The following is a 62,464-nucleotide window of genomic DNA, read 5'->3' as shown; positions in this document are numbered from 1 at the left end:
GGCTTTTCCGTGTGTTGTATAGTCCCGGCGACCTGTTGCAGCCATTGTGTCCGTGTGGCCTAAGAAGCCAGTAACTGACCCAAACAGACTGAAATGTAACTCAAAGCTGCAAGCACTGCGCTGGGCAGAATCTAATCCACTACTAATCTACTAGTAAACTAAGCTAACCTAATCCTATGTCTTCAACACCTACATATATCCCAGTCACGTGCCAATCTGGTCCTCCCGGGGAATCTTTTCACCAACTCCCTCTGTCAACTGTCCACCCCCAACTGTCAGCTCCCGGCTCCCTCCTCTCCCAAAAGCCTCGCCTTCCACTTCCTGTCCTTCTGCCCAGCTGATTGCCCAAGCAGCGCTTTATTGACAACGGCTACGTCCACGCAAGGCATTCCTCCACACTACCAGTTCTGCTTACTTAGATTTTTATTTCTGTTTAATAAATTGTTTTTAGGCCGGGCGTGGTGGTGCACGCCTTTAATCCCAGCACTCGGGAGGCAGAGGCAGGCGGATCGCTGTGAGTTCGAGGCCAGCCTGGTCTACAAAGAGAGTTCCAAGAACAGGTTATACAGAGAGACCCTGTCTTGAAAAAGCAATAAACAAACAAACACATAAATAATAAAAAACAATGGTTTTAAATTTTGTTTTATTTTTGTGTGTGTGCACTATGGCGTTCGTTTGGAGGCCATGCTCATACCACAGACCTTGTAGTGGCCAAAGGATAACTTGAAGTCGGTTCTCTCCTTCTGTGTGGGTCAGGCTTGACAGCAGGCCTCTGCGCCATCTCAGCCGCCCCAGTGCTTTTCTTTCTGAAACGATTCTCCCTGTTTACCTGAGGTTGGCCTTGAATGGCCATCCTCCCAACTTGTCTCCCTCCTTCATACTAGACTTACAAGCCGGCATGTGTCGCCATCTTACTTAGATATTTCTACGAGTCTAACTGGAGACAGTGGATAGCTTTGAAAACATATTTATGCCTCATTTAGAAACAAAATTAAGTTCTGTTCCCGACCCGCGGGTTTAGTTATTCGTGGAGTGGCGAGGAGGGTCACGACCTGTGAATAAAGAATGGACGAGAACAGAGACATGGGCCCAGGAAAAACTTGCCGTTTATTGTAAGGGGGTATCCAAATTTATAATAAGCTTCTGAAAGGGCGGGGGTGAGAAGGAATGCAGTGGAAAGTTACAAAATCTTCTGGGCCAGGCCCAAGGACAGCAGGTGTGGAGTGGGGCGACTATACAGAAGTCTCGATACACCGAATGTTCTCTTTCTCAAGGTCAGGCTGGATCTTTGTGGTAGCCAGGCAGAATAATTATCTCAAGTATGCAGACAGCTGTGGCTTTCAGGCAGCAGGGCCTCTCAGCCACTGGGGCAGGTCAGGCAAGGTCCTATGGCTCCTGACAAAGTTCCATTTTTGGAGTGGTGACTTTCAGTACTGGCCTTCAAGTTTGTGGGTGGTAGCTGAGTCAAGATGTTGCCAAACTGCCAGTCCTTCAGCAGGCTGCCCAGGAGCCACCAGCACTACTTGACACAGGTGTTTTGAAAACATGGCTCCCAGGTTACGTAAACGGCTCAGCTGGTAAAGGCGTTCCTCGCCAAGCACGGCGAGGCTGACGAGAGAACCAGTTCGCAGATTGTTCTCTGCCTTCCACACGTGCATCCTAGCACACAAGCCCACACAGGCAAACAAGTAGATAAATGTTAAGAAAAAAAGTGCGATTCCAGAGGGAAGAAAGCTGCCCGAGGGCTAACGGAACCTGGGGGCTCCAGAGACCCCTCACAATTCAGTTAGACTAACAAAGCCGGTGGAAATCTTGCTCTAATGTTTTGCTGTGTATTTTTCTCACATTATAAATTCTCAAGAATTTTCAAACACACTGTCATAGCATTACGTTGCTTCTATAAAACCCTGAGAGAGAGCTGGGCGTGGTGGCACACGCCTTTAATCCCAGCACTCGGGAGGCAGAGGCAGGCGGATCGCTGTGAGTTCGAGGCCAGCCTGGTCTACAGAGTGAGTCCAGGATGGCCAAGGCTACACAGAGAAACCCTGCCTCGGAAAACCAAAAAAAAAAAACCTTGAGAGAGAGACAGAATTACCCTCCTGTACTCTCTCTACCCCTCCGCTCCCCACACTCACATTCCCTGCCTCTTTTTCTGGTATTAAGTATTGTTTTTGTTGTTGTTGTGGCTTGGTTTGGTTTGATTTTGGTTTTTAGGGGCTGGGTTTCTCCATGTAACAGCTCTGGCTGTCCTGGAACTCGCTCTGTAGACCAGGCTGGCCTGGAACCCATAGAGATCCTCCTGCCTCTGCACCCTGGCCCCCCCCCCCCCAGTGCTGGGATTACAGGCGGGGGTCACCAGTGCTTGTTCCTTTTTATAACAATGTTTTCTTCATCACAGTGGCTACAGCTCATGGTAAAGGTTACCTAAGGACAACTTGAAAAAAAATCATATGCGACAGTGATAGAGATTTGAAACGACAGATTTATTAATAATCAACTTGGGGCTATGATGTTACAGACGGTTACTGGGGCACATTAGACCGCAGGGTGTAAGATACGTGAAGAAAACCATGAGTGGCATGGGGACAGACTCTGCCAGACGAGTCCCGCCTACAGGGCATTCTTGTCCGTAGACTTCTCAGGGAGAGGGGAAGTTATAAAGTGAACAGCCGCTAATCTAGTTAGTACAGTAACTCCGCATTGGCCGTGACACAGTCTCCTCTGGATAGAGGAGGCAAAATTAAGAGTGTATTCCACCTTTGTGACTTGTCAGAAAAAGAAGAGAGTCTTCAGATTTCTGGGTAAGAGCAGTAGCTAGCAATCCCACAGTGGTTGTTATTATTTCTCGACATCCGAATGTACCCTTCCTCACCAAAGTGAAGGCCCCAGCTGTAAAAAGGGGAAGAACACACAATTACAAATACAGTACAGCTATATTATCAATATTTTTATACCTGTGCTTTCCTGTAAATCATTTATATATGTATATTTAATCAATCAACCAATTAACTAATTATATCTGCATTGGAGTTTTGCCTGCATGTAGTGTATGTCTTATGTGACGGTGCCAGATCCCCTGGAACTGCAGCTACAGACAGTTGTGAGCTGCCATGTGGGTGCTGGGAACTAAATTCAGGTCCCTTGGAGCAACAGCCAGTGTTCTTAAGCACTGAACCTTCTCTCCAGCCCTACATTTATACTTTTTTTGTTTTGTTTTGTTTGTTTTTTGAGACAGGGTCTCTCTGTGTAGCCCTGGCTGTCCTGGACTCACTTTGTAGACCAGGCTGGCCTCAATCTCACAGCGATCTACCTGCCTCTGCCTCCTGAGTGCTGGGATTAAAGGCGTGCGCCACCATGCCTGGATTTTAGTCTATATTTTATTTTATCAATGAGAGACATGAAAAGAGGTCACATGTAGCCCGGGCCTGGAACATGGTGTGTAGGTAGGGGTGACTTTGAACACCGGATCCTCCCGCCTCTACTTCTGAGAGCTGGAACTATAAGAATGTGCCACCAGACTTCTGAAAGATCGATAAACCAAACACAAGGAAAGGTAGCTAATCAGATACCACTGTGTGCACACAGTCTGTAACTGTATAATTGTGTTATAGTTTAACTCCAGCTAGGGGGAAAAGTGTAAACCAAACGCCAGGAGGCTGGCAAGGCTGACAGAGAAAAATAGACCACTTGGCGCCTTTCTTAGGAACCACACAGTGACTGATCCAAAGCCAAACAGCTAGAGGCCAAACTTGCTCTACTCAGTCGCAAGTTAGGCAGCATGAAAGATAGGTTCAAGAGAAAAAAGGATGGGGCTGGCAAGATGGGCCAGCTGGCGTGGTGGTTTGAAGGAGACATGTGTCCCCCCAATATTTGCTGGCATTTGAATATGTGGTCCCCAGTTGATGGGGCCTTGCTGGAGGAAGTGTGTCACTGAGGACAGGTTTTGAGAGGTGAAAGACGTGTGCCGTTTTGAGTGTGCACTCATTGCCGTCCCAGGTGTGAACTCTCAGCTTTGCCTGCAGCTGTGTCTGCAACTGTTCCTCCAGGTGTGCCTCCAGCTGTGCCTGCAGCTGTGCCTCCAGCTGTGCCTGATGCCCACTGCCACGCTTCCCTGTCCTGATGGTAATGGACTCTTGTCCCACAGGAACCATAAGCGCCAAATAAAACGTTTCTTCTATAACTTTCCTTGGTCATGGTGTTTCATCACAGCAACTGAGAAGGGACTGAGACAGTAGGTGAAAGCCATGAAGCCTGTGGCCTGGGCCCAAGCCCCAGAATCCAGATACATACTTACACCCACATACTATGCACTGGTGCATGCACAGTGATACAAATAAAAAACTAAATTAAAGAGTAAAGAGTATCCATTCTCAGGCAAGAGCAGTGGTCCACACAAGAGCTGGCAGAACTAGGAACAGAAGACTTAGAAAAAGCCAGGCTTGGTGGCTCATGCCTTTAATTCCAGCACTTGGGAGGCAGAGGCAGGCGGATCGCTGTGGGTTTGAGGCCAGCCTGGACTACAAAGTGAGTCCAGGACAGTCAAGACTACACAGAGAGACCCTGTCTCAAAAAGCCCCCCCCCCCAAAAAAAAAGACTTAGAAAAGAGGCAGGCTCCAGGAAAACTTGAGGCAAATTTTGCTCAATTGGCCCCGGAGAAGTCTAGGATGACTCCCCAGTATCTTTTGGGCAACAGTGTTATGTGATATGCTTTGCTGACATGGGAAGTTCTGGAGGGAGCAGTGTGGTGGAGAGAGAATGGAATTCTTTGGCCATACTGGGTTTGGAGAAAGTAAACTGCCAGAGTGACTGGGGCCAGGTGAGTGTGAAGTTCTGGGCCATCGCTCCAGGGAGTGGAAGAGATCAGAAAGCCTCCAGCTCACAGGCTGTGGTAAAATCCTGAGTGGAAGGACGTAGACCGAGGCAGAAGTAATGCTGTGGGTCCGCGGGGCAGCAGGGACCACCACATTCAGGGGTCAGGAGTTGGAACAGTGTTCCTAAGAGGCTCTGAAAGGATGCAGTTCAGAGGCGGAGCTTAGGGGCTCGCACGCGCGCACACAAGGGCCTGCGCGTAGGCCCACACTGCTGAAGGAAGCTGAGAGCAGTGGGTATTCTACAGAGCAGGGGCTGACAAGGAAGGGTGAGGAAAGCCAAGCTGAGAGTGGCAGTGTACGTCTGCGATTCCAGCCCTCGGGAACCAGAGAGAAAGGACGGCTGGACGCTCAAGGCCAGCCTGGACCGCGGAGGGAGCTCTGGGCCAGCCAGGAGTAAATAAGACCCCATCTCAAAACATCAGTGCTAGAGAAATAAGAAAATTATTATAGAAGACAAACCGTGAGAACAGAGATGGCTTAGTGTCTCAGCCACTGTCCCATTGCTGTGAAGGGACATCATAACCACAGCAACTCTTAGAAAAGACAGCTTTGGTCGAGGGCTGGCTTACAGTTTCGGAGGGCTGATCCTCCCAGAAGCAAGCGTGGGGCTGGAACAGCGGCTGAGAGCTCCATCTTGCTCCGCAGAGGGTTGGGGGAGGGAGGGGCGGGGCACGGACTGGGCCACACCTCCTAATCATCTTAGTCCTTCTCAAACGGTGCCACTCCCCGATGACTAAGCATTCAAATACGTGGGCCTAGGAGGGCCGGTCTCATTCAAACCACCTCAGTGGGGCGGGGAGTAATGTCCCACGGGGCCTCGTTTCCCGTGCTCACCCTTGTTGCTGTGGGGACCAGCATCCTGACAGCAAGAGCACATTTGCTGATGACGTGCCCTCCGGTCCCGACAGTGAAGCCGACGGCGATGTGGGTGTGCGGATGCGTGTATTACCTGTTTTTCACAAGCCAGTAGTCCTTCCCATCAAGGCTCCCGTAGCCGACCACCAGGACCCCGTGATTCACGACCTGAGTGCAGGCGGAGTCGTTGTAGACACCTGAGAATAAAACACAGCCGCTGGGAGAGAGCTGAGCGCTGCCGCGTAACAGAACACACTTGGATATTCGACCTACATTTCATTAGGGATCTTGGAGTTGTGTCAAGGTGATTTAGATAATTGTTTGACATCAATACTATCTGTCAGTTCCCCTGACAAGCTTGAGACTGACACACAGTTCCAGCAGAAAATGGCCATTCACCACATTTTTCTAACTCTCTTAATTTATGTACAATCAGTTGTGTTTCTTTGTGTAAGTTCATAAATTGTTTTGTCCACTTTGAGCCTTTTCTTTCTTTGTTTAATTTATTTATTCGTATTTTATGTACATTGATGTTTTGCCTACATGTATGAGGGTATCGGAACCCCCGGAACTTGACAGACAATTGTGAGCTGCCATGTGGTTGCTGGGAATTGAACCTGGATCCTCTGGAAAAGCAGTCGGTGCTCTTAACCGCTGAGCCATCTCTCCAGCCCAACTTGGAGCCTTTCCTAAATTAAGTGCTCCTCAGCGCATGTCATAGCTTTTCTACTGCACACAAGCCAGAGTTCTGCGTTTAGTGGGCACTCAGGGGCTGTGCTACGGAGCTTTGCTTGATGGCGTATAGAGTTCTGAGTGTCAACCTTTAAAGAAGTGTGAAGTGCCGTCCTTTAAGCCTTTGCGGGCCAGGGTCTCACACTGCCCACCTTCGGGTGCCTCAGACTTGATGCATAGTCAAAGATGAGCCTGCACTTCTGATCCTCCTGCCTCCACGCCCCACGAGTTGAGATGACAGGCTCCCACCACCATGCTCAACATGTGTGTGCTGGGGATTGAACCCAGGGCTTCAGGTATGCCGGGCAAGCATGCTACTACCTGAGCCACGTCCCCATGCCTGCATTTTAAAAAAAGATTTCTTTAGTATGTAAATAATATGTGTATGTGCCCCAGCAGGCCAGAAGAGGGCGCCAGATCGCATTACAGATGGCTGTGAGCCACCATATGGGTGCTGGGAATTGAACTCAGGACCTCTGGAAGAGCAGTCAGTGCTCTTAACCTCTGAGCCATCTCTCTAGCCCTCCTGCATTCTTTTTTTTTTTTTTTTTTTTTTTTAATAGCCAAAAAGTATTCCACATTGTATGTTTGCTGTCTTTTCTTTATCCACTCCTCAGCTGCAGGTCACTTAGGTTGTTGAAAATTGTACTGCTATGAGCTTGAGAAGTGGCTTTTCAGTATATTGATTTAATTTCTTTGGGATATATTTCTGGTGGTGGAATTGTTGGATCAAATGGTAGGGCTTTTTTTTTTTCCCTTGGCGGGGGATTTCTATACCATTTTCCTTAAACATTGTACTAATTGATGTCCTTACAATAGGTATGCAAAGGTCTCCATGTCACCAGCATTTGGTTATCTTTTATTTTTATGTTTGTTTGAGACATGGTCCTGTTATGCAGCCCTGGCTGGTCTGGAACTCACTCGCCATATAGTCAGCGTCCTGTAAGCATCTTTGTTGACTTGGCACCAGCTAGATTATATAGGAAAAGTAACCTCAATTGAGAAAGTGTCTCCATCAGATTGGCCTGTAAGCAGGTCTGTAAAAGCCACTTTCTGGGTAATGATTGATGTGGGAAGGCCCAGCCTACTGGGGTTGGTACCACCCCTGGGCAGGTGGAAAAGAAGGCAAACTGAGGGAGCCATGGGGAGGGAGCAAGCCACGGGGAGGGAGGAAGCCATGGAGAGGGAGGAAGCCATGGGGAGGGAGGGAGCCAGCCACAGTGAGGGAGGGAGGGAGCCAGGGGGAGGGAGGGAGCCAGGGAGAGGGAGGGAGCCACGGGGAGGGAGGGAGCCAGCCACAATGAGGGAGGGAGGGAGCTAGGGGGAGGGAGGGAGCCACGGGGAGGGAGGGAGCCATGGAGAGGGAGGAAGCCATGGGGAGGGAGGGATCCAGCCACAGTGAGGGAGGGAGGGAGCCATGGAGAGGGAGGAAGCCATGGGGAGGGAGGGAGCCAGCCACAGTGAGGGAGGGAGGGAGCCAGGGGGAGGGAGGGAGCCACGGGGAGGGAGGGAGGCAACCGGTAAGCGACATTCTCTCAGGTCTCAGCCTCAGTTCCTGCCTTGGCTGCCCTGAGTGATGGATTGTAAGCTGTAAACCAGACACACATTCCCTCTCAGATAATTTTTGGTTGGTGTTTTAACACAACAATAGACACCTAACAAGGACAGCCAAGAGGGCTTAAAACTTGAGGGCGTCCTCCTGCCTCTGCCTCCCAAGTGCTAGAATTACAAACATTTGCCAACAAGCCTGGCTGTGTTTTGAGACAGTCTTATCACTCTGTTTTGTTGGCCTGTGGTCTGTCTTTATGCTGACACCATGCTGTTTGGCTGCTGTGACTCAGGGATGTACTCTGAGGTTAGAAATTGTGACGAGGGCTCTCACTTTGTTCCTTTTGTTAAAATGGCTTTGGCTGTTGGGGGTTTCCATGCTTCCACACACGTTTTAGGATTATCCTGTCTAGTGTTGTGGACAATCAAATTGATATTTGACTCTTCACTCTTTAAATCGAGGATGGGGATAAGGCTGTCCACTCCGCGGGTTTCCCTTTGAGTCTCTACAGCGCTCTTCGGCTCTCTGGATACATTTATTTTTTTTTTTTAATTTTATTTATTTATTTATTTGTTTGTTTATTTATTTATTTATTTATTTATTATACAGCCCTCTGCCTGCATGTACTTCTGCAGGCCAGAAGAGGGCATCAGATCACATTATAGATGGTTGTGAGCCACTATGTGGTTGCTGGGAATTGAACTCAGGACCTCTGGAAGAGCAGTCAGTGCTTTTTAACCTCTGAGCCATCTCTCCAGCCCTCTGGATACATTTATTATTAGGCCCCCTACCCTAGTTATAAGTTGAATTATTTTCTTGGCTTTTGGTTTATATAACGCACTCTTGGTGGATTTTATTTTATTTTATTGGTTTGTGGAGACTGGGTTTCTCTATGTAGCCTTGGCTATCCTGGACTCACCTTGTAGACCAGACTGGCCTCGAACTCAGAGCGATCCACCTGCCTCCACCTCCCGAGTGCTAGGATTAAAGGCGTGCGCCACCACGCCCGGCCCTCTTGGTAGATTTTTTAAAATGATTTTTTTTCCTTTTATTTATTTTATTTTTGGCTTTTTGAGTCTAGTCTCATTGTATAGCCCCAGCTGGCGTCAACCTTCTCATCCCACTGCCTCCCGAATGCTAGGATCACACACACACCTACCACAACCAGCAGCAACTCCTGTTTCCTATATGGATTATGGAGCCTGGAACATGGTTTTCAGCCGCATAGGTTTTAATCCAAGCTCCTCCACTGTCAGCCTGAGAGACAGGCGGGTTTACCTTTTTTTCCCCCTTTAATTTTGGTTTTAGATTTATTTTTATTATTTTATGTGCATGGAAGTGCACCACCAGCCTGCCTGGTACTAGAGGAGGTGGTGAGCCTCTGTGTGGGAGCTGGGAATCGAACCTGGGTCCTCTGGAACAATAAGTGCTCTTAACCACTGAGCCAACTCTCCAGCTCCAAGGCCCTTTTAGCTTTGCCATGGGGGTATTCATAAGCAAGTTGGGGTTACTGTGTTGATGAAACTAGTGTAGTTAATGAGTCTTAACCAGTAGGATTCACCAGTTGGAGTGAGGTGCCGCATACTCAGCCTCCATCAAGGGCGGCAAATAAGGCTGGCACCTCCATTTTTTTTTTTTTACCACTTTTGTAGAGGAAGAAGGACGGATGGCTGGCATCGATGGCCACCGACACAGGTCCTTTCGTGGCCACGGCTTCTTTCAGGGCGTCCTCGCTGCCGGAGGGGAGCTCGATATACCTTGAACAGGTGGCAGCACGGTCTTTTGCGTCATAGTGACACTTCTCATCCTACAAAAAACAAGCATAAAGTCTACTTCAATTTCCTGGATTTCAAATATGACTCCCTTGCCTCAGTTCTGCCCCCCTTCACCCGCCTCCCACCCCAATCCTCTTTCCCTCTGCCCCCAATGTCATTCTTGTTTGTTTTGGGGCTTTCTGTTTGTTTGTTTGTTTGTTTAAACGCTGCCCCAAGCTGGGCGTGGTGGCACAGGTTTATAATCCAAGCCCTGGGCCAGCTGCAGCTGTGAGACAGCACTCAAAGCAAACAAAACCCAAGAGGCTGCACTCTGGGAGGCCCCTCTCAGAAAGCTCAAGGCCAGTCTGATCTACAGCCTGAGTTCCAGGCCAGCCAGAGTTATTCAGTGAGACTGCGTCTCAGAAGCAAAAAAATAAAACAAAGAGCCAAAAGGTTGCAGATGTTTGCTGAATAACTGTTTCTCCCTGGTGAAAGAAAAACACCAAAGCAATACAGCTAGCTTAAGGTAGGAAGCTTTGGAGTGATGGCTATTGAAAATGTGATTTTACTGCATTTATTCGTATGCGTGTGGAGGTCACAGGATGGCTTACAAGACCAGGCTCTCTCCCCGGGATCAGTGATCAAACTCACGTCATCAAGCTGGGCTACAAGTGCCTTTAACTAATGAGCCATCTTGCCAGCCCTTGAGTGATAATTTTATCTGCCCTCCTTCCCCCCCCTTACATTACTCAACAGAATTTGTAAAGAAACAAAACAAACAAACAAAACAAAACAAAAAAACCAACCTGTGGCAAAGAGGACACCATTACTGAGCCTTTTAGGAGAATGAGCTAGCTGATGACCTGAAAATATAATTGAGCACTGAGGGCTGCAGGACTAAAAAGCTAAATATCAGATCCACAAAAGGCTTCTTATGATGGTTCCTTTAGGCCGATATTTAAATATGGGTGCCACTTGCTCCTTTGAAAATATTTTCTTCCTAGGTTGTGGCAGCTAAGACTCTATAATCCAACGTTTTGGGAGGTAAGGCAGGAGGAACAGGTGGGAGTGGGGGAGTGGGAGTAGGGGGCTGGGGGTGGGAGTCGGGGTAGGGGGGGTGGGGTAGTGGGAATGGGGGGGTTGGCGTTGCCAGTGTGGCAGCGGAGGGACCGAAGTCCCAGCAGACAAGTGTGACGCACCACGGCTTTATAGGGATAGGCCGCCTCCGATGCGATACCGCCATTATCTATGATGTACTGGAAAGCCTCTGTCATGAAGCCGCCCTCGCAGCCTTTGTTCTGGTACTTTTCCTTGGTTGAGCAATCCACCAGGTTCTGAGCGCTAAGAGACACCAGCTTCCCCGTTTTCAGCTTCAGCTGCCCTTCCAGGGCCCCCACAGCGCTGAAAGCCCAGCAGGCACCGCAGGAACCCTGAAACAGAGAGCAGTCCTCAATGGACGTCCCCACTGATCCCAGCAGGCATTTTTCTCCTCCTTCTCCTCCTCCTCCTACTCCGCCTCCTCTTCTTCCTCCTCTATGTATACAGTGCTCTGCCTGCAAATACACCTGTATGCCAGAAGAAGGCATCAGATCACATTACAGATGGTGGTTGCTGGGAATTGAACTCAGGACCTTTGGGAGAGCAGGCGGCACTCTTAACCACTGAGCCACCTCTGCAGCCCCCCAGGCAGGCATTCCGAATAGGACACACTGAACGTGTGCAAAGCCCTAACCATCTTCCCACAGATGCCCGGCTATGGTCGGTGTTCTAAGGACGCATTAACTCTCTTGTGGTAGAAAGGTGCCTGCGCATACATGTTGTAAACAGTGCAAATGATTTGCAGTTCAGAGTCAACGCTTTAGCCCAGGCAGCTGACTGCCTAGAGTGTTCATCTGCTGCCTTCTCAGCTCGCCAACTCTCAGAATAAAATGCACCTTTAAGATTTAGTTCCTGGCCGGGTGGTGGTGGCGCACCCCTTTAATCCCAGCACTCGGGAGGCAGAGGCAGGTAGATCGCTGTGAGTTTGAGGCCAGCCTGGTCTACAAAAGCAAGTCCAGGATAGCCAAGGCTACACAGAGAAACCCTGTCTTGAAAAAAAAAAAGATTCAGTTCCTGGGGGCTGGCGAGATGGCTCAGAGGTTAAGAGCGCTGGCTGCTCTTCCAGAGGTCCTGAGTTCAGTTCTCGACAACCACATGGTGGCTCAGAGCCTATACTGGGATCGGATACCTCTTCTGGCCCGCAGTGCTACATGCAGATAGAGCATTTTATATACATTAAATACATACTTAAAAAAAAAGGCTGAGCATGCAAATCACATATTTGAGAAGAGGCTAAGACACAATGTATGGTGGGGACTTAGTTTGGCCATGTTGTGGTTTGAGGCCAGCCTGGGCTATGTATGGAGCCCAAAAGAAGACATAAGTAAAACTAAGCAAAAGGCACCACAGGCCATAGGGTTTAGCTGGGAATAACAAAACAGTGAGATTCACGCCAGAGCGTGCAGGAGACCGGAGTGAGAGCTGGGTCAGCGGTGACAGAGCCAGCCTGTGACGCTGGGCCGGTGACAGTGACTCCGAGCCAGTGACACTCACCTGGTACTTCACTTCGGTGACACAGCCCCTCTCTCGCCAGTCCAGGGAAGCGGGCAGTTTCTGCTTAGGGTTTGCCTTGAACGTGCTGTTTCTCTGCCACTGTCTGGGCAGCCGCAGGGAACACAGGACTTCTTCACTGGTCTGCAAAGCAAGGACATGTCACACTGCACTCAGAGCCTTCACCTGTTCCTCCCCTCCCAGCTTGCTTCCCTCCCTCTCCCCTCCCTCTCCCCTCCCTCCTTCCCTCCTTCTCTCCCTCTCCCCCCTCTCCCTTCCCTCCTTCCCTCCCTCCTTCCCTCCCTCTCTCCATCCTTTCCTTCACTCCATCTCCCCCTCCCTCCTTTCCTCCATCTCCCCCCTCTCCCTTCCCTTCTTCCCTCTCTCTCCCCCTCTCCCCTCCCTCCTCCCCTCCCTCCTTCTCTCCCTCTCCCCCTCCCTCTCCCCCCTCTCCCCTTCCTCCTTCCTTCCCTCTCCCCTCCCTCCTTCCCTCCCTCTCCCCCTCCCCTCCTTCCTTCCCTTCTTCCTTCCTTCCCTCCCTCCTTCCTTCCTTCCTTCCCTCCCTCCTTCCTTCCCTCCTTCCTTTCTTCCCTCCCTCCTTCCTTCCCTCCTTCCTTCCTTCCTTCCCTCCTTCCTTCCTTCCTTCCTTTCCTCCTTCCTTCCTTCCCTCCTTCCTTCCTTCCTTCCTTCCCTCCTTCCTTCCTACCTTCCCTCCTCTCTCTCCCTCCCTCCCTTGCTCTCTTTCTTTTCTTTCTTTCTCTAATCCTAAGAATTGTAAATGTGTGGCCCACATAGAAATTATTAGAAGCGGAAGAAATGGGATGGAGACTGGGGGTTATTGCAGGATGGCTTAGGAGGTAATATCTGCCTTGGGTAAAGCCTTGTTTTATTTAAATATAACAGATGTCTGTGTTTTCATTGATTGAGGGTTAGAGAATACTGCCGTAATAATAGTTAGCCTAATAATAAACATTTATTAGGCCATGCTTCTAAATTAACCACAACATATTGGTGCCCAACTAAATCCATGTATCCACACCCTTAAAACATTCATCCTTTCTCATAGTTTATCAGGGGGAATAGCTCCCAGAGCAGTAACCCAAGCTTAGAACCTCCTGCAGGCAGAAGGGGACATGGCTCTGACTGCCTCTAGCTGAACCCGCCACACCTGCCTGGGAAACACAAGCCATTTTCCAATTCTTAATTATAGGGAAGTCAGACAGGAAGAAGGGTTCCTTAGCAATAGTGGGTTTTTTTTCCCTCCCCAAACCTTGCACAGTTCACATGCACACTAGCCTAACACGCGTGCATCCATGGGCCAGATGCATTTCACAAGCGCTGTTCCTGGCTAGTGCCTCCAGGCTCAACTCTCACTGGGCAGTGACAGCTCGGGTGGGAGAGGTGGGCAGCCTTTTAGGTAGAGCTAAGCCTAAAACTGTGCTTCATATGAAAGAGGCCACAGCAGAGTGCGCTTGGATCTTTTCTGGCTTTGTTTTAGCTGTTGTTGTTATGAACCTGGTTACAATGTGTTTAATGGTGATCACAACTTTTCACACCTCATCCATGAAAGTTCATGGAGAAATTAGGTAGAAAGCCAAGAGATAGGAAGGGGGAAAGGAGCCGGGCCCTTCTCCATAGAGTTGGCAGTGGCTGGAGTTTAAAACTCTCCAACTGTGAGGTGTTTGTTATGTCTTTCTGGGAAGGGTCCACCAAATACATTTTAACAACAACTAAATTCCAAGTAGTAATAGACAGGACTCCACCACTGCAGCCTAAGATGGCGCAACTGGCCCAAAACTTAAAGTGTTTTTGCCTCTTTGCTTGAAAATTTTTTGTTTTTCTCTTATAGTGGAAATATTTTACTGCTTGACATAAAACAATGAAATCTTAAAAAAGATTTTGACTGGATTTGAAACAAAAAAAAAAAAAATTTAAACAGGGCGATTATTGCATATGCCTTTAATGCCAACACAAAGGAGTCGAGACAGGCCAACCTTGGAATTCCGGATCAGCCTGTTTACACCATGAAGTCCAGGCAGGAGGCCCTGACCACTCTTTAATTGTTAGTTGATCAACTCATGGTCATGTCAGATATTAGTTTAATTTATCACAGGAATATACATCCTAGGGTTATCAGATAGATAGGAGTCTGTAGATTATAAAAAATAAATGATAGATAAGGGTCTTCAAAAACCTCAGAGACCTACAGAATATGGCATTCAAAAATGTTTTTTATTATTATTTTAAAAATTAGCCAGGCATGGTGGCGCACGCCTTTAATCCCAGCACTCGGGAGGCAAAGGCAGGTGGATTCCTGTGACTTCGAGGCCCGCCTGGTCTACAAAGTGACCAGCCACGGCTACACAGAGAAACCCTGTCTCAAAAAACAAAACAAAACAAAACAAAAAAACCCAACCCAACCCAAAACAACAACAACAAAAACTTATTCCTGTTTGACCAACACCTGAGTAGGCAAATGCTTTAGGCGTGGCTGAGGTTTGGGGGCTTTGAAGACAGAGAGGATATTGGGGAAAAAAAGAAGACAGGACAGAGGAAGATGAGGAATTGCTGTGGGGTAAGAAAAGAGCCACGTGAGCCCAGAGGAAGAACTCTGTGTTCTCATTGGTTGATAGCGGGCTAGAAAACATCACCGTAATAACCATTAGTAATCAGCATTTACTAGCCCACACTCCTAAATTAACCACAACAGTCTCCTGCGGTTGTGTCGCTGCCATCCCATTCACCTTCAAACTGCCTCAGGAATTACACTTGCCCAGTCATGAAATAAGGATGTTTGTGGTTTACCTACCTTGTCTCCCAGATGGTTCATGGCCACTGTAAATGTATGCATCCCCAGAGAATATTCCAGATTGTGACGCTTCACAAACCTCAGATTTTTTTCCCAGATGAGACGTCTTGCTTGTTCTTCATTCTGAGACATAAGAAAATGAATGCAGGGGAGTTTATTTCATTAATTTTAATATTCTTTCCCTGTGTTCCCGCCCTCGTGTGTGTGAGTATGAGTGTGTGGGTGTGTGAGTGCGAGTGTGCGCATGTGTATTGTGCAAGTCTGCGTGTGTGTGAGTGTGCGTGTGTGCATGTGTGTGTGCGTGAGTGTGTGTGTCTGTGTGTGCATGTGTGTGTGCGTGTGCGAGTGTGTGTGCATGTGTGAGCGTGCGTGTGCGTGAGTGTGTGTTTGTGTGTGCATGTGTGTGCACGCGTGTGCGAGTGCGTGTGCATGTGTGAGTGTGCGCACGTGCATGTGTGTGTGAGTGTGTGCATGTGTGTGTGCATGTGCGCACACGTGCGTGCACGTGTGGATGCAGAGGCCAGAAGAGGGCCTGCTGTAGAGCTGGAGTTTCAAGTGGTTGTAAGCCACCCAAAGTGAGTGCTGGGAACTAAGCCCGAGTCCTCTGCATGTCCAAAAGCACATAAGCAAATAAGTCCAACACAACTGCTAAAATCATATTTTAATTTTAATTTAAATTTTTGCTCTTAATTTTTAGATACTTATTAATATATAACACACATAATTAATTTCCTCTCTTTTTCTTTTTTTCTATATTGGGAATTTGGAGTTGTAAGTCCAAACTTTGGAAGCTTGTTTGATGCATGTCTCTTTATAAGCAACAAGCTCTAATCTTTCTAGATTTTTTTTCTTTTGCTTTTCTTTCTTTGTTTGCTTCTTTCTTTCAAGACATAGTCTTGCTATGTGGCCATAGCTGCCCTAGTAACTCACACTGTAGCTCAGGCTGGCCTGAAACCCACAGCAATCCCCCTGCCTTCAGCTCTTGTGTGCCCCTCACACCTAACTTTGTAAATATTCATAAGATTCTTTCTCATTTCTGAAAATCAACTCAGCTGACTATTAATTTCTGTCTCTTGGGTATTTGAAGAGTTTTATTTTCATTTTCTTCTGGTACTCATTTGTCCTAGTCAGGAGAACTGTGTGGGAAAGCATGAAGGGTCCGGCCCAGGCTCCCCAAGGTCACAAACACCCTCTGGTGCTCACCTCTCCTCAGTGGTGGGAGCTGAATGGGCACAAGCAGGAGGATGTCTGAGAGGTCACAGCGAGTATTAGACCAGCTTAAGATACAGAGTGAGGGGCTGGAGAGATGGCTCAGTGGGTAAGAGCACTGGTTGCTCTTCCAGAGGACCCAGGTTCAATTCCCAGCACCCACACGGCGGCTCCCAACCGTCTGTAACTCCAGTTCTAGGGGATCTGATGCCCTCTGCTGACCTCCGTGGGCACCACATGCACACGGTGCAGAGCCATACATGCAGTCGAAGCGCCCATATGCTTAAAGTAAAAATAGAATAATCCACAAAAGATGCACAGTGGTACGCTGTCTCATAAAACCAACAAAAAGTGAAGTATTTTTATACAGTTTACCTCCCTACATGCATAAGTACACACGCAGTTCCATTCACCTTTGGATTGTTCAATCTGCTGCTATACTGTATTTGAAGGGGGTGTTGAGTCTATGGAGCTGGAGAGACAGCTCAGAGGTTAAGAGTTCAAGTGCTTGGCGCATGCTCTGTTCCAGCACAACGTGGGGGTGATGGGGCTCTACACACCTGCACCCCTAGTTCCAGAGGATTGGGTGCCCTCTCGTCACCTCCTCAGACACCTGCACTCACATACACCCACCCACAGACACACTCACAGATGTAATTTTTGACATCTACACGTGTTTAAGTTAGAAGTGTTTGTTTTGTTTAATCTTCGGCATTTAGTGGTGTGTGTGTGTGTGTGTGTGTGTGTGTGTGTGTGTGTGTGTACAAGTGTGTGTGCACACGTGCATGTGGGTGCATGTGCACACGCATGTGTATGTAGGTGTGTGCATGCATGTATATGTGTATATGTGTACATGTGCAGGTGTGTGTATGTATGTGTACACGTGTGTATGAGTGTGTGTGTGTTTGTGTATGTGTGTGTGTGTTTTCATAGCACAAGCTTAGGGGTCAGAGGACAATTCTATGCAGCTGTGTGCTAAAAACTATAACACTGTGGCAAAAGAAGCCTAGAGCGCTGCACTGCTTGTGTCCAGGCATCGGAGGATTAGATCACTGAAACAGCCAAACAGTTCAAACCAAATCGAGACACTGGACGTAATCCCGTCAAAGCTCCACCACGCCACCACGGAAAAAACAATCCCGAGAGTTACGTGGAACTTCCGACAAGCCTTGAGCAAAAGAAACGAAAGTGGAGGCATCACGGTGCCGCACCTCAAAAGGCCCCACAGCGACCGGTGCGCACACAGGCCGAGCCTGTGACATGATAAGAAACCCAGAAACAAACAGGCGTGTATGACAAAAATGCCAAAAACACAGAGAAAAAGGACAACCTCACTGCTCTACCAGTGTGGGCATCGTGAGCCACCTGTAGCAGCAGAAAACTGAGTCCTTACCTGGCACAAAAGAACTGCTCATAATTGACTACAGAATTAAAAACAGGGCTGGTGGGCTGGAGAGATGGCTCAGTGGTTAAGAGCACCGACTGCTCTTCCAGAGGTTCTGAGTTCAATTCCCAGCAACCACATGGTGGCTCACAGCCATCTATAATGTGATCTGATCATACTGTATACATAATAAATAAATCTTTAAAAAAAAAAAAAACAGGGCTGGTGAGATGACTCAGTGGGCAAAGGCACCTGCAGCCAAGCATGTGACCTGGACCCTACATGGTGGAAGGCAAGAACTCACCCAAGTTGTCTTCACAGAAATGGAAAATAAACCAACAAGACCGTAAATGTAAACCTGGTGTGGTGGCACACGCCTTTAATCCCAGCAGTTGGGAGGCAGGGGCAGACGGGTCTCTGTGAGTTCGAGGCCAGCCTGGTCTACACAGTGAGTTAGTTCTAGGACAGCCAGCTATATAGAGAGACTGTCTCAAAAACACCCCCCCCCCCAAAAAAACCCGAAACCAAAACAAACAAAAATAAATAAAACAACAATTTTTTTTCAAGACAGCGTTTCTCTGTATAGCCTTTGTTGTCCTGGACTCGATTTGTAGACCAGGTGGCCTGGAACTCACAGAGATCCACCTGCCTCCGTTTCCCTGAGTGCTGGGATCACAGGTGTGCGCTCTGCTTAAAACAAAATTTTTTTCTTTTTTCTTTTTCTTTTTCTTTTCTTTCTTTCTTTCTTTCTTTTTTTTTTTTTTTTTTTTTTTTTTGAGACAGAGTTTCTCTGTGTAACCTTGGCTGTCCTGGGCTCGCTTTGTAGACCAGGCTGGCCTCGAACTCACAGTGATCCACCAGCCTCTGCCTCCCAAGTGCTGGGATGAAAGGCGTGCGCCACCAGGCCCGGCCACATAATTTTTTTTTAATGTCTGTTTTTACTCTCCTCTCCCCCTCCCCCTCCCTCTCTCTGTGTTAGCGTGAGTGCTGGTATTAGCATGCCACAGTATTTGTGTGGAGGTCTCAGGTCTTCATCTTCCACATTGTGAACTGGGGTCCCTTGTTTGGCCCTGCATGCTCCAGGCTGGATGGCCCATACGCTATGTCTCTGGCACAAGTTAGGAGGCGTGCTACTGAGCTCTGTCTTACGTGGGCTCTAGAGGTCTGAACTCAGTTCCTCTTTACCCACTGAGCTGCCTCCACAGCCGAGATTTTCTTTCTGTTCCTCAAATGTGCCTAATGTGGTCTCCCGTCAGAGTCCTGTACTCAATCCCTGGCTCAGGACCGGCCCCCCCCCCCCCCCCCCGACTTCCACCCATTTTGTCTGTTGGCCTGCTTTTATCAGCCTGCTGTTCTAATGTCCCTCATTTGTTGGCCTTCCCTGCTCCCTCCTACCACATCCCCAAAGACGTGTCACCGCTGCCTTCCAGGCCCCTGTCATCCTTGCCTTGCTTTCCTGGTTTTCCTTGTCTGTCATTACCGACACAACTCGCAGCAGTGTCAGGCCAGAAATGAGTGCACAGAACTTCTAGAGAGCATTGCGTGTCCAAATCCCATTTGGGGGTGGAGGAAATCAGGGCACCGTGGAAAAGCACGCTGCTTGAGGGGTAGCCCCATCTACCTTGTCTTGGTATTGTTTGTCATGGGTTTTCTTCCAGACTTCCCACTGGTGGTCCAGGGTGTGGTCTCTCTGCAGTTGCTCCGTTGCCAGGGAGCACACCAGCGGCATCCAGAGCAGCCACCTCATTCTGCGAAAGGGAAAGGAACAGAGGAAGCGTAGCCATTAGCTGTGTGCACTTTGGCCATATAGCTCCCCTTTGTTTGCTTGTTTTTATTTATAAAGACAGGTCGCTCTGCAGCCCAGGCCATCCTGAAACTTACCTCACAGCCCAGGCTACCCTGCCTGACTCCAAATCCCAAGTGCTGCAATTCCAGGTTAGAATAATACAGGTATCTCCTGGCGTGTTCAGGACGAAGAAGGAATTATGTCCAAAATACTATTTATTAAAAAAAAAAAAATGGGGGCTGGAGAGATGGCTCAGAGGTTAAAAGCTCTTCCAGAGGTCCTGAGTTCAATTCCCAGCAACCACATGGTGGCTCACAACCATCTATAATGTGATCTGATGCCCTCTTCTGGCCTGCAAAGGTACAAGCAGGCAGAGCAATCAATGTATACATAATAAATAAATAAATAAATAAATAAATAAATAAATAAATAAATCTTTTTTTTAAAAAAAGGAACACTTTGCAAGTTTGCGTGTCATCCTTGCGCAGGGACCAACCATGCTAATCTTCTCTGTATTGTTCCAATTTTAGTATATGTGCTGTTGAGGCTGGTACCAAAAATACTATTTTAATACTTTCAGTACTTTGAGAAGGGGTCTTTGGCTTGGCAGTGGCATGTGCCTTTAATCCTAGAACTCAGGCGGCAGAGGCAGGGGGAGCTCTGAGAGTACACAGGCCAGCCTGGTCAACACAGTGAGTTCCAGGACAGCCAGGGACATGTAGGGAGACTCTGTCAAAATACATAAATTAATAATAAATAAAAAAGAAAATATTTTCAGAAATTTTCCAAACAGGGCTGAAGAAAAGGCTCGTTGCTTAAGAGGCTGCTCTGCCAGAGGACCTGAGTTTGAATCCCAGCACCCACAGCACAGCAGGAAACCTTCTGCAGCTCTAGTCCAGAGGGAGCTGTCCCGCTCTTCTGGTCTCCACGGGCACTGCATGCATTTGGTGCACATACATACATACATACATACATACTGGCAAAACATCCATAGACATAAAATAAAATACCCCAACAAACACACTTAGAGAGTTAAAATCAAAGACATTCCGGGATTTTGCAACAAATCTACTCAAGGAAAAAACCCCTTCCTCCTTTCTTATGGTAAGCCCTGTGAGGCAACGCCTCTGTCTTCGGTGGGCATTTAAATATTTAAATCAGTAAAGCATTGCAGCAGCACATAGTGCCTCCTTAATATATATGATTGCACTCATTTCTTATATCAGGTAAGACTTGATTTAAAAAAATAAGGCAGGCAGCCGGGCGTGGTGGCGCACGCCTTTAATCCCAGCACTCGGGAGGCAGAGGCAGGCGCATCGCTGTGAGTTCGAGACCAGCCTGGTCTACAAAGTGAGTCCAGGATGGCCAAGGCTACACAGAGAAACCCTGTCTCGAAAAAACCAGAAATAAATAAATAAATAAATAAATAAAAATAAAAAAATAAGGCAGGTACAGCAGGAAGTCCCTAAAGAAGCTGAGGCAAGGGAGCTGGAGAGACAGACAGCTCCTGAGTTCAGTTCCCAGCAACCACATGGTGGCTCACAACCTTCTATAATGAGGTCTGATGCCCTCTTCTGGCCTGCAGGTAGAATACAGTATAAACAATAAGTAAATCTTTAAAAAGAAGAATAAGCCAGGCAGTGGTGGCGCACGCCTTTAATCCCAGCACTCGGGAGGTAGAGGCAGGCAGATCGCTGTGAGTTCGAGGCCAGCCTGATCTACAAAGCGAGTCCAGGACAGCCAGGGCTACACAGAGAGACCCTGTCTCAAAAAATAAAAATTAAAAAAGAAGAGGACAAAGAAGAGGAGGAGGAGGAGATGGAGGAAGAAGAAAGAAGAAGAAGAAGAAGAAGAAGAAGAAGAAGAAGAAGAAGAAGAAGAAGAAGAAGAAGAAGAAGAAGAAAAAGAAGAAGCAGGACTGTGAACAAGGGAGTTAAAGGCCTGTTTGGTCAACACAAATACAGCAAATTTCCAAAATAAACAAAGCAGGGCTGGAGATGCAGCTCCACAGCCTAACACTTGCCTCCCCTGGGTGATGACGGCCCTTGGCCTGACCATGAACAACACAGTACAAACAACAGGGCAGGTGAGCTTCCACAGGCAAACAAGCCTTCCCTCCGCCTTCCAGATAGCTAAAGGCCAGCTTACTTCTTAGCTCTCAGCTCGTAACACCCTTGGGCTATTTTCCTTTTTCGCATTTCTCCCCCAACAAACCACATATCTGTTTCAAAGGAGACACCCCAAAACATCATTTCTCACGAGGTTTGGTGGCTCAAGCTTGTGACCCCAGCGCTCGGGAGGGAGGCAGGGCAGTTTGAAGCCAGCCTGGTCTCCAAGCCTAAGAGGTGAGACCCAGCCTCTAAACAACTCACCAGATGCCCATTCCCTCTCTATAGTTGATAGAAACTCCGCAGTTGCCTGAAACCGGACCTTTTTAACTCAGGCCAGCTGGGGTTTTTAACTTCAGACAGAAAGCTGGGCTTCAGCCTCAGCCAGCAGAGACTCTCACCCGAAAAACAAGAGGCGAAATGGGAGATCTGATCTCTGTTTTCAGCTTTACTTCCTGAAAGCAAAGATTTTAAAAATCTGGCAACCTGGCTGATGAAAAGATAACGTTCACGACCGTAGATGAACAAAACCAGTTTTTTTAAAAAAAAAGTACATACGCGGCAGCCTGCACAGGCGTCCCCGTGGTCACCTTCACGTGTGGTACTCGCTCCAAGATGTCCCAGGCAGCCAGGGGCTGGGGAACTGACTTTAGTAAGAAATTGGAGCTTGTCACATGAATTCACAATGAGGAAGTGAACTTTCATTTCAGTTTCATTTAAGGGCCTGTGTGAGCAGCTGCCTGCAGCCGGCGCCTCCTCGCCTGGGGGCTGAGTGGGCAGATGGGCTGCCCAGAGGTGGAGGCCACCAGCAGAGTGCTGGAAAGCAGGACAGGACTGCCCTTTGGCGACCCATCTTATTCACGACATCGGGTTTGAGGCAGGAAAGCTCAGGGTGTTTGGATCAGGCTCCTCAAACCTCAGCTGCCTTCACGGTTTCCGAGGAAACCCAGTCTCATTCCTTTAACACAGGTCATTTATGACCTGTTGTGCCCAGTACTGTCTTAGCGGTTTCCTTTTATTGGTCCAAAGTATCTCAGCACATCTCACACACACAGACAATACCTTTATACGTACACAGCTATGTCTCACAAACATAGTGATGCACACACACCTTACACATTCACACACAGTTACACACTTATCCATACATACAGTTATCACACACACACACAGTTACATACACACAACACAGTCACCGTTATACACAGCGCACACACACACACACACACACACACACACAACACAGTCACCGTTATACACAGCGCACACACACACACACACACACACACAACACAGTCATCACCGTTATACACAGCGCACGCACACACACACACACACACACACACGCCCGCGCGCACACACACACACACACAGCGCGCGCACACACACACACAACACAGTCATCACCGTTATACACAGCGCACGCGCACACACACACACACACACACACACACACAGCGCGCGCACACACACACACACACATGCCCCTCGCGCGCACACACACACACAACACAGTCATCACCGTTATACACAGCGCACGCGCACACACACACACACGCGCGCGCCCGCGCGCACACACACACACACACGCCCGCGCACACACACACACACACAGCGCGCGCACACACACACACAACACAGTCATCACCGTTATACACAGCGCACGCGCACACACACACACACACACACACACAGCGCGCGCACACACACACACACACATGCCCGCGCGCGCACACACACACACAACACAGTCATCACCGTTATACACAGCGCACGCGCACACACACACACACGCGCGCGCCCGCGCACACACACACACACACGCCCGCGCACACACACACACACACAGCGCACACACACACACACACACACACACACAACACAGTCACCGTTATACACAGCGCACACACACACACACACACACACACACAACACAGTCATCACCGTTATACACAGCGCGCGCACACACACTTACTCACCACACCAGAATATGTACACAACTGCTTCTTTGGTCATCTAGGCACAGCCAGAGTAAGATGAACTATTTTTTAAAATTATTTATTTATTACTATGTATGTATACAGTGCTCTGCCTGCATGTACCCCTGCACGCCAGAAGAGGGCGCCAGATCTCATTACAGATGGCTGTGAGCCGCCATGTGCTTGCTGGGAACTGAACTCAGGACCTCTGGAAGAGCAGGCAGTGCTCGTGAGCTCTCGCTCCAGCTCAAACTACTTTAAAAAATTTTTTTGGCCGGGCGTGGTGGCGCACGCCTTTAATCCCAGCACTCGGGAGACAGAGGCAGGTGGATCGCTATGAGTTCGAGGCCAGCCTGGTCTACAAAGTGAGTCAAGGATGGCCAAGGCTACACAGAGAAACTCTGTCTCGAAAAACCAAAAAAAAAAAAAAAAAAAAAAAAAAAAAAAATTTTTTTTTTTGCATCTTTACTAATCACTAGTGAAGATGAGCACCTTGCCCATACTTCTGACCACTGAGTTTTTTGAGAATTGCCTTTTCTGTTATTCTGCTGATTTTTCTAGTGTATTTATTGCTTTTCTTAGTGATTAGCAGGGATTGTTTTTACGACATTCTGACTTGTGACCTCTGGCAGTCCTGTCTTCTCTCGGCTTGCCACTGGGCTTTGAACTTTCCTTATAGTTATTTTTTTTTTTCTACTGAAAATGTAAATGTTAAATTTAATCAGAGCAGGTATAGTGGCCTATGTGTGTAATCCCAGAATTTGAGGCAGAAGATCAGGAGTTCGAGGCCAACCCAAGCCACATGAGACAATTTCAAAACAAATAGGGCCGGAGAAACGGCCCAGGGGTTAAGAGCTCTGGCTGCTGTTGTAGAAGCCCCAGGTTCCACATTCAGGCACATAAATGTAAAATAAAAATAAACAAATATAAAAACAGACCATGTATGTGGAGGCTCTCAGGAGGCTCAGCGGTAGGATGGCCACGGGGTTGACTGAGGTCAGTCTGGGCTGTCAGTACATTTAGGGACAACCTGTCTCAAAAAATCTTTCTTATCTAAAAAGATGCGAACATGTAAAAGTAGAGACATGGTCAAAGATGGTGCGACATGCCTGAAATCCCGGCATTTCAGAGGCAGAGGCAAAAAAGCTAAGAGCTCAAGGCCAGTCCTTACTCCATCGCTAGTCTCAGGCCAGCCTGGGTTACATGCAACTTGTCCACAAAATGTAAAACAAAACAAGCCGGGCGTGGTGGCGCACGCCTTTAATCCCAGCACTCGGGAGGCAGAGGCAGGCGGATCTCTGTGAGTTCGAGGCCAGCCTGGTCTACAAAGTGAGTCCAGGACAGCCAAGGCTACACAGAGAAACCCTGTCTCGAAAATTCAAAACAAAACAAAACAAACAAACAACAACAACAAAAACCCCAGTGAGATCATGAAGCTCCTATGAATCTATTATCTTGTTTCAAGAATATTCCATAACTGTCTGGTTGTTTCATTTATACTCTCATTATCCAGATTATTTTGAAATAATTCCTAGATATCATATATAAGACACTTAATATGCAATATGAACATGTTCCAAGTGTTTATCCTTTTCTGCGCACGCGTGCGTGCACACGCGCATGCGCACGCACACGCGTGTGAACCTGTGTCATAGTGTGCATGTGGAGGTCGAAGGCCAACTTGAAGGTCTTCTCCTATAACTGTGTGTTTTAGGGATGAACTCAGGCTTGGGGACCAGCGCCTTTGCCTGCTAAGCCATCTTGAGGACCCTCATGTGTATATATGTTTCCTTCCTTCCTTTATGTATTTTTTCACTTTACATACTGCTTGCAGCCTCCCCACCCCTGCCTCTCCTCCCAGTGCCCCCTCACACACCCCTCCTCCCAGTGTGCCCCTCACACACCCCTCCCCCCAGTGTGCCCCTCACACACCCCTCCCCCCAGTGTGCCCCCTCACACACCCCTCCCCCCAGTGTGCCCCCTCACACACCCCTCCCCCCCAGTGTGCCCCTCACACACCCCTCCCCCCAGTGTGCCCCCTCACACACCCCTCCCCCCAGTGTGCCCCCTCACACACCCCCTCCCCCCAGTGTGCCCCCCACACCCCTCCCCCCAGTGTGCCCCTCACACACCCCTCCCCCCAGTGTGCCCCCCTCACACACCCCTCCCCCCAGTGTGCCCCCTCACACACCCCTCCCCCCAGTGTGCCCCCTCACACACTGCTTCTCCCAATGTGTATTATTTTTAGATATATGATAAACACAAACACAAACCATGATCATATCTAAGCTGATAACGCATTTAAATATGAATATATTTTCTTTTTTAAAGACTTATTTTACTTTTAATTATGCATATGTGGGTATCTCTATGTGTATGTCCGCATGAGTCCAGGTGTCCTCGGAGGTGTCCTCGGAGGCCGGAAGAGAGCGTCAGATACCCTGGAGTTGAAGTTACAGGTGGTTATTATCCTCCTGATGTGGGTCCTGGGACTCCCACAGGAGCTGCACATGCTCCTGTAACTGTCATCTCTCCTGCCCCTTGTTTTTGCTTTTTCAGACAGGAGCTCCTGTAGCCCAGACTCTTCCTGACCATACTATGTGGTGGAGCTGTCCAGGAATTCCCGATCCTCACGCCTCCATCTGGAGAATTTCCCACATGACAAGCTTTACTCTTCCATGTTGAAGTCAACAGTCTGTGTCTAAGGCTCCACTGCAGGCCAGGCTCAGACGCTCGAGCTAGACGGGGCCCGCCAGCACACCTGGAAAGAGGCTGCATTTTTAGAACCAGCTGGTGAGGAACTAGACCCACTGCATCCCTCTGTGGTGAGGACGGCAGTGGAGCTGAGCAGCAGCAGCAGCAGCAGCGGCAGCAGCAGCAGCAGCAGCAGCAGCAGGTCTCCTAGTCCATCCGTGCACATTACAGTGTCCATGTCAACACCGTGGCATGACCAGCCTTTCTTATATGGTTTTGATAACAAGTTCACAGTTACATAATATTCCCTACGTTTGACTGACTTGACTCTCAAAGATTCTGGAAGCCTTATGCAGTTTTTTAAAATACCAAAGCTTTATTTAGCTGGGTGGTGGTGGTGCACACCCTTAATCCCAGCACTCGGGAGGCAGAGGCAGGTGGAGCTCTGTGAGTTCAAGGCCAGCCTGGTCTATAGATTGAGTCTAGGACAGCCAGGGCTGTTACACAAAGAAACCCTGTCTCAAAAAAACTAAATAAATAAAAAAAAGCTTTGCTTATTTTTATTTTATGCACATGGGCACTTTGCCCATGTGTGTGCCGTGCCCAAAGAGGTCAGAAGAGGAGTTCAGAGATCCCAGAACCGGAGTCACAGACAGGCGTGAGCTGCCATGTGGGTGCTGGGAATCGAACCTGGGTCCTCCAGAAGAGCAGTGCTCTTAACTGCTGAGTACTCTCTCCAGACCTCGTTCTGCACATTTTAAAGAAAGTGCAGTCCCCAAATAGATGGATCCAGTCACGATAGCCACAGGAGGGTTGACGTCAGCAAAACGAGAGCTGGGCCTCGGAGGTGGAGGCGAGGCAGACAGGGACGCACAGCTCTCGGGCTACAGCTGGGAAGTACAAGGAACGAACAATTGTGAAATCCACAGTGACCACAGAATGTCTGCTTCTCTGTTCCTCTGCTATGTATGATTGTTTTGCTTGTGTGTGTGTGCGCGCGTGTGTGTGTGTGTGCGTGCGTGTGTGTTGTGTATGTGTGTGTTCCTGTGTGTGTGTGCGTGCGCGCGTGTGTGTTGTGTATGTGTGTGTTGTGTATGTGTGTGTTCCTGTGTGTGTGTGTGCGCGCGCGTGTGTGTTGTGTGTGTGTTGTGTATGTGTGTGTTCCTGTGTGTGTGTTGTGTATGTGTGTGTTCCTGTGTGTGTGTTGTGTGTGTGTGCGCGCGCGTGTGTGTTGTGTATGTGTGTGTTGTGCGTGTGTGTGTGTTCCTGTGTGTGTGTGCGCGCGTGTGTGTGTTGTGCATGTGTGTGTGTGCGCACGGGTGCATGTGTGAGTGTGTGCACAGAGGTCCATGGACAACCTCCAGTGCCATGCACAGAAACACTGTCCCCCTCCTCTGAGTTTTATCCCTCTTTTTGCGGGTGTGGGGGGAGATTTTAGCTTTAATTCCCTCTGTATTTACACCCCCAAACATGCAGGGTTCATTGTCCTCACTGGGAACTGAGCACTGTCTCGGTCACAGGTTCCATTGCTATGATAAAACACTGTGACCAAATGCAGCTTGGAAGGGGGGGTTTGTTCCAGCACAGCACAGCGGATCACCAGATCACCGGGAAAGCTGTGGCGAGAGCCTGGAGGCAGGAGCAGAAGTGAGGCCGCGGAGAGCACTGCTTCCCGGCTTGCCCAGCTGCCTTCTTATAGCACCTGGGGCCACCAGGCTGTCGCTGCCCACAGTGGACTGTGCCCGCCCACATCAATCATCCATCAAAAGGACACACCGAGGCACACCTGCAGGCCAAGCTGGTGGGGGCCTTTTTTCAATCAAAGTTTCCTCTTCTAGGATGACTCTAGCTTGGGTCAAGTTGACAAAAAAAGTGGGACAAGGGTAAAAAAAATTTTTTTTCTACCAAAATTTAAAAAAAAAAAAAAAAAAGGAAGCTCAGGTTTGGTGACACGTGCTATATATAATTATACATAATTTTACCTCCTGGGAGGTACAGGCGGGAAGATCAGGGACGCAAGGTCATTCTTGGCGAGGCAGTGGGTTCAACACCAGCTTTGGCACATGAGACCCTGCTGAAGAAGGAAGAGAAAGAAAACTGGGTGAAAAAATTTCATCCAATAGATTTGATCATGTTTTCCCCATGATCAAAATGATGGTGTTCGTCTGTGTGTGGTTTGATGTGCAGCACACCTGTGCCTGTGTTGAGGCCAGAAAAGGCCTGAGTTGGCTCCCTTGGAGCAGTGGTTCTCAGCTTGTGGGTCACCACACGGTTGGGAGTCGGGGTGAATGACCCTTTCTCCAGGGACCCCCAGGACCACTGGAAAACACATAGTTTCATTCTGATTCATAACAGCGGCAAAGTTACAGTCCTGAAGTAGCTTAGAGCGAACGGTACAGGCTTTTACGCCCAGTTGTTACGTGGGTGTTGGGGTCTAAGCTGGTTCTCACGATTGCACACCAAGCCCCTTTCCCGGCTCAGCCATCTACCTAGCACCAGCCAGAACCATTTTGTTGTTCCTTTTTTTTTTTTTTTTGGTTTTTTGAGACAGGGTGATCCCCCTGCCTCTGCCTCCCGAGTGCTGAGATTAAAGGCCTGCGTCACCACGCCCAGCTTTGTTGTTGCTTCTTATTTGAGACAGTGTCTCACTCTGTAACCCAGGCTGGTCCTCCGCCTCAGCTTTTCCAGGTATGAGATTTCAGGCATGAGGCACCATGTCTGGCTTAAATCTACTGTGTGAGTGTGTGTGTGTGTGTGAGAGAGAGAGAGAGAATGTTAGTGTTCATGTGTGTGAGAATATGTGCATGTGTGAGAGTATATATGTGTGAGTGTGTGTGTGTGTGAGAGTGTATATGTGTGTGAGTGTGTGTGTGTGAGAGTGTGTCTATATGCACATATTTGTCTGTGTCTGTGTGTGTGTGTGTATGAGTGTGTCTGTATGTACATGTTTATGTGTATGTGTGTGAACGAGTGTGTGTGTGTGTGTTGCACTTATGGAGGCCAGAAGAGGACCCTAACGTTATTCATTTACGACCGGGTCTCTCACTGAGCCGGAGCTAGGCGGGGAGCCGGCAAGGCCCAGCGATTCTCCTGCGTGGGCCGCAGTCAGGCTGGGGTCACCTTCCCGGCCTGGCTTTTCACGTGGGAGCTGAGGAGCGCACCCATGTTTGCATAGCAAGTGCTCTTCCTGCTTTTAAGCCTCTTTCCCTACAACCTGGGCCATTCTCCAGCGTTTTAAGTCCCACTTTGCTGCCGTCGCGCTGCCTGTGGGCCTTGTACCTTGCCTCTTCCTGTGGAGTGGTTCCCTCCGTTCCTCTCTGTCAGGAAGACGCACTTGAAGAACCTTCTTCATCTGTGATATCGTGAGCCTTACAGTTGTGGCGCAAAGTTAGGACTTTATTCCATGTCTCACATGTCCATTTAATTCTCCCAGCTAACTTAAAACAGAACAAAACAAAACAAGAGCTGAAGTGGTTATGGCTGTGATCTCAGCACTTGGGAATTGGAGACAAGAGGGTGGGGAAGGGGGTGGGCAGAGAAGAAAGGAAAAAGGATTATTCTGGAAGATTCCAAGGCAGCAAACTGGATTTTTGTACAGTAGATTTCCCCTGAAATGGTGCTCAACGTTGATTTAACTAGCGCAATTAAAGGAAAAGAGCGAGACAGGCCTGCAGGAACGCTGGCACCTTCTAGATCAGGAAAGCTCCCCAAATGACTGCTAGCGGAAGTGAGAGTGGCCAGGGGAAGGAGCTGCACAGCCCCAGCCTCGTCCTCTCTAGCTTTGGAAACCATCTCTGCTTCATGACTTCAAACAGCTGCTTTAGGTTTTTCCGAGGAACTTTTAATTAAGTTTAAAGGACTCTGAGTTCTACAACGGCTGCCTTTTGACTCTGTTAATCTACACAGCTGTGCTGGGAAGATAGTAACAGGCATTATTTTCATAGTAAAATAGCTCACTTGTCATTCTCCCTCCAAAACCACACAGAAGGCGGCTGGAAATGTAACAGGCGTAGCACAGAGACTTAGGAAGACTAATTTGGGGGGTGGGGGGTTAGCTGCACAGCAGGTCAGAGGGCAGCACAGTAGGTGGGGCGCAGGCTGCACAGTAAGTGAGGGGTCTGCACAGGAGGTCAGAGGGCTGCACAGGAGGTGGGGGGGGCTGCACAGGACGTAGGAGCACTTGCTCTGTGACAGTGAAGCCCGAATCTGAATCCAGCCCCCGTGTAACAAGCTGTGCAGCATGGCTGCATGTCCTTGTAGCCTTAGCATCTTGGGGTGGGGACAGGTGGGTCCCAAGAGCTTGCTGGCCAGCTAGCAGGGCAGAAATAGCACGCGTGTGGTTCAGCGAGATGACCTGTCTTAAAGGAATATGGCAGATTAAGGTAGAGGAACGCACCTGGTGTGTCATCATCCTCTGGCCTCTGCGTGTGCACGGAGGCGAGTGCATACTACATGCATGTTATAACCACACACAGAGTAAACAGAATACATAGAAAGCATAATTTTAATGTGTAGGAGGGAGAAGATAGTCTTTAACAGACTTTACATTAAGACGGCGTGGTGACAAGCAGTGTGGAGGAGCACCCCTGTGATCCGAGCACTCAGTAGTCAAGTGCTGAATTCTGTACCCAAAGATCTTGTCACATTCTGGACGCTGTCACTGCCGTTGTTAGGGCCGCATCTCCTGTCTCAAGGTCGTACAACAACTGTTCTCCGTCAGCCTCTGATCTGTTACTAAAGAGCTGAACAGCCTATAGCTGGGTAGCGGAGGAGGGAAAGGTGGGACTTCCGGGACCCAGAGAGACAGAGAGGGCCTCAGGCAGAGAGTCACGCTGAGGGCAGGGATGAACCAGGAGGCACCAGAGTGAGGCTAAGATGGCAGGTAACAGGCCACGTGGCTGGGAAGTGGGCCAGGCCATCATAGCAAGTCTCTGCCCAGCTATAGTGCCTGGAGCAGCTGTTAAACATAACGGTTCTCCTGTCCTAGGGCAGGTGTAGGAAAAAACAAAAACAAACAAACAAAAAACCCTTGTGTTTCACAGCGGAGAGCTGGGTAATTTTGAGTCTGAGGCCAGGCAGAGCTATGTATCAAAGACCCTTCCATTTCCAGACGATTTAAAAGGAGGTGATTTTCAGAGTAGTTTTGGGTTCTCAAAACAAAAAACAAAACAAACCTTGAACCGAAAGTAGAGTTACCATAACCTTCTTGCTCCACATAGCCAGACTTCCCCACATCCCTACATTTCTATTAAGCAATTAAGCCTGAGGGGGTGCCAACCCCACACGGGGGCGCCAACCCCACCGCCTCCCCATGCCTGGGGGGTGCTAACCCCACCGCCTCCCCACACCTGGGGGGGTGACAACCCCACTGCCTCCCCACGCCGGGGGCACCAACCCCACTGCCTCTCCACGCCTGGGTGCCCTGCTCTGCTTCTTGCCCCTGACTTTGCTGTGTTAAATGTCTTGTGTGTGTGGAAGCACAGGATGTGAGTGTTGTTTTTGCTTGGCTTCTTCACTTACATGTTTTCAAAGTTCATACACGCGATAGAACATAGCAGATTCTGTTTGTTTGTTTTGAAAAGTGTCTTGCTACACAGCTCAGGCTAGCCTGCAACTCACCATTTAGTCCAAGCTAGCCTTGAAATTGCAGCAATCCTCCTGCCTCAGCAGGCAGTGCTGGGACTGTAGGTGTGCACTACCAATGCCCAGCTGAGCATTTTTCATGGCTGAATAATATTTACTTGTAGGGGGGTAAGAGGTATCTGTCTGGGGGCCCCTTGTGTTATAACTTCTCATTTTTATAAAAACACTACTAGAGGCATCAACTTTCTGTTTGAATTCTTTTTTTTTGGGTCTGTATGTTGCAGTGAACTTACTGGGTCATACAGATAATTCAATGCTTAACTTTTTGAGGACGTACCAAACAGCTGTCACATTAGCTGTACCATATTTTTTAAACCTTTCCATTTGTTTATCTTCTTTTTCCTGAGGAATGATAAAGTCTCACTATTAGCCCAGGTTGACCTAGAACTCACTGTCTAGGATGGCTTTGAACTTACAGCAATCCTCCTGCCTCTGCCTCCCAAGTGCTGGGACTATGCACATAAACTACACCATGTTTTTATTTAGGTTTCCTTTGTTGTTCGTTTTTTGTTTGTTTACTTTTACAGTCTTGCTATGTCGCCCTGGCTGGCTCAGAACTCCCTATGTACTCCAAGTTTTCACCTTACATTGGTCTCCTGCCTCTGTCTCCTGAGCGCTGGCACTGCAAGTGTGTGCTACCTCACCCAGCCTTTCTTTTTTTCTTTTTTTCTTTTTCTTTTTTTGGTTTTTCGAGACAGGGTTTCTCTGTGTAGCCTTGGCTGTCCTGGACTCACTTTGTAGACCAGGCTGGCCTCGAACCCACAACGATCCGCCTGCCTCTGCCTCCCGAGTGCTGGGATTAAAGGTGTGCGCCACCACGCCCGGCCACCCAGCCTTTCTTAACCTTTTAAAACAGAACTGTAGTTTGGGGAGTGTAACTTTGTGTTCCTTTTGTTTTTTCATTATTCTTCTAGACATCACTTTAAGTAGAGTTGTTTTCTTAATTTCATTTTCAGTTTGTTAATAAAGAAATAACCTGACTGTTTTGTTTGAGACAGGGTTTCTCAGTGTAGCCCTGGCTGTCCTGGAACTCACTCTATAGACCAGGCTGGCCTTGAACTCACAGAGATCCCCCTGCCTCTGCTTCCCGAGTGCTGGGATTAAAGGTGTGCACCACCACACCTGGCCCATAACCTGACTTTTATGTCTTGATTTTGCATCCTACAGCTGTGTCAAATTCATTTTATCAGTAATGATTGCTTTTCAATGCAGCTCACATATCAGGAGGCTCCAAGCTGCCTGTAGCCCCAGCTCTGGGAATCGGACATCTTCTGAACTCTGCAAATATGCACAGGCGCAAACACACATATTCACAAATGAAAAAGAGCATTTAAGTCAGGATCAGGGCTGCAGGACCGCTCAGGGCTGAGTGCTCCTGTGAGTCAGGATCAAGGCTGAGTGCTCCTGTGAGTCAGGATCAGGGCTGAGCGCTCCTGTGAGTCAGGATCAGGGCTGAGCGCTCCTGTGAGTCAGGATCAGGGCTGAGCGCTCCTGTGAATCTGCCTGCCCTCCGCCTCCCAAGCACTGGAACTAAAGGCAGCACCACCACATTTGGCCTGGATCAGAATTTATCGTCCCATCACTTACCATCACTTTGGAGGGATGCAAATACACAAGAGGGAAACTAAAGGCAAAGTGGAAAAACAAGGTAAGACTCACCTCTGGGGTTATACATACACATACTCAAAAAATTAGAGAATCAATTGAAAAATGCATAAAAAATTCAAGATAAAGTAGCTGACTATAATGCAAAATCATAAACAAATACACCCATTTAACACAAATATAAAAAATTACAAGATATATTAGAACCCCATTTTAAGCTGCCAAAATGTAATAAAAGGCAAATTTCCCAGAAAAGCAGTCATCAAGAAATGAGTAAGAAGCCTGTAAGATGCATTAGTGTCACCTGGTACCAAGCCAGAAGACCCAAGTTCAATACCTGACATAGTCACGCACACGCACGTGCACGCACGCACACGCACGCACACACACTTTAAAAAACAGAACATCTAAAGGATATTCTTTAGGCAGAACTCAATTCTAGGACAGAGTAAGAGAACGCTGTATAAGTTTGTCCGTCAGGGAAACAGACATTCCGTTAGCTTGTCTTTCAACACTCCGTGAGAGCATTCAGTAATAGAAAATAATGATCTCCTGAGGGCACAGCTCAGCAACACAACACTCTTTTGGGGTGCTAACTGCTGCATCTGGGGTGCAACTTCGTATCTGTCCTGTCTGCTAAACTTAGGGACGGTCTTGCAGCTGTTTTCCTATAAAGGACCCACCTCCTTTGAGAAACAGCAGAGCAAATATAGAGACCAATGAAATGTAGGCTCATGTAGTGGTTTTCTCTGAGATTAAAACCTTCCATTTTGCCAGGCAGTGGTGGTGCACGCCTTTAATCCCAGCACTCGGGAGGCAGAGGCAGGTGGATCGCTGTGAGCTCAAGGCCAGCCTGGTCTACAAAGTGAGTCCAGGACAGCCAGGGCTACACAGAGAGACCCTGTCTCAAAACAAAAACAAAAAAACGAAACAAAACAAAAAACCAAAACCCTTTCATTTTGGAGGGATTAAGATTCAGGAAGGGAACAACTTGACAGTTTTCAGAAGTCCCTGAAGCTGCCCAGACTCACTAGGCACCTTACTCTTTAACCACTTATATGCAGAAAGGACTGATGGGAGACAGGCTGAGCCGCCTGGGAAGAACTCTCTGACCTGCTGTGCAGTGAGATCCAGTTTTTCAACTTTTATGAGCCGTCACCATGCTGGGGTGGGGTCTAGTGGCACAGTTGTCTTTGAGTATTTATGTTCCTCTAAGTAACCCCAATAAAACTCAATGGCTCATCAAATTGGACTTTGGCATCAATACCTGTGTCTGTTGTAAATTCAGTCTGGGTTGGGCAGATGATCTTCCACACGAAGACCGTCCTCTAGTCTCCTGCTTCTCCCTTTTGCTCATCTCTTATTTACACAAGTGCTAGGTGAATTTTACTAAAATATAGATGCAGTCATGACCTTTTGCTAAAAAATGTTTGATGCATCCTACCTGCCAGTGAGCCCCGGGTACACCCTGCACATGCAGGGACCCCAGGGTTCACCCCTGCAGTCTTCTTAGCTCCACTATGCACTTTGCACCGTATGCAAGTCACAACAGCCTCAATAGTTCCCCCGGAAGCTCAGCTCATGCGATCCTTCACCCCCTCCACCCATTCTTTGTGTGATCAGTGATGCCTCGATCTAAAATGCAACGCACTGATGACTCACCTCTGTCTAACATGCAGCGCACTGATGACTCACCTCTGTCTAACATGCAGCGCACTGATGACTCACCTCTGTCTAACATGCAGCGCACTGATAACTCACCTCTGTCTAAAATGCAGCGCACTGATGACTCACCTCTGTCTAAAATGCAGCGCACTGATGACTCACCTCTGTCTAAAATGCAGCGCACTGATGACTCACCTCTGTCTAACATGCAGCGCACTGATGACTCACCTCTGTCTAAAATGCAGCGCACTGATGACTCACCTCTGTCTAAAATGCAGCGCACTGATGACTCACCTCGGTCTAAAATGCAGCGCACTGATGACTCACCTCGGTCTAACATGCAGCGCACTGATGACTCACCTCTGTCTAAAATGCAGCGCACTGATGACTCACCTCTAACATGCAGCGCACTGATGACTCACCTCGGTCTAACATGCAGCGCACTGATGACTCACCTCTGTCTAAAATGCAGCGCACTGATGACTCACCTCTAACATGCAGCGCACTGATGACTCACCTCTGTCTAACATGCAGCGCACTGATGACTCACCTCTGTCTAACATGCAGCGCACTGATGACTCACCTCTGTCTAAAATGCAGCGCACTGATGACTCACCTCTGTCTAACATGCAGCGCACTGATGACTCACCTCTGTCTAACATGCAGCGCACTGATGACTCACCTCTGTCTAAAATGCAGCGCACTGATGACTCACCTCTGTCTAACATGCAGCGCACTGATGACTCACCTCGGTCTAAAATGCAGCGCACTGATGACTCACCTCGGTCTAACATGCAGCGCACTGATGACTCACCTCTGTCTAAAATGCAGCGCACTGATGACTCACCTCTAACATGCAGCGCACTGATGACTCACCTCGGTCTAACATGCAGCGCACTGATGACTCACCTCTGTCTAAAATGCAGCGCACTGATGACTCACCTCTAACATGCAGCGCACTGATGACTCACCTCTGTCTAACATGCAGCGCACTGATGACTCACCTCTGTCTAACATGCAGCGCACTGATGACTCACCTCTGTCTAAAATGCAGCGCACTGATGACTCACCTCTGTCTAACATGCAGCGCACTGATGACTCACCTCTGTCTAACATGCAGCGCACTGATGACTCACCTCTGTCTAAAATGCAGCGCACTGATGACTCACCTCTGTCTAACATGCAGCGCACTGATGACTCACCTCGGTCTAAAATGCAGCGCACTGATGACTCACCTCGGTCTAACATGCAGCGCACTGATGACTCACCTCTGTCTAAAATGCAGCGCACTGATGACTCACCTCTGTCTAACATGCAGCACACTGATGACTCACCTCTAACATGCAGCGCACTGATGACTCACCTCCGTCTAACATGCAGCGCACTGATGACTCACCTCGGTCTAACATGCAGCGCACTGATGACTCACCTCTGTCTAAAATGCAGCGCACTGATGACTCACCTCTGTCTAAAATGCAGCACACTGATGACTCACCTCTGTCTAAAATGCAGCGCACTGATGACTCACCTCTGTCTAACATGCAGCGCACTGATGACTCACCTCGGTCTAACATGCAGCGCACTGATGACTCACCTCGGTCTAAAATGCAGCGCACTGATGACTCACCTCTGTCTAAAATGCAGCACACTGATGACTCACCTCTGTCTAAAATGCAGCGCACTGATGACTCACCTCTGTCTAACATGCAGCGCACTGATGACTCACCTCTGTCTAACATGCAGCGCACTGATAACTCACCTCTGTCTAAAATGCAGCGCACTGATGACTCACCTCTGTCTAACATGCAGCGCACTGATGACTCACCTCTGTCTAACATGCAGCGCACTGATGACTCACCTCTGTCTAAAATGCAGCGCACTGATGACTCACCTCTGTCTAACATGCAGCGCACTGATGACTCACCTCGGTCTAAAATGCAGCGCACTGATGACTCACCTCGGTCTAACATGCAGCGCACTGATGACTCACCTCTGTCTAAAATGCAGCGCACTGATGACTCACCTCTGTCTAACATGCAGCACACTGATGACTCACCTCTAACATGCAGCGCACTGATGACTCACCTCGGTCTAACATGCAGCGCACTGATGACTCACCTCGGTCTAACATGCAGCGCACTGATGACTCACCTCTGTCTAAAATGCAGCGCACTGATGACTCACCTCTGTCTAAAATGCAGCACACTGATGACTCACCTCTGTCTAAAATGCAGCGCACTGATGACTCACCTCTGTCTAACATGCAGCGCACTGATGACTCACCTCTGTCTAACATGCAGCGCACTGATGACTCACCTCTGTCTAAAATGCAGCGCACTGATGACTCACCTCTGTCTAACATGCAGCGCACTGATGACTCACCTCTGTCTAACATGCAGCGCACTGATGACTCACCTCTGTCTAAAATGCAGCGCACTGATGACTCACCTCTGTCTAACATGCAGCGCACTGATGACTCACCTCGGTCTAAAATGCAGCGCACTGATGACTCACCTCGGTCTAACATGCAGCACACTGATGACTCACCTCTGTCTAAAATGCAGCGCACTGATGACTCACCTCTGTCTAACATGCAGCGCACTGATGACTCACCTCGGTCTAACATGCAGCGCACTGATGACTCACCTCTGTCTAAAATACAGCGCACTGATGACTCACCTCTAACATGCAGCGCACTGATGACTCACCTCTGTTGGTGTAAGCAATGTATCATTCTCGCTAACACTGGCTGTTGTAGGCTCAATTTTTTTTTTTTTTTAAGATTTATTTATTATTTATACAGTGTTCTGCCCGCATGTGCACCTTCCCACCACAAGAAGGCACTGGCTCTCATTACAGATGGTTGTGAACCACCATGTGGTTGCTGGGAATTGAACTTGGGACCTCTGGAAGAGCAGACAGTGCTCTTAACCTCTGAGCCATCTCTCCAGCCCGTAGGCTCAATTTTTTAAACCAATATATTTTATTACAACTTAGTGACCGAGCATACATCACTTATAACCCAACTAACCAAAACAATAGGAAATGAGGATTAATGGACACAATAACAAAACCGTAAGGATATCAGTTCCGAGGAGCGATTCTCCAGGCGTGAGCCCCAGGATTTCTTCTGCTGGAACCTGGGGTAACTAGAACCCGGGACCTCAGCAGGAGCCGGAGCCCCGAAGCCTTCCCTTGAGCGGTTCACCCTAGGAGCATCTTGAAGTGCAGTGATGAACAGCCAAATCTATCCCAAGTCTCCAAAAAGCCCCGCCTCCAGCTCTGGGCTCATTTATATCTGTCCTCCCAGAGTCTGTTCACGGGATGTTTTCAGCTGGCAACAATTAAGCTCCTGCACGAGGTGGTTGCTCTTCTAGTGAATTAACCTCACCTGTTCTCGCACGAGACCATTCCGATCCTGCACTTAGAACCCTAAAAAACAGCTTTCTCTCTCCTTCAGGCTGTTTCCGCCTGCTTATTAATGTTCTACATGCCTCTTCTCAAACTTTTCCTTGAGACGGCCTATCTCTAGGCCTGGCTGTCCTTTAATTTCCTACATAAGCCAGGCTGGCCTCGAACTCACAGAAATCCACCTGCCTCTGCCTCCTGAGAGCTGAGATTAAAGGCGTGCACCATCACAAACTGCTTTAGCACTTCAGAATTATTTACTCCCTAAAACTTTTCGTTTCTTGAGGTAGAGTCTTGCCACGGTATCTAGTCGGGCTGTGAACTCCTGCACTTCTCTGAGTCTCCTGCTTCAGCCTTTCAAGGAACTAGAACTGCAGGCGCACAGCGTGGCCATGCCTGGCAGCCTGGGGCATGCTTGAAGTCAGAACTAACTGCTTTCGTCCTTCTAGGCTTAAATAAAGCTTACAGTATGTCCACGTATTTTTGGGTGGGTAGGCCTAAGGCAGGATCTCACTATGTAGCCTGACTGTCTTGGATCTCAGTATATAGAACAGGCTGGTCTCAAACTCAGAGGTTCACAGGTTAAAGGCATGTGCTACCACATCTGTACGTGGCATGCCCATTTACAGGCCAAAAGAGCAGGGGTGAGAGCACTGACTGCTCTTCCAGAGGCCCCAGGTTTGACTCCCAGCATCCACACTCCAGTTCCAGGGTGTTCCGACACCCTCTTCTGGCTCCTGTGGGTACCAGGCATGCATATGGTACACAGACATACATGCAGGTAAAACACCCATACATATAAAATAAATAAATAGAAATTCAAAATGTATATTAAATTTTAAAATATTTTAAACAAAAGTTCAGGACAGTGAACTCTTCCTCATGGTATGACAGTACTTTGTAGAAATGGAAAAATGGGTAGTGCTAATTTATTCCTCTAACACAGCGGTTCTTAGTCTGTTGGTTGTAACTCCCTTGGGGACAGGATCAGAGGACTCTCCGGTCACCTAAAACCATCGAACAACACAGATATTCACATTACCACTCAGAACAGCAGCAAACAGTTATGACGTAGCAACAGAAATAAGTTTATGGTTGGGGGTCACCACAGCTCGGACGGTCACTGCGTTAGGAAGGGTGAAAACACTATCCTAGCAGCAACGCACTCTAACAACTATGACCAGAGCACACCTCGCATGGCGGTGACAGAAGTCTCTGCAGTCCTGGCTCTGGGGGGCAGAGACAAGAGGGGCCTGAGTTTGAGACCAGTGAATGCTATACGTGGTACTGGTTTGCTTTTATTTAAAAAAAAAAAAAAAAAAAAAAATCTCTGGCCGGGCGTTCACTCGGTTCACGGCTGATCTCAGGTAGGTAGTAAGCTTGAGAGGACAGCCTCCCAGGAAACCTGATTCTGAAGGCTTAGGTAAGGATGTCACTCACCACTGTCATCCTCCTGCCTCTGCCTCTCAAGTGCTGGGACCACACGCACAGAGCACTGTGCCCAGCCTTCACAAGTACAGGCCAACGTGAGTGTGAATGCAATGTTATTTATTACATTGTAAATGAGACACTTTCCGTCAAATGCAAAGGAGGAAACAAACACACATTGCTTATATGGTGTCAGTCTGACAAAGAATTATGAACGCTTGTGACTCTCGGGGGAAGACAGAGACGTGCACTGGAGCGTATGGAAGACAGGACTTGGGAAGGTCACCTTAGTCCCCAGCCAGCACAGTATGGGTCCCAGGACAGCTACATCAGGTGGAGTCTGTGACCAGATACTCAGCCTAAGAGGCTACAACTCGCAGCTGATGTCCTGTTGCGTCCACAAAGGAAAGGGCTCTGGCCTAGAGAAGGAAAGTGGCCCAGGAGTCACAGGAAGCACCGACGAGGAGAAATGACCGATCTCAGTTGAGTCCGCTTCAGGAGTGCTGTGCCAAGCCCTTCCACAGGTCACTGCCACTTGCACCATGAAAGAAGGAATGGGCGAACTCACAGGGCGGCGGCTGCAGTCACATCTTGGGGAAGCTGGCCAGGGTGGCTATGCCACAGGCGTTGTCCTTGTTCCGAGCCAAGAGAGCATAGCCTTTGTTTCCCCAGCTTTCTCCCCAGCTGTGGAACCAATCAAGAAAAACACTTAGCGCCTTAATTTACACAGTCCTTAAAACATTGCCTGTACTGTGCTAGGCACTGGTAACATGGAAACAAATGAGTGCGGTGGGGGTTTACTTTTAAAGAGTTTAAAGTGTAAACTGGGTGTGACAGAGGCGGTGGTGGCGCAGGCCTTTAATCCCCAGGCTTGGGAGGCAGAAGCAGGCGGACCCATCCTAGCTTGGTCTGCCCAGCAAGCTCAGGCCAGCAGAAGCTGCGTGAAGAGGCCCTGTCTCAGACATCAGAAGGAGAAGGAAGAGGGGCAGAGGGGCCGAGAGGACCGGAGGGACAGGAAAACACGATGTGGGAAGTGGTGTTTGAGGCTGGACCTGAAGGGTGCGCATTCAGGACCTGTGGGAATGGGGGGGGGGGAGGGTGGAAGGAAGTGAAAGTCCCGAGAGACAGTGTGGCTCAAAACCAGGGTGCGGGACAGACTGAAGCGGGACACAGCTCGGAGAGACAGTCTAAGATGAGATTGAAGATTCAGGGTCTAGCCTGAGCGACAGGAGGCCTTGTCCCAAAATATCAAAACCAACCAACCAGACGAAACTGTTGGGTTGTGTGGTCTTTGCTGTCAGTCTAAGGAGTTTTCAGCTTTGCTCTGGGGCAAGAGAGACTCGGAGTCAGGTGAATGAGACTGCTGGGATGTCAGTTAAATCTGAGTGAGCTGCGAGGGGCTGACACAAACACCTGCCCATCATCTGTGTGCAGCTAAGCACCTGGCACGAGGAGCGGCTGTCCAGCCTATGCTTGGAACATGACCGTCCACCCATCACGTTTCATAATTATGAGCCTGACAGAGCTTTTAGGAAGCTGGAGCTGAGGTGACAGACGTGTCCTCACCGTTACCTGTTTTTAATTATCCAGTGTTTGTTTCTCTTCTGGATTCCATAGCCCACCACCAACACCGCATGGTTCACATTTTCACGGTCGCAATTTTCATCATAGTACACGCCTGCGAAACAAAGCACGGATGAGGCTCTCTGTAACCTGTGCGATGCCCTGTGTGACGCCCTGTAGTGTGATGCCCTGTGTGACGCCCTGTGGTGTGATGCCCTGTGAGACGCCCTGTGGTGTGATGCCCTGTGTGATGCCCTGTGGTGTGATGCCCTGTGTGACGCCCTGTGGTGTGATGCCCTGTGTGACGCCCTGTGGTGTGATGCCCTGTGGTGTGACGCCCTGTGGTGTGATGCCCTGTGGTGTGATGCCCTGTGTGACGCCCTGTGGTGTGATGCCCTGTGTGACGCCCTGTGTGATGCCTTGTGATGCCCTGTGTGATGCCTGGTGTGATGCCCTGTGGTGTGATGCCCTGTGTGATGCCCCGTGGTGTGACGCCCTGTGTGATGCCCTGTGTGATGCCCGGTGTGATGCCCTGTGGTGTGACGCCCTGTGATGTGATGCCCTGTGTGATGCCCTGCCCTGCAGCAGCTGCCAGAGGTAGCAGGTAGAGTCTGAGTGTGAAAACTAAGCATTCCAGCGTCTCAGGCCACACCCACATCACGGGAGAGGGGTCTCTGCAGGAAGAGGTTCTCACCTCTGCTGTAAAACTGGAAAGATGTTAAACTTGCATCAATTGCCACAGAGACAGGTCCTACCCGAGCCACCGCTCTCTTGAGGGCTTTCTCGTTCCCCACAGGGATCTCTCTGTACCCTCTGCATTTGGCTGCCTTGGCTGTTGCATTGTACATACAACTTTCATCCTGCGAGAGGCAAAAATCAAAGGCGGAATAGGATTATAGTTAGTCAACTGGCAATGAGTTGGTAAGAAATTCAATGTTAGAGGCAATGAACTAGTCTTTGGGTCTTGCCATTTTAGAAAACTATGAGAAGAAGCCAGCTATGATGATGTGTACTTGTAATCCCAGCAATCAAGAGGCCGAGGCAGGAGGATTGCTGTGAGTTTAAGGCCAGTCTGGTCTACACAGTAGGATCCTGCTTCAAAAACAAAACAATAAGAATTTGAAGAAAAAAAAAAAGTCAAGTGGTTTCCCGCTTTCTAGCACCCACAAAAATCAACTCCAGGGGCTGGAGAGATGGCTCAGTCGTTAAGAGCACTGTCTGCTCTTCCAGAGGTCCTGAGTTCAGTTCCTAGCAACCACATAGTGGCTCACAACCATCTATACTGAGATCTGGTGCCCTCTGCTGGCCTGCAGGCACACATACAAGCAGAACACTGTACACGTAATAAATAAATAAATCTTAAAAAAAAAAAATCAACTACAAAAGAAAAAGACTTTTTAAAAAAGTGCATTTACTTATGTGTGTGTGCCCATGTGTTACACACTCCCTTGAAGGCCAGAGGAAGCACTGCACAGCTGGGGTCCAGGCAGGTGTGAGTGTGGCCACCTAGTGTGGGTGCTGGGAATAGATTTCGGGTTGTTTGGAAGAGAAAGCAAATATCCTTAAACCACGGAGTCCTCTCTCCAGCCCTTTGCCTTTGTCATCTTATTCGGCTTTTATTTCTTCCTGAGACAGTATGCCATGCAGCCTAGGCTGGCTCTGAACTCACTTCATAACTATACAGCGATGGCTCAAACTCCTGGCCCTCCGCCTCTGCCTGCACGTGCTGGGATCACAAGCCCTATCTCGCCCAGGCGAGAGGCTGTTTTCACTAACGCAGGACAAGGCAAGGTTTTTGAAATAAGAGCTTTTTTGTTTTCATTTTTGTTTTTGTTTTTAAACACAAATTATCTTCTGCCCGTGTAGTATGTGTTAGCTTCAGGGGTCAGGAAGGTGCTAGCTGCTCTGCTGGGGAGTTTGCCTGCACCAAGCCCAGTTCAAGAAATGGCCTTGAGCCGCTGTGCACAACTCCGGGAGGCTGCTGTGAGGTGAAGATCCTATTCCTTCATCAGAGTTAGAGACGAGTACACAACATGACAATAAATATCAACTAATGTGGCTTGTGGCCTTCCAAGAGCACGCACGTGTTGCAAGCCTCACCAACAATATGAGGCCTTGTCCAGATGGTAGCATACTCTCCTCCATGCTGGACATCAACACCCTAAGGCTTTACATGAAAGAATACGGACTGGAACACGCACAGCACTGCCAGCTTCTGATGGGCCAGCGTGAGGTTACAGTGATTTACTGCCTTAATTTTCCAAAACCTGTTCTCTGCCACATGATCCTGGTGTTAAACTGTTCAGATCAACCCGGCACAGTCGCACGTCCCTGCAGTCTTACCATGATACAAGCGATCCCAAATTCTAGATAAGCCTCCGTGCTGCCTGACCTCAAGGAGGAGGAGGAGAAGGAGGGGGGCGGGGGAAGAGAGCTGGGTGTGGTGGCGCACGCCTTTAATCCCAGCACTCGGGAGGCAGAGGCAGGCAGATCGCTGAGTTCGAGGCCAGCCTGGTCTACAAAGTGAGTCCAGGACAGCCAGGGCTACACAGGCTTCCCTGTCTCGAGAAACCAAGAAAGAAAGAAAGAAAAAAAAAAGCACAAACAAAATATATGGTCTACAAGTAAGATAAAGTTCGCGAACGGCTGTCAGGGCCTTACACGGCACAGAACTTCAGGGCCTTACACGGCACAGAACTTCAGGGCCTCACACGGCACAGAACTTCAGGGCCTTACACGGCACAGAACTTCAGGGCCTTACACGGCACAGAACTTTGGTCCCACCACTCAGGAGGCAAAGGAAATAGATCTACGGGTGCTCCCCAGCCCCTCCCCCACCAATGACCTTGGACCAAAAAAAACCCCCCAAAACCCAAAACCTATTTCTCAACACACTGGTTGATGTAGTGCCAGGTAAATCCTGTGAGCTGAGCAGGAAGGACAGCTCTGAAGTCACAAGCACTTATTTTTGCAGAGGACCCAGGTTTGGTTCCCAGCACCCACATGGTGGTTGGTTCAAAAGTGCATATAGGGGCTGGAGAGATGACTTAGTGGTTAAGAGCATTGTCTGCTCTTCCGGAGGTCCGGAGTTCAATTCCCAGCAAGCATCTATATGCTGGGATCTGGTGCCCTCTTCTGGCATGCAGGCATACATGCAGATAGAACACTCATACACATAAGATAAATAAATAAATCTTTTAAAAAATTACATGTAATTGTTCCAGGGGATCCAATGTCCTTCTATCCTCTGGAGGGCACCAGGCACACACATGATATATACACATACATGCAGGCAAAATACTCATAAACATAAAATAAAAAAAAATCTAAAAAGACTCATGTTGTCAATTGTTAAGTGATTAATTATTAGTTCTTTAGTACATACTTTCCCCAAATATATCCTTTAACTAGTGCATGGGAAATGTGTTACATAATGTCAGAACTAACGGCAGCAGATCAGACTGTATAGACAAGGCCTCTCCTTCTTCACTATTTTGTTTTGGGTGCTGGTGTTTTGTCCCCCCCTCTGACGGAGGGCCCCACAAGGCTCAGGCGAGCTGTATTCAGGTTCACCATGTAGTTTTGGATGATCTTGAACTCCCAACCCTCCTGCCTCCGCCTCCCATGTGCTGGAGGCATGCACGCTAGGCCCCTCACCATCCGTTTAGAAGATGAAATACAAATGCCCAGGGAAATGCACAAATGAAGACAAGACACGAGCGTGACTCGGTGGGATTCCTTATGCACGGCATTGTGGAAGTATCATTTTTGGCAGACAGTGTGACATTATATAGTGAACTTAAAGATACATATGCCTTCATACCCAGGTGACTGCGCTCCAAACTGGTGTCCCCTAGGATATGTGCACGGGAGGAAAGCTGCAGTGGACAAGCAGACCCGGCAGGTGGAGCTTAGTGGGGAAACTCTTGCTCAATAAGCCTGGTAACCAGAGTTTGATCCTCAGGGCCCCCGGGGGAAGGAGAGAACCTAGAAAGCTCTTCTCTGGTACACACGTAAACACACACACACATACACACATACACACACACACACACACATACACACAGTGACACAGCTCAGCTGCACATACATCTGGCCTTCATTCCTACACAGTGACACATGCTCATCTGCACACACAAGCACTCACCATAAACACAAATACACACAAAAGGCATCATGTAAAATCTTAGTTTTGCTACATACTGCAGCGTGAATTTAAGTGTGTCACGATATCGCCTTAACTATGGAGGAACAGCGGGCCTAAGGGACACACTGAGCACACAACTTGCCTAAGGGACACACTGAGCACACACTTTGCATGTCACCAGCATTTCCATCACTGAACTTGCTGATCCTCCTTCTGAGGTCCAAGTCACAAAGGTCGCTACCCATCAGTCCCAGCTGCATTACAAACACCACAGGGCAGGAGAGATGGCTCCAAGTTTTCCCAGATTTGGGAAATTTCGTCCCTCTATGGGAAGCGATTCTATGAAGAAAGCAGGATGGGCGGGTCTGGGACCCAGGCCTATGATCCTGGCTCTTGGAAGCTCAAGGCAAGAGGAGTTCAGGGTCATCCTCAGCTACGCAGTAAGTTCAAGGCCAGCCTGGGCTACATGAGATTGTCTCAAAATTAAAGGGAAAGAAAAAAGAAAGGCAGGCAGCAGGCAAGCAAGCAGGATACAGTAACAGAAAACAGAACCTTGCTGGGGGAAGAGCGCGGTCTCACCTGGCCCACGTATGGATAAGCGTCTTCAGAGTCAATGCCCCCGTTCACCTGCACATACCGGAAGGCCCTGGTCATGTAACCTCCTCCACAGCCCTCGTTCTCTGACACACAGTCCACGAGATTCTGGGGACTCAGGGTTAAGAGTTTGCCAGTTTTCTTCTTGAGTTGGCCCTCCAGGGCACCCGCAGAGCTAAAAGCCCAACAGGAACCACACTCACCCTGAGAGAGAGAGACAGAAGAACTGTGGGTCGTCACTTTGTACCCAGGCACTGTGTGAGTCCCGGCACAGGCACCGTCCCTCCTTCATGGCTCTGGAGACAGGCCTGAGTTCTAACCCCGACTGTGCACGCTAGCTGTGACCTTCACCAGCGACTGATGGCCTCCATGCCCCAGTTTCCTTACCTTTAAAATGAGAAGACGTTGGGCTTGGTGGGACATAATGCAACCCTGTCACTTGAGAGGTGGAGGTGAGAGGGTCGGGAGTTCAAGGTCATCTCAGCCATAAACTGAGCTGGAGGCCAGCCTCCTGCACAGAGACGTGTCTCCCAACAGAGACAGCGAGTGAACTACAGTTAGACTCCTGTGAGGGCTGAGATGGCATTGGAAGCACCTGCTCTCCAGGACTGTATGCTTTCTCTTCCCCAGTTTTCTATCCTTTAAGAATGAGAGTTTCTTGAGGGGAGGGCTGTGCTTCGGACCCTGAACCCTTGGCTTAGCTCAGCACTGAATTCCTTTGGTTCTAGGAGCGGGTGATGGTCACTGAATTCAGACCATTCCTCTCGCTAACAGCACAGCCATCAAGGTCCTAGAAAAACAAGATTCTCCTGCAGGTCCCAAGTGGGGAAAGAGCCTCTGTGTCCTGGCAATTACAGTTTCAAAATTGATTTTGCACAAATATTTCTATATGAGCTCAAAAGTATACTTGTGAGGTGCATGAAATTTTTAAAGCAGAAAAAAAAAAAACTCTAAATATACAAACAGGTGATAAATTAAATAAGAGAATGGGCCATATTCTTGCAGTATGAGATCCGTCACAGTTCAGGCCAGATTGCCTACATGTACACACGCGTATAGGCGCGCACACACACACACACGCACACACGCACACGCACGCACACACACACACGCACATGCACACGCACGCACACGCACACACACACACACAACCCGCACCTGGTTTTTGACTGGAGTCACATAGCCTTTCTTGCGGTAGTCCACGGAGTCCGGGACTCTGCCTTCCCACTCTGGGGTGTAGAGAGTGTCGTTGCCGGAGGGACGCGTGGGTGGTAATGTGAGTCCAGTCATCCTCTGAACCACTTCTTCACTGGTCTGGGACAAAAAGGAGGCCAAGCGTTAGCGGGCACCAGGGTGAAGCCAGTGGGCAGCCTGGATCTGAGAGGCAACTCACCATGTCCCCCAAGTGATTCATAGCCAGTTCATACGTGTGGACACCAAGAGAGGCCTCAAGATTGTGAATGGAAATTTGCTTCAGGTTTTTCTCCCATATTAAACGCCGAGAGATTTCATGCACCTAAATGGGACAGTTAGCAAATCTGTAGGCTGTGTGTGGATATACAGGTAGGTTTGGGAGAACAGATGCAACCTAAGAGCTGGGCGGTGGTGGCACACGCCGTTAATCCCAGCACTTGGGAGGCAGAGGCAGGCGGATCACTGAGTTCGAGGCCAGCCTGGTCTACAGGGTAAGTGCAGGACAGCCAAGGCTACACAGAGAGACCCTGTTAGGAGCTTACAATCCTGCTGGGGAACTTTAGAATCTTCAGAGTACACATACAAACCTATGTGAAGTTCTAGAGAGACCACAGAATAATGGCATCACTATGAGAATATTCTCCAGAAGAGCTTTCCCCACATATACACCGCAGCCCCGTCTCTGGCACAGGGCACTGGACGCAGAGCCTTGTACACGCCAGAGTAGCGATCTGTTCCCGAGCTCCCCACCAGTTCAAGCATCTGTAAAGCAGACAGGTGGACTGAAGCAAGGAAAAGCCAGCTGGGGAGTGAGAGACCAGGCACTGCTTCCTGGGGGTCATCACGGGGAACCCAGATGCCCACACAGCGGCCTCAGGCCCCATCCCTGCTAACATGCTCCCCTGGGCACCTTGCTGTTATACTGCTTCCTGTGAGTCTTCTTCCACAGCTCCCACTGGGTGTCCAGCATCCCCTCAGGGTGCAGAGCGAAGCTCACCGTGGGTAGCAGCAGAAACTTCAACACCCACATCCTGGCAAAAGGAATCATTACGGGAGATTTCCATTGGTTTGCAGGCTGGCTTAGGATGTGAAAATGACAGCAGACACATTGCCAAGAAAGTGGCTTTTAACTTTTTAGGAGTTGTACAAATAAGTTCTACCAGACAACTGCAAACACATGCATTAACTCTAAGGTATTTGTAAACCCAAAAGAACTCCACCACCACCATCCCGCTCTCCAGCCTGTGCTGCGATGAAAGTGAGAGCCACCTATGCCCAGTGCAAGCATCCCCTTTTTTTTTTTTTTTTTTGGTTTTTCGAGACAGGGTTTCTCTGTGTAGCCTTGGCCATCCTGGACTCACTTTGTAGACCAGGCTGGCCTTGAACTCACAGCGATCCACCTGCCTCTGCCTCCTGAGTGCTGGGATTAAAGGCGTGCGCCACCTCGCCCGGCTTGCATCCCTTCTTTTGAACTATAATGAAACAGGCAAATTTGGCTGCACACAGAAAACTGACAAGGAACCGCATGATCGATCTCCATGATAGCGCAATAGTGGACAGAAGCTGGGAGCTGCTGGACCATCTGATTTCAGAGGCTGCTGCTCAGGGTGTCCCCTCCACACCGCACACACTCGAGACAACCAGTGGTGGCTACAAGTGGGTTGCACCTCTCCAGCATCCCCAGTAAGGGTGCACATGAATGGAAAAAGCACAGTGGGAACGTGGTGGTTAGAGAGCCAGGGTGCTAGCTACAGTATGCAGGCCTCTCTCTCACACTCTGCTCACGGTGCCCGTCCTGCCTACACCCAGAGCTTGCCAGGACAGGACGGGACTAACTTGCCAGTGTTTAGTCTGTCCCCGGTTCACTGTTGTCTTCATTTGCCTTCTCCTTTACGCAGGAAGCGGCTCTAATCTTAACCAGATGCCATGAGTAAGTAGCGCTCCCCCACCCCCGCCCCCCACCGCCGCCCCCAAAACAGAGACGTGGCCGCTTCACAGGTCGAAGACGCACAGATGGAAACTCAGGGTGCGAAGACAATAGTCCACAAAGACTTAAGTTCGCAGCTCACAGCTTTTCAGGAGTTTGCTCTGGCTCCATTAATTTCTTGCTTAATTGCAAGTTCATAAGTTTAAAAACCATTTCCTGTTTCCAGCATATCATATGACTTGTGCAACGCTGGCTACACTTTAATGCACTCTTGCAAAGCAACAGACCGTCCAGCAGGGCCATTTAATGCCTGGAGTGTTCCAGGCTTAGAGGTGGCTCGTAACTCTTCCACGGGGGCCGGTTAACCCTTACGTAAGGCAAATCCACTTTTGAGACACCCCTACAGAACTCTCGTCCTTTGCTTTTTCCTGACAACCACATTTTCACTCACACATATAACCATACACAGAATCCCATAGATTTCCAGGCATTTTATTTAGCCAGAAAAATGCACTAAAGATTATGTTTTTATTCGGGAAACTTAAAAGTTATTAGAGCCCCAGCTCACTATGTCCTTTCTCTTCTTAAAATAAGGTTAACCGGTTGGAATGAGACCAAAAGATCTAGAAGTTAAAAAACAAAAACATTACCTGCTGTTGAGAATCTTGTCGTCTCCGCTCCTCTCAGACGGGAAGTGTGGCTACCGTGAGCGGAAGACTAAGGGTGCTGGATTTATTCTGTCAGGATTGCGGAAGTCAACTCCAGCAGTGGCTGGAAAATTTGGGTAAGAGCGGGAGGTAGGGATAGAATGAGACGGGTTAGGGTTAGGAAGGACAGACACACATTTGTACAAAGTGTCTGCGTGTACAGATCATCTGCAGGGCGGAGGAGAACTGCTAAGTGCTCAGTTTCATTGACAGCACATTATTCAAATTGAGGCTTTTTGTGGGGAAATGAAAGGACGCAGCCCCAGTCCGCCCTTCCTCAAAATGTTGTATTGGGGAGTTCCACCTTTTTCTATCCTTCCAGTCAGGACACGCCTCCCTTACCCCGAACCAGACTTTATGTCAGATCCTATTTTGAGATGATAGAGAAACCAGGCGTGGTGGCAATCCTAGCACTGAGGGATGCAGAGGCAGGTGGATCGCTGTGAGTTCAAGGCTAGCCTCGGCTACAAAATGAGTCCAGGACAGCCAACAGTACACAGAGAAACCCTGTCTCAAAAAACCAAAACCAACCAACCAACCAACCAACCAACCAAAACAGAGAGAGAGAGAGAGAGAGAGAGAGAGGGAGGGAGGGAGGGAGAGAGAGAGAGAGAGGGAGGGAGAGAGAGAGAGAGAGAGAGGGCACAAGGGTGGGGTGAGGGAATCAAAGGCTAGAAAAGAGTAATTATAAGGCTCTAATTTAAACATTTAGAAGAATGTTGTGACCATTGGCTAGTGTAAACTGCTTCTGGGCAGGAAGCAGCTTTTCTGCTAAGCCATTTTGTCTGTGCAGCAGGAGGAGCTGCCCATGAAGTCCAGGTGAAATGGCTTTAGAGTGACCAGAAAGTCCAGTGTGTGTGGTGGTGCAGGCCTGTGATCCCAGCTACTCAGGAAGCTAAAAGCAAAATCATGACAGGCTGTGGGCCCACCTTTACCGTGGGGATGGGGCCAGTAAACCACGGAGGGCTGTGGGCCCACCTGGCAGGCCCGGTGGTTCTCAGTGAAGTCAAGGCCAGATGAGCCTAGGGTGAGTCTGAGGCCGCCAGGGCTGCATAGTGAGATGCTCTCTATGTAACAGCAGACTCAAATTCAAGCTTGGCTTAGGCAACATATTGAGAGCTTGTCTAAAAACCAAAACTTAAGGGCTGGAGAGATGGCCTGCAGTGTACATGCAGAGCACTGTATACATAGCAATAAATAAATAAATAAATAAATCTTAAAAAAATAAAATCAAAACTTAAGAGGACTGAGAAACATAACTTAGCGGGCGTGTGCTTGCGTAACACGAGGCCCAATGCCCAACGCAGCATTAAGGGAAGAAAAGCAAAGGTGCACCATGTATCAGCATTTACTCAACGGGCTGCCGAATGCATACGTGACTCTACTGCTAACCTCCCAGGGAGTGCATGTCCGAAGAGCGCTGAGCAGTGGGTGTCAGTCATTCAAGTCCCCAACTAGGTCCAGTCACAAGGGCCTCCAAATGCTTCCCCAAAACCCAGCATGTGACAGGTCATAAGAGTCTACTCAGCTGGGTGTGGTAGCACATGCCTGTAATCCCAGCAGTCGGGAGGCAGAGGCAGGCAGATCTCTGTAGAGTTCGAGGCCAGCCTGGTCTACAAAGTGAGTCGAGGACAGCCAGGGCTACATAGAGAAACCTTATCTCAAAAAACAAAAAACCAACAAAAACAAAACAAAACAAAACACCAAAAAAAAAAAAAAAAAAAAAAAAAAAAAAAAAAAAAAAAAAACCTAGCTCAGCTAACCACATGTGAAGAATTAGAAGACGAGGGACCGCAGACGAGAACGGATATTTCCACCAGTCTGGATTCAGTTTCTACCTGCATTCCTTGAACAGACTCTGAAGCCCTGGCTTGTCTCAATGCGTCACATGTGTGGAGGGAGCCAGGTGCACATCTGAACAATTCACAGCCTCCGTAACCCCATTCACCCAGAAGGACATACTGGGGAAAGACACCCCGATGTTCCCTAGTGGCTTCAAATTCCAAGAGCACTGCCCAGCAACTCCCACTAGACAACCCCCACTCCCAGAGAGTGTGACTAGCATCTCCACTGACTACTCAGGATGTGTCAGGGTCAGGAGGGTAAGAGGAACAGGATGCTGAGTGATCAGGGCCCTGTTATCTCTAATTCCTGAAACTAAAACTCAACTATGCTTTTTAAAAAAGATATTTATTTATTGTATCTCTATCTGCATGCCAGAAGAGGGCATCGTAACACACCACAGATGGTTGTGAGCCACGGTGTAGGTTCCTGGGAATTGAACTCAGGACCTCTGGAAGAGCAGACAATGCTCTTAACGTCCGGGCCATCTCTCCAGCTGCCTCAGTATGCTTTATGCTGTGTGTTTGGAGCTCACTCATGAACTCTCCAGTTGTTCATGTCTGCTATGTATGAGCTGTAGAGGGATACATACGGAAGCCGCAATCAAGATCACACAACACAATCAACTTTATAAAAGAAAAAATACTTTGTTTTAAAATCTTTGCTACATATCATTATTTTTGCCACTGTAAGGCTTAGCACAGATGGCCAACAGGAAAAAACAATCAAAAATAAAACCCTGAAGGAAAAAGCAGAACAAACCCCTCAGAGTGGCTTCTCCCCCCACCCCCCTCAAAAGCCCTGTGGTAACTGTACATTTAAGTTCAGATCACATTTAAAAACAAGGTGATTATTAAAAAACAAATATTTCATTGGAAACCCAACTTTTTGGTTTTGTAAATTGTGATATAAATATATATGTATACTGTATTTGTGCATATAGAATAAAAAAATAGCCTCCTTCCCCTATGGCCTGGCACCAGACTGGAGACAAATGGAGGGACACGGAGCACCTCACTCCCCAGCCTCGCCCTCTGCATTCCTCATGCCCTGTGAACACGGTTAATAGATCTCTCCCATAGTAATCCAGCTTTAAACAGGCTGCTGCTGTGAGAGTCACCTGAGGGAGGGCAGGGGAAAGCAGTGGCCCGTGCCTGCACGTCTATGGCTGTGGTTATCAAATGGCCCTGCTGGGATGTGAGTCTACCTCACGTAGACTTGTATTTATGCTCCAAAGCAAAGCTCAATTCCCAGACTGGAGAGGGAGCAGAGCAGGCAGACGCTGCGGTGAGGGTAGGCGGGAGGGGCTGCCGTGCGAGGGTTGTATTTGCTTATAACTCGTGTCCGTGAGGACTCACTTGGACAGCTAATCCAAGAAGTTGAGTTTCCATGCAGAATACCTCTCCAGAACACACGTGTGACTCACAGAAGAATGCAGCATTGTCATTATGGGCAAGCCTGGGCTCTCTGACAGTGTCTCCCTAGCCAGCCTATTTGGTAACGTGTGCAGACCTTCCAGGTACGGTGAGAGCACCAAGAGCACAAGGGACCCAGCTCCCTCACTGAGTGTGCCTGTCACAGGCCAGCCCTACCATGACAAGGCTGCACGTTGGCCTACAGCTCCATTAGCTGGGTATGGGTTTAAGTGCAGCAAAGATTTAATTTAAATACTCTTTGGCTGCAATCCTAAATAGAAAACACCTGGAAAAATTAACTTCTTAGGACTCTCTGAAGAGCAAGCAGAAAGACAAAAAAATCTGGGACAAATTTTGCATATACTCCCTAATAGGGAGAAAGAACAAAACATAGGAGCTCAACCACATGCACGCATGTACATGCGCGCACGCACACACGCACACACGCGCACACACTCACACACACGCACACACTCACAAGCATTCATGCTCCATCATGTCTTCTTCCCAGGGGAACGGCTCACTTCCTAATGCTCCACACACACCCACCCCACCTCACGACCCTCAGTGTGAGGACAGCTCTCCTCCCTCTGGTCAGAATGTCTATGCAAGGCAGTTAGCGGCTGTCTGGTTCTTCTATTCTGCCCTTGACTCCAGCACAAATCATTTCTGTGCAACTTCTGGTCAGAAGATAGGGACAGGAATTCTAACCTCACCTATCCTCAGATTTCCAGGGGACCCTATAACAGCCTGGGAAATTAATTTAATTTCTTCTAAAATGTCACTTCAGAGAGACATGGGGTGAAGGGGTACATATATATCAGGGGTGAGGGAAGGGAAGGGAGAGGAACCTTTATTCTGTTTACAGAAGATTTGCTTTTAAAAACAAACAGTGATTTCCCCCCGCCCTTATCCTCACCCCAACAGTTCTATTCTGAAAAGGGGGGGAACATGGTTAGGTCAGGAAATTCTTCGTTGTTGTAGCTGGTGCTCTGGTCGCCCAACATGGACAGCATTTCCTAATGAGACAAGGTTAGATCTGGGTCACATACCATCATTTTATTGAGTTCCCCCCAGCACACCCCCCCCCCGCCTGCTCTCCTCCCCCCCACACCATTGTTTCTTGAGCTGCGGAAGCCTATGCTGTGCTAAGCTCTCAGCCTTCATCCCCCAACAACTGGCCTTTCTCCTACTTCTTCTCCATCTTCCTCCTCTAGCTCCTTTATTTTCCTGTTTTCTAGAGCTTCCTTGATATTTTCTTTCTTTTTTTAAAAGATGAACTACTTTTAAAAAGATTTATTTATTATTAAGCATACAGAGCTCTGCCTGCACATACACCTGCAGGCCAGAAGAGGGCACCAGACCTCATTATAGATGGTTGTGAGCCACCATGTGGTTGCTGGGAATTGAACTCAGGACCTCTGGAAGAGCAGACAGTGCTCTTAACCTCTGAGCCATCTCTCCAGCCCGGTCTTTGATATTTTCAATGGAAGAAAATATGCAGCCCACATCCCACTTAACCCCCAGAGGCTTATCTGAAACGTGTACATCACATGTTTCCAGCCAAACCCTACTTTGCCTTCTTTTGGCCCCCATTCAGTCCGGCAGCCTTACAGCTGTAGTCAGCATGTTCTCCTTCGTGTCTGATTGTCCTAGTTACAGCCACGGCTACTCTGAGGCAGGTCTAGGTATGTGAGTTAGAGCATCTTTATGTTTGCTTCACAGAGGTAGCTTTGCCTGGTCTGGCTAAAAGGTGTGTTTATAACCATGTCAATTACTGACACTCATCCCTACAGAGCCTTTCTGTCTTTCCTTCTGTCTCATCTCAGACAACCCCAACCAATACCGAGCATTTGTCTGTCCATCCCTCCCTCCATTTCTAAAGTGTTGCCACTCACCTGGAAGACCTCAGGCTGGCTGGGCGGCTGTGCTGAGGTTTGCTGGACGTGCTGCTCGCTGGAACTGGACCGATGATGAGGCTGCTGGCCCTGCCACTGCGGCCAGACACCCACACCCTCTGAGGTCCGGGCCTGGAACTGTCCTGCAGTCTGTCCAGCCTCAGGAGCTGGAAATAAAGTAAGGGTAAACAGTTTCATCTAGTAGCGCCAATGGAGGAGAGAAACCAGCACACAGCTGCGTATGAGTCGACAACTTCACTGTGATGCCTCTTCTACTTTAAAACTCAGTCTTAAATTAAGCTTCATTCCCTCAACAGCACTTCTGAGGAATTCAGTTCCTTTAAATACGCAACCCATAAGTATACATGTTTTTATTACAGGTGTTAAAAGTTTTTCTACAAGTTTTTCTACAGATTTTTAAGGATCATTACTGTTTGTGTGTGGTGCGTATGAGCATTGTGAGCTGGGCTCACGGTGTGTGGAGTCAGCGCTTTCCTGCCACTGGCTGTGCAACAGCCCCTGTGCAAGGTTTTCAATTTCAACAGACCAGGACCGTGCAGTTCCTTATCATCAGTTCAGAACAAACAGGACACGGAGAAGCCGCCCTGACTACCAACCCCTCTTTCTATAGTGGCTTGATTTTCCTACTATCTCCCGTCTGTGTCTGAACTTACGGAAGCTGGCCCCACGGCTGGTGAGACCGGGGTAGGTAGCAGTGCCTGGTGACGCGGTGGGAGCACCCGGCACAGACATGGCACTGAAGGAGGACGAAGTCTGAAAGCTGCTCACACCAAATTGGGACGAACGCGTTTTGGCTGCAGCCTGGGTGGACACTTGCTAAAGAAAACAGAGAACAGAGTATTAACTGTGCACTTCCCTCCTGGAGTCAGCACTCACCAACCATAGCACTGCTCTGAGCACAGCCCAGGGCCTGCCTCCAACTGCAGACTTCTGACTAGCTCCCAATTCCTCCTAAACGCATGATTCCAGGCAAGTAAAGTGCAAAACAAAAAGAATGACAAATTGTGGTGACTATGTGACTAAGCTCACTGGGCCACGAAGCAGGGGAAAGACACTGAGGCAGAAGAGGCATTAGCTGGGGAGAGGAAGACATACCAGGAAGTCTAGAGCAGAAAAAGGGGTTATGATCAGGATACATCCTACACATACAGGAAAACATTACAGCAAACCAACTCCTATATATAACGAGCTCATAAAACTATGAGAATTAACAGAAATCATGTTATAAATTACATCTGTGTGCATGTTCAACATACATATGCGGACTCACATGCATAAACATGTCTTCCACATTCTCCACCTTAGATGTGTGTTCATGTGCATATGTGTGCGGGTAAGTGGTTGCATGCACACACAAGTACACACAGATAACAACGACGTTGGGTGTCTTCTTTTATTACTCTCTACTTTGTTTGTTTGTTCGTTCATCCATCCATCCCTCTATCGATTTTTTTGAGGCAGGGTTTCTCTGTGTAGCCCTGGCTGTCCTGGAACTTACTCTGTAGACCAGGCTGGCTTTGAACTCACAGAGCTCTGCCTGCCTCTGCCTCCCGAGTGCTGGGATCACAGGCTTCCACCTTACATTTTGAGGCTGGGTTCTCAGTGCCCCTGGGTCTCACCCATCTGGCTGGACTGACTGTAGCTCTGGGGATACAGGTGTGTGCGCTATCACACGTGACTGTGCTTCTCTAACATTTACTTCGTATGTCTGAGTGTGTGCACACGTGTGCACACATGCAGGCATGGGCACTGATGTTAGAAGGGAGCATGCAGGGCTGGTTCTCTTTTCCCTCCAAGTGGGTCTTGGGGACTAACTCAGGTCATCAGGCTTGCGTGACAAGCACATCGCCCACAGAGCCAACTCCAGTCGCAGCAGTGACCAGACCCCACTGCCTGGGTCTGGGCAGCGCGCACTGCATCCATTTCCAGGCTCTCTTCCTAGCAGCACTACCAGTTTTCTTCTTACGGAAGAGTTTGGTGACAACTCTCGGAGGGAAGTTCACATCCACGCTCAGTTACGTCTTTCTCAGTGCTTCTCTTTAAATCTGTATTTAAAGTGTCTTTTAATAAAAACTCTAAACTTGCTTCAAAAAGAAAAGAAAAAAAAAATTGGAAAAAGAAACTAGAAATGAAACCTATTACTAAGCTTACCAGGAGAGACTCCTGGTTGACACTTTGGACAGCATTTTCCTGCTTTTGTTTTCTACTGATTGTGCTGCTGTTGTTCTGTTTTTTTCTCACTATGTGGCCCAGGCCCATCCTTCTGCCTCAGCCTCTTCTGTGGTGGGCTTCACCATCAGTGCTCATCCTGGGCAGTGAAGTAACATGTAACTTTCCTGTGCACTTCTGCACAGATAAGACATGCATGCAACAAACTCTGGAGCTGGGTTCCAGTTTTCTTTTTTAGACATTTTAAAAAATATTATAAATAAGCCTAACATATTTTATATACATGAGACTATTTTCTTTCTTTTTTTTTTTTTTTTGGTTTTTCAAGACAGGGTTTCTCTGTGTAGCCCTGGCTGTCCTGGACTTGCTTTGTAGACCAGGCTGGCCTCGAACTCACAGAGATCCGCCTCCCTCTGCCTCCCGAGGTTAGGATTAAAGGCGTGCACTGCCACCACCCAGCTGAGACTATATTTTCACAAGTAAATGAATAGAATTACTAATTTTCTACTTTGGTCCTGTATCACACGGTCCTAATCAGTGACAAACTCTTTGAATTGACTCCAAACAAGCCTAAGTCAGCGCTGTTTACAGGGCTCTGAATTGGCAGCAGTTCAGACGTAAGGTGAAGAGTGAAAACCACAGGCTCTAATGAGTTCTGCAAGTATCTCTGGTATTTCAATTATCTGGCTACTCTCAACAAAGATGACAATTATTGGAGAGGAAGTATCTAAAATGACAATAGGGAAAAAAAGACCCCAACAAACAAAAAACAACACACAGGGTCAGACAGACAGGAGGATTTACCTGGGCGGAGAAGCCTGGACGGGTGCTCGCGGTCCAAGTCGGGGCTGCTCCCTGGCTAGAGTTGGAGTGACGAGAAATCTGGGCCAACATCTGCCCTGCAGAAGATGATGGCTGGACAATGGTTACAGGAGGGGTCAGACCACTATTCCTAGGAGGCAACAGACAGAGAGGCAAAGGATTCAATGGTGACTCTATCACAGAACCCACAGATCAGCGGACAAATTCTATCCCTAGATTCCTCTGATTTCCCTGGAGTTAAGGAAAACCTGATAAATTGGAAAAGCACAACAAAGACTGACAGTCACACACTGGCCACACAGAGCTGGGACTTGGAACAAGGCAGAAGAGCCGGTGCAAAGGGCAAAGCAGCTTCTTGGTCTCACCCCAGGTCCGTCGGAAAGGACCTGAGAAGCGAGGGAAGGCGGACACGTGGACTCAGCCCCTGCATCTGCAGAGCCCTGTCAAGCAGCACACACATATGGGCTCACCTGAAGTTTTCTGCCGGCCGGGGGTTGGGAGGGAATGAGCTGCCCTGGGAGAACAGCTGGTGGGTGGCAGGGACAGTGCTGGAGGAGATGCCTTTACTCTCATCTGTAGACCAAAAGCAGTTGGGGGAGGGCCATCAAGGGGCTGCAGCGTACAGTGTAATAAGCCCTGCTACTCATCAAGTGCTGTCACTCAGGAGGAAGCATGTCGGCAGACAACTGACTGGGCAGTGGCAGTCGCATCAGTGATAACCAAAATCCGTCTGTAAAAGGAGTCTGCGGGGGAATCCTGTACCTGTGCTGATGCTGGGATAGATTTCGGAAAACCTTGGATCTCTGTCCTGGGCAAAGAGTCCCTCTGACTTCTCAAGGGGCTTGCTGTGTTCTGGTCCTGCAGTTGCCACAGACTGAACAGAAACCTATGGAATAAAATAATAAAAACGATCAATAGAGCCACACATGGTGGCGCACCCCTTTAATCCCAGCACTCGGGAGGCAGAGGCAGGCGGATCGCTGTGTGTTCGAGGCCAGCCTGGTCTACAAAGTGAGTCCAGGATGGCCAAGGCTACACAGAGAAACCCTGTCTCGAAAAAACAAAAAAACAAAAACAAAAACAAAACAAAACAAAAAACCCAAAAACTAATCAATAAATGGTTAATCTGGCAATTCAATAATGTCCACATTTATATAAAAATACGCATATTCTCACTGGCACTGGAGACTTTTTTCAAGATTTATTTCTATCCTTTTAATTATGTGTTATGTATGTGCAGAAGTCAGAGGTATCAGACCTGGAGCCGAGTTACAGGTAGTTGTGAGGCACCAGTGTGGGTGCTGGAGACTCAGCTTGGGCCTTCCGCAACAACAGCGCTCTCTTAACCACTGACGCCACCTTGCCAGCACCGAGATCCACTCAAAGAGAGGCTCGCTGTCTTCTCACCTGGGAATGACTGTAGCTGGCCAGCCCATCTCGTCCTGGCCCCATATCCAGTTCTGTTTGCTGCTGCTGCTGCTGCTGCTGCTGCTGCTGCTGCTTGCTGCTGCTGCCTATAGGAGAAACACCAGTGTGCAGAGCAACCGGGGACAAGGAGATTTTAACAAAGGAGTTGGAGAAAAGGCCTTTAAAAAATAAACCATATGCAGCAACAACAAAAAACTGATTGCACATCAGCACGTCCCAACTGGTGATCACTCAAAGGTAATTGTTTCACTGTTTCTTACCTGGACACCAGCTGCCCTGTGCCCATCTCTAAGGATAAAATTGCAGATGGACCCAGCTGTGACCTCTGGATTGTGTTAGGACAGTGCAGGCCGTGGTTCCTGGCTAGAGTTCCTAGGAAAATAAAGTAGACAAGAAACCAGAAGGGGGAAACAAGGAATGACTCAATACAATAAACTCTATACACTGCCCTGTAACGTGGGGTAATCACTAACAGATCTTTATGAAGTCCAGCCATAAGTAACTTACCAGCAAACAAACAAACAAAAACCCATACCCTGGACAGCACAGTACAAACTGAAACTATGTCCGAAGAAACAGGGGCTCATCCTGTTCTCTGTTTGCTTGATGTCTTGAAATAAGGCCTCACACATAGGACAGGCTGGTTACAAATGTGCACCGCCACACTCAGTTTCTGAGGTGCTAGGGATGCACCAGGGCCACAGGCATGCTGGGCAGGCACACTACCAACTGCACAACTGTATGTACACTAACGACCATCTGTGTAACAGGTGGGATATACAGCCTGTGCAACACACCTCAAGAGAGCGGACTAAAAGGCTGAGCGCTAGGGGCTGGGGACGTGCCTCAGTGGGTACAAGCACTTCCTGTTCTTGTGAAGGGCAGGCTTAGTCCCCGTTACCTACAGGCTTCTCATAACTGTCACCAACTCTAGTTCCAAGGGATCTGATCTCCTTCTTCTGACTCTGGGGACATCAGACACATACGTAGTGCACACACATACATGTGAGGAAAGCACACATATAAAATCTTTTAAAAAACTAAAGAAAAAAAAAATAAAGCTGAAAGCTTGGCATGGTGGTACACAGCTATAATCCTAAAATTTGTGAGGCAGAAAAAAATGACTGCTGTTGAGTTCAAGCCCGGCCTAGTGAGTCTCAGGCCGTCCCGGACTACATAGGGAGACCCTGTCTCAAAAATCAAACAAACACACACACACAAAAAACCAGACAAGACCACCACCACCAAAGAGCAAGCTCAGAGAACAGAGCAGACACTAGTGAGAGTACGCGTGACCACGGGACAATTCTGGTCCACTGCCTGTTTTATATATAAAGATTATATGAGAACAGCCATGTTCGTTCTGTGCCTGTTGTGACAGTACATACAACAGCAAAGTTGCGTGACTGTGGTAAAGAGCACATGGTCCACACAAGGCTGAAGTATTTATTTCATATGTCCTTCATAGAGAAATTTGCCACTTTTGTTTTAGATGAAAATCCTCCTGGACTAGAGCAAAACATTGCTGGACAAAACAAAATTCTGGAGCCAAATAAAACACACCTGTAACTCTAGTACTCGGGGAGGTAGGGAGATATCTGTGAGTTCAATGCCAGCTTGGTCTGCAAATAAGATTTCTGTATCAGCCAGGACTTATAATGAGACTCTACCTCAAAAAAAACACAGAGAAAGTCGGGCCCAGTGGCGCACGCCTGCAATCCCAGCCTTGGGAGGCAGAGGCAGCGGATCGCTGTGAGTTCGAGGCCAGCCTGGTCTACAAAGCGAGTCCAGGACAGCAGGGCTACACAGAAAAAAACCCTGCCTCACCCCCTACCCTGGCCTTAAAAACAACAAACAAACAAACAAACAAACAAACAAAAAAACCAACTCCAAACAACATAAAACCTGGCCCCCCCAAAATCCTGAAGTAGGAGAAACAGTTCAGTGGACAGCATGTTCCCTACATTCTGCACAAACCCCTGGGTTTGACCATCAGCCACACAATAAGTAAATTGACTAAGAAAAAGTAAAATATAACTAAATAAAGAAAATTCAGAAAACTGACATGAGAACTTTTGCATTTCAAGAACTCATCTTTGAACTGCTGTTTTAATTTTACTTTCAACCTCTTAGAAAGCAAATAAGTTCCCTGAGCACGCTGCAGCAGGCACAGGTTGGGCAGTAATGAAAGCACGGCCCACAGCACGTGCTCCTGTGCTTATTAGCACTCACTGACGCACACCCGTGAGATGTCCTGCTGGGAAAAGGTGCTCGCCACCAGGCTGACAAGTTCAACTCCATGCCTGTCCTGTTACACGCCCGTGTGACACACATGAATTAATAAACAGATGTCAAGGCAAACAAAGCCTGCCTTGCTCTCTAGCTCGGCTCTATCAAGTCCTACAGACATGGGACCTCAAGCTGATGGTGTTTACTAAGTCCAGGCTGGAGAGGAGGAGAGAGCATAAGGCTAAGACGTGCCGCCCCGCCCCGCCCCGCCCCGCCCCAGGTGGCTACAGGGAACAGGACCCAACCCGAGGGCCCTGGAGCGCATGTACCTCACACTGGTGTTGGTGCAGATGATGTACTCAATTTCATCTGAGTACGGGTTTTGGAAGGTGAAGGAGCTGGTTCTCATCCAGAGCCATTCTCGGGCCTTAGAGCGGAA

At 48.6% G+C, this 62,464-nt stretch overlaps 4 protein-coding genes and 1 non-coding gene across 6 annotated transcripts in view; all 5 read right to left on the bottom strand.

Moving 5' to 3' along the window:
* Positions 1-2,715: 2,715 nt before the first annotated feature.
* Positions 2,716-19,522, bottom strand: Ctss (cathepsin S). Its single transcript, XM_051157705.1, has 7 exons — positions 19,375-19,522; positions 15,161-15,283; positions 12,355-12,495; positions 10,962-11,192; positions 9,650-9,815; positions 5,822-5,924; positions 2,716-2,889 (listed from the first exon to the last, which is right to left on the bottom strand). The coding sequence occupies exons 1-7, from the start codon at positions 19,498-19,500 to the stop codon at positions 2,790-2,792; spliced, it is 990 nt and encodes a 329-aa protein (XP_051013662.1). The 5' UTR covers positions 19,501-19,522; the 3' UTR covers positions 2,716-2,789.
* A 460-nt stretch (positions 19,523-19,982) lies between these two features.
* On the bottom strand, positions 19,983-20,093 carry LOC127199732 (U6 spliceosomal RNA). Its single transcript, XR_007831996.1, has one exon. It is a non-coding gene; the product is annotated as a U6 spliceosomal RNA (small nuclear RNA).
* A 20,460-nt stretch (positions 20,094-40,553) lies between these two features.
* Positions 40,554-62,464, bottom strand: part of LOC127199556 (cathepsin K) — a 51,922-nt gene continuing 30,011 nt past the window's right edge. The window contains exons 1-8 of one of the 2 annotated variants that reach the window (XM_051157706.1): positions 50,145-50,338; positions 48,478-48,598; positions 47,767-47,889; positions 47,532-47,687; positions 46,359-46,577; positions 42,327-42,492; positions 41,642-41,747; positions 40,554-40,753 (exon numbers count right to left, since the gene is read on the bottom strand). In XM_051157706.1, coding sequence (XP_051013663.1) covers positions 40,654-40,753; positions 41,642-41,747; positions 42,327-42,492; positions 46,359-46,577; positions 47,532-47,687; positions 47,767-47,889; positions 48,478-48,597 — 990 coding nt within the window. In that variant the 5' untranslated portion in view covers position 48,598; positions 50,145-50,338 and the 3' untranslated portion in view covers positions 40,554-40,653. Of the gene's footprint in view, positions 40,754-41,641; positions 41,748-42,326; positions 42,493-46,358; positions 46,578-47,531; positions 47,688-47,766; positions 47,890-48,477; positions 48,599-50,144; positions 50,339-62,464 lie in introns of those variants that run through there. The other variant, XM_051157707.1, reaches the window with a different exon arrangement.
* Positions 54,264-60,383, bottom strand: LOC127199096 (aryl hydrocarbon receptor nuclear translocator-like). The gene is made up of 8 exons (XM_051156948.1): positions 60,332-60,383; positions 59,776-59,882; positions 59,131-59,254; positions 58,839-58,941; positions 58,351-58,498; positions 56,031-56,193; positions 55,357-55,523; positions 54,264-54,477 (listed from the first exon to the last, which is right to left on the bottom strand). Exons 1-8 carry the CDS (start codon positions 60,381-60,383, stop codon positions 54,388-54,390), a joined length of 954 nt encoding a protein of 317 aa, XP_051012905.1. The 3' UTR covers positions 54,264-54,387.
* The window catches only part of LOC127199095 (aryl hydrocarbon receptor nuclear translocator-like), a 10,760-nt gene continuing 8,773 nt past the window's right edge, over positions 60,478-62,464 (bottom strand). The window contains exons 7-8 of the mRNA XM_051156947.1: positions 62,331-62,464; positions 60,478-60,580 (exon numbers count right to left, since the gene is read on the bottom strand). The exon at positions 62,331-62,464 is cut by the window's right edge and continues 42 nt beyond it. Of these exons, the coding sequence (XP_051012904.1) occupies positions 60,478-60,580; positions 62,331-62,464 (237 nt within the window). The remainder of the gene's footprint in view (positions 60,581-62,330) is intronic.

The sequence above is a fragment of the Acomys russatus genome, chromosome 15 (assembly GCF_903995435.1).
Source record: "Acomys russatus chromosome 15, mAcoRus1.1, whole genome shotgun sequence".
Lineage (NCBI taxonomy): Eukaryota > Metazoa > Chordata > Mammalia > Rodentia > Muridae > Acomys > Acomys russatus.
This window is presented reverse-complemented; position numbering and strand designations above follow the sequence as displayed.

What these genes read in the sequence shown, in the direction of transcription:
- Ctss (XM_051157705.1), bottom strand. Translation starts at nt 19,500, where the DNA reads ATGAGGTGGCTGCTCTGGATGCCGCTGGTGTGCTCCCTGGCAACGGAG. An exon ending in TCACCGAAGTGAAGTACCAG is followed by an intron (nt 11,193 to 12,354) that starts GTGAGTGTCACT and finishes TCTCTGTTTCAG; the next exon opens with GGTTCCTGCGGTGCCTGCTG. An exon ending in TACTGGCTTGTGAAAAACAG is followed by an intron (nt 2,890 to 5,821) that starts GTAATACACGCA and finishes CCCTTTTTACAG; the next exon opens with CTGGGGCCTTCACTTTGGTG.
- LOC127199096 (XM_051156948.1), bottom strand. Translation starts at nt 60,383, where the DNA reads ATGAGCCCCTGTTTCTTCGGACATAGTTTCAGTTTGTACTGTGCTGTC. An exon ending in TTTGTACTGTGCTGTCCAGG is followed by an intron (nt 59,883 to 60,331) that starts GTATGGGTTTTT and finishes TTTCTCCTATAG; the next exon opens with GCAGCAGCAGCAAGCAGCAG. An exon ending in CAGCCGTGGGGCCAGCTTCC is followed by an intron (nt 55,524 to 56,030) that starts GTAAGTTCAGAC and finishes CTTTATTTCCAG; the next exon opens with CTCCTGAGGCTGGACAGACT.